This window comes from Lissotriton vulgaris, unplaced genomic scaffold, assembly GCF_964263255.1.
Source record: "Lissotriton vulgaris unplaced genomic scaffold, aLisVul1.2 SCAFFOLD_501, whole genome shotgun sequence".
NCBI classification, from domain to species: domain Eukaryota; kingdom Metazoa; phylum Chordata; class Amphibia; order Caudata; family Salamandridae; genus Lissotriton; species Lissotriton vulgaris.
The window spans coordinates 718,173-790,261 of NW_028251408.1; positions in this window are offsets into that span (position 1 = coordinate 718,173).

Below are 72,089 nucleotides of genomic sequence, written 5' to 3' on the forward strand. Positions count from 1 at the left end.
AGTGGAGGCTGCCAATGATGATAACAGGAGCACACTGATGAGAGCCTATCAGTAGCTCCCATGGTGGTGTTTCATTTTGGTAGTGGAGGCTGCCAATGATGATAACAGTAGCACGCTGATGAGAGCCTATCAGTAGCTCCCATGGTGGTGTTTCATTTTGGTAGTGGAGGCTGCCAATGATGATAACAGGAGCACACTGATGAGAACCTATCAGTAGCTCCCATGGTGGTGTTTCCGTTTGGTAGTGGAGGCTGCCAAAGATGATAACAGGAGCACGCTGATGAGAACCTATCAGTAGCTCCCATGGTGGTGTTTCATTTTGGTAGTGGAGGCTGCCAATGATGATAACAGGAGCACACTGATGAGAACCTATCAGTAGCTCCCATGGTGGTGTTTCATTTTGGTAGTGGAGGCTGCCAATGATGATAACAGTAGCACGCTGATGAGAACCTATCAGTAGCTCCCACGGTGGTGTTTCATTTTGGTAGTGGAGGCTGCCAATGATGATAACAGTAGCACACTGATGGGAACCTATCAGTAGCTCCCATGGTGGTGTTTCATTTTGGTAGTGGAGACTGCCAATGATGATAACAGTAGCACACTGATGAGAACCTATCAGTAGCTCCCATGGTGGTGTTTCATTTTGGTAGTGGAGGCTGCCAATGATGATAATAGCACGCTGATGAGAACCTATCAGTAGCTCCCATGGTGATGTTTCATTTTGGTAGTGGAGGCTGCCAATGATGATAACAGTAGCACACTGATGAGAACCTATCAGTAGCTCCCATGGTGGTGTTTCATTTTGGTAGTGGAGGCTGCCAATGATGATAACAGTAGCACGCTGATGAGAACCTATCAGTAGCTCCCATGGTGGTGTTTCATTTTGGTAGTGGAGGCTGCCAATGATGATAACAGTAGCACGCTGATGAGAACCTATCAGTAGCTCCCATGGTGGTGTTTCATTTTGGTAGTGGAGGCTGCCAATGATGATAACAGTAGCACGCTGATGAGAACCTATCAGTAGCTCCCATGGTGGTGTTTCATTTTGGTAGTGGAGGCTGCCAATGATGATAACAGTAGCACGCTGATGAGAACCTATCAGTAGCTCCCATGGTGGTGTTTCATTTTGGTAGTGGAGGCTGCCAATGATGATAACAGTAGCACGCTGATGAGAGCCTATCAGTAGCTCCCATGGTGGTGTTTCATTTTGGTAGTGGAGGCTGCCAATGATGATGACAGTAGCACACTGATGAGAACCTATCAGTAGCTCCCATGGTGGTGTTTTTAATTTGGTAGTGGAGGCTGCCAATGATGATAACAGTAGCACACTGATGAGAACCTATCAGTAGCTCCCATGGTGGTGTTTCATTTTGGTAGTGGAGGCTGCCAATGATGATAACAGTAGCACACTGATGAGAACCTATCAGTAGCTCCCATGGTGGTGTTTCATTTTGGTAGTGGAGGCTGCCAATGATGATAACAGTAGCACACTGATGAGAACCTATCAGTAGCTCCCATGGTGGTGTTTCATTTTGGTAGTGGAGGCTGCCAATGATGATAACACTAGCACACTGATGAGAACCTATCAGTAGCTCCCATGGTGGTGTTTCATTTTGGTAGTGGAGGCTGCCAATGATGATAACACTAGCACACTGATGAGAACCTATCAGTAGCTCCCATGGTGGTGTTTCATTTTGGTAGTGGAGGCTGCCAATGATGATAACACTAGCACGCTGATGAGAACCTATCAGTAGCTCCCATGGTGGTGTTTCATTTTGGTAGTGGAGGCTGCCAATGATGATAATAGTAGCACGCTGATGAGAACCTATCAGTAGCTCCCATGGTGGTGTTTCATTTTGGTAGTGGAAGATGCCAATGATGATAACAGTAGCACACTGATGAGAACCTATCAGGAGCTCCCATGGTGGTGTTTCATTTTGGTAGTGGAGGCTGCCAATGATGATAACAGTAGCACACTGATGAGAACCTATCAGTAGCTCCCATGGTGGTGTTTCATTTTGGTAGTGGAGGCTGCCAATGATGATAATAGTAGCACACTGATGAGAACCTATCAGGAGCTCCCATGGTGGTGTTTCATTTTGGTAGTGGAGGCTGCCAATGATGATAATAGTAGCACACTGATGAGAACCTATCAGTAGCTCCCATGGTGGTGTTTCATTTTGGTAGTGGAGGCTGCCAATGATGATAATAGTAGCACGCTGATGAGAACCTATCAGTAGCTCCCATGGTGGTGTTTCATTTTGGTAGTGGAGGCTGCCAATGATGATAATAGTAGCACGCTGATGAGAACCTATCAGTAGCTCCCATAGTGGTGTTTCATTTTGGTAGTGGAGGCTGCCAATGATGATAACAGTAGCACGCTGATGAGAACCTATCAGTAGCTCCCATGGTGGTGTTTCATTTTGGTAGTGGAGGCTGCCAATGATGATAACAGTAGCACGCTGATGAGAACCTATCAGTAGCTCCCATGGTGGTGTTTCATTTTGGTAGTGGAGGCTGCCAATGATGATGACAGTAGCACACTGATGAGAACCTATCAGTAGCTCCCATGGTGGTGTTTCATTTTGGTAGTGGAGGCTGCCAATGATGATAACAGTAGCACGCTGATGAGAACCTATCAGTAGCTCCCATGGTGGTGTTTCATTTTGGTAGTGGAGGCTGCCAATGATGATAACAGTAGCACACTGATGAGAACCTATCAGTAGCTCCCATGGTGGTGTTTCATTTTGGTAGTGGAGGCTGCCAATGATGATAACAGTAGCACGCTGATGAGAGCCTATCAGTAGCTCCCATGGTGGTGTTTCATTTTGGTAGTGGAGGCTGCCAATGATGATAACAGGAGCACACTGATGAGAGCCTATCAGTAGCTCCCATGGTGGTGTTTCATTTTGGTAGTGGAGGCTGCCAATGATGATAACAGGAGCACACTGATGAGAACCTATCAGTAGCTCCCATGGTGGTGTTTCCGTTTGGTAGTGGAGGCTGCCAAAGATGATAACAGGAGCACGCTGATGAGAACCTATCAGTAGCTCCCATGGTGGTGTTTCATTTTGGTAGTGGAGGCTGCCAATGATGATAACAGGAGCACGCTGATGAGAACCTATCAGTAGCTCCCATGGTGGTGTTTCATTTTGGTAGTGGAGGCTGCCAATGATGATAACAGTAGCACGCTGATGAGAACCTATCAGTAGCTCCCACGGTGGTGTTTCATTTTGGTAGTGGAGGCTGCCAATGATGATAACAGTAGCACACTGATGGGAACCTATCAGTAGCTCCCACGGTGGTGTTTCATTTTGGTAGTGGAGACTGCCAATGATGATAACAGTAGCACACTGATGAGAACCTATCAGTAGCTCCCATGGTGGTGTTTCATTTTGGTAGTGGAGGCTGCCAATGATGATAACAGTAGCACGCTGATGAGAACCTATCAGTAGCTCCCATGGTGGTGTTTCATTTTGGTAGTGGAGGCTGCCAATGATGATAACAGTAGCACGCTGATGAGAACCTATCAGTAGCTCCCATGGTGGTGTTTCATTTTGGTAGTGGAGGCTGCCAATGATGATAACAGTAGCACGCTGATGAGAACCTATCAGTAGCTCCCATGGTGGTGTTTCATTTTGGTAGTGGAGGCTGCCAATGATGATAACAGTAGCACGCTGATCAGAACCTATCAGTAGCTCCCATGGTGGTGTTTCATTTTGGTAGTGGAGGCTGCCAATGATGATAACAGTAGCACGCTGATCAGAACCTATCAGTAGCTCCCATGGTGGTATTTCATTTTGGTAGTGGAGGCTGCCAATGATGATAATAGTAGCACGCTGATCAGAACCTATCAGTAGCTCCCATGGTGGTGTTTCATTTTGGTAGTGGAGGCTGCCAATGATGATAACAGTAGCACGCTGATGAGAACCTATCAGTATCAGTAGCTCCCATGGTGGTGTTTCATTTTGGTAGTGGAGGCTGCCAATGATGATAACAGTAGCACGCTGATGAGAACCTATCAGTAGCTCCCATGGTGGTGTTTCATTTTGGTAGTGGAGGCTGCCAATGATGATAACAGTAGCACGCTGATGAGAACCTATCAGTAGCTCCCATGGTGGTGTTTCATTTTGGTAGTGGAGGCTGCCAATGATGATAACAGTAGCACGCTGATGAGAGCCTATCAGTAGCTCCCATGGTGGTGTTTCATTTTGGTAGTGGAGGCTGCCAATGATGATGACAGTAGCACACTGATGAGAACCTATCAGTAGCTCCCATGGTGGTGTTTTTAATTTGGTAGTGGAGGCTGCCAATGATGATAACAGTAGCACACTGATGAGAACCTATCAGTAGCTCCCATGGTGGTGTTTCATTTTGGTAGTGGAGGCTGCCAATGATGATAACAGTAGCACACTGATGAGAACCTATCAGTAGCTCCCATGGTGGTGTTTCATTTTGGTAGTGGAGGCTGCCAATGATGATAACACTAGCACACTGATGAGAACCTATCAGTAGCTCCCATGGTGGTGTTTCATTTTGGTAGTGGAGGCTGCCAATGATGATAACACTAGCACACTGATGAGAACCTATCAGTAGCTCCCATGGTGGTGTTTCATTTTGGTAGTGGAGGCTGCCAATGATGATAACAGTAGCACGCTGATGAGAACCTATCAGTAGCTCCCATGGTGGTGTTTCATTTTGGTAGTGGAGGCTGCCAATGATGATAACAGTAGCACACTGATGAGAACCTATCAGTAGCTCCCATGGTGGTGTTTCATTTTGGTAGTGGAGGCTGCCAATGATGATAACAGTAGCACACTGATGAGAACCTATCAGTAGCTCCCATGGTGGTGTTTCATTTTGGTAGTGGAGGCTGCCAATGATGATAACAGTAGCACACTGATGAGAACCTATCAGTAGCTCCCATGGTGGTGTTTCATTTTGGTAGTGGAGGCTGCCAATGATGATAACAGTAGCACGCTGATGAGAACCTATCAGTAGCTCCCATGGTGGTGTTTCATTTTGGTAGTGGAGGCTGCCAATGATGATAACAGTAGCACGCTGATGAGAACCTATCAGTAGCTCCCATGGTGGTGTTTCATTTTGGTAGTGGAGGCTGCCAATGATGATAACAGTAGCACGCTGATGAGAACCTATCAGTAGCTCCCATGGTGGTGTTTCATTTTGGTAGTGGAGGCTGCCAATGATGATAATAGTAGCACGCTGATGAGAACCTATCAGTAGCTCCCATGGTGGTGTTTCATTTTGGTAGTGGAGGCTGCCAATGATGATAATAGTAGCACGCTGATGAGAACCTATCAGTAGCTCCCATGGTGGTGTTTCATTTTGGTAGTGGAGGCTGCCAATGATGATAACAGTAGCACGCTGATGAGAACCTATCAGTAGCTCCCATGGTGGTGTTTCATTTTGGTAGTGGAGGCTGCCAATGATGATGACAGTAGCACGCTGATGAGAACCTATCAGTAGCTCCCATGGTGGTGTTTCATTTTGGTAGTGGAGGCTGCCAATGATGATGACAGTAGCACACTGATGAGAACCTATCAGTAGCTCCCATGGTGGTGTTTCATTTTGGTAGTGGAGGCTGCCAATGATGATAACAGTAGCACGCTGATGAGAACCTATCAGTAGCTCCCATGGTGGTGTTTCATTTTGGTAGTGGAGGCTGCCAATGATGATAACAGTAGCACGCTGATGAGAACCTATCAGTAGCTCCCATGGTGGTGTTTCATTTTGGTAGTGGAGGCTGCCAATGATGATAACAGTAGCACGCTGATGAGAGCCTATCAGTAGCTCCCATGGTGGTGTTTCATTTTGGTAGTGGAGGCTGCCAATGATGATAACAGTAGCACGCTGATGAGAGCCTATCAGTAGCTCCCATGGTGGTGTTTCATTTTGGTAGTGGAGGCTGCCAATGATGATAACAGGAGCACGCTGATGAGAGCCTATCAGTAGCTCCCATGGTGGTGTTTCATTTTGGTAGTGGAGGCTGCCAATGATGATAACAGGAGCACGCTGATGAGAACCTATCAGTAGCTCCCATGGTGGTGTTTCCGTTTGGTAGTGGAGGCTGCCAAAGATGATAACAGGAGCACGCTGATGAGAACCTATCAGTAGCTCCCATGGTGGTGTTTCATTTTGGTAGTGGAGGCTGCCAATGATGATAACAGGAGCACGCTGATGAGAACCTATCAGTAGCTCCCATGGTGGTGTTTCATTTTGGTAGTGGAGGCTGCCAATGATGATAACAGTAGCACGCTGATGGGAACCTATCAGTAGCTCCCACGGTGGTGTTTCATTTTGGTAGTGGAGGCTGCCAATGATGATAACAGTAGCACACTGATGGGAACCTATCAGTAGCTCCCACGGTGGTGTTTCATTTTGGTAGTGGAGGCTGCCAATGATGATAACAGTAGCACGCTGATGAGAACCTATCAGTAGCTCCCATGGTGGTGTTTCATTTTGGTAGTGGAGGCTGCCAATGATGATAATAGCACGCTGATGAGAACCTATCAGTAGCTCCCATGGTGATGTTTCATTTTGGTAGTGGAGGCTGCCAATGATGATAACAGTAGCACACTGATGAGAACCTATCAGTAGCTCCCATGGTGGTGTTTCATTTTGGTAGTGGAGGCTGCCAATGATGATAACACTAGCACACTGATGAGAACCTATCAGTAGCTCCCATGGTGGTGTTTCATTTTGGTAGTGGAGGCTGCCAATGATGATAACAGTAGCACGCTGATGAGAACCTATCAGTAGCTCCCATGGTGGTGTTTCATTTTGGTAGTGGAGGCTGCCAATGATGATAACAGTAGCACACTGATGAGAACCTATCAGGAGCTCCCATGGTGGTGTTTCATTTTGGTAGTGGAGGCTGCCAATGATGATAACAGTAGCACACTGATGAGAACCTATCAGTAGCTCCCATGGTGGTGTTTCATTTTGGTAGTGGAGGCTGCCAATGATGATAATAGTAGCACGCTGATGAGAACCTATCAGGAGCTCCCATGGTGGTGTTTCATTTTGGTAGTGGAGGCTGCCAATGATGATAACAGTAGCACGCTGATGAGAACCTATCAGTAGCTCCCATGGTGGTGTTTCATTTTGGTAGTGGAGGCTGCCAATGATGATAACAGTAGCACGCTGATGAGAACCTATCAGTAGCTCCCATGGTGGTGTTTCATTTTGGTAGTGGAGGCTGCCAATGATGATGACAGTAGCACACTGATGAGAACCTATCAGTAGCTCCCATGGTGGTGTTTCATTTTGGTAGTGGAGGCTGCCAATGATGATAACAGTAGCACGCTGATGAGAACCTATCAGTAGCTCCCATGGTGGTGTTTCATTTTGGTAGTGGAGGCTGCCAATGATGATAACAGTAGCACGCTGATGAGAGCCTATCAGTAGCTCCCATGGTGGTGTTTCATTTTGGTAGTGGAGGCTGCCAATGATGATAACAGGAGCACGCTGATGAGAGCCTATCAGTAGCTCCCATGGTGGTGTTTCATTTTGGTAGTGGAGGCTGCCAATGATGATAACAGTAGCACGCTGATGAGAGCCTATCAGTAGCTCCCATGGTGGTGTTTCATTTTGGTAGTGGAGGCTGCCAATGATGATAACAGGAGCACACTGATGAGAACCTATCAGTAGCTCCCATGGTGGTGTTTCCGTTTGGTAGTGGAGGCTGCCAAAGATGATAACAGGAGCACGCTGATGAGAACCTATCAGTAGCTCCCATGGTGGTGTTTCATTTTGGTAGTGGAGGCTGCCAATGATGATAACAGGAGCACACTGATGAGAACCTATCAGTAGCTCCCATGGTGGTGTTTCATTTTGGTAGTGGAGGCTGCCAATGATGATAACAGTAGCACGCTGATGAGAACCTATCAGTAGCTCCCACGGTGGTGTTTCATTTTGGTAGTGGAGGCTGCCAATGATGATAACAGTAGCACACTGATGGGAACCTATCAGTAGCTCCCATGGTGGTGTTTCATTTTGGTAGTGGAGACTGCCAATGATGATAACAGTAGCACACTGATGAGAACCTATCAGTAGCTCCCATGGTGGTGTTTCATTTTGGTAGTGGAGGCTGCCAATGATGATAATAGCACGCTGATGAGAACCTATCAGTAGCTCCCATGGTGATGTTTCATTTTGGTAGTGGAGGCTGCCAATGATGATAACAGTAGCACGCTGATGAGAACCTATCAGTAGCTCCCATGGTGGTGTTTCATTTTGGTAGTGGAGGCTGCCAATGATGATAACAGTAGCACGCTGATGAGAACCTATCAGTAGCTCCCATGGTGGTGTTTCATTTTGGTAGTGGAGGCTGCCAATGATGATAACAGTAGCACGCTGATGAGAACCTATCAGTAGCTCCCATGGTGGTGTTTCATTTTGGTAGTGGAGGCTGCCAATGATGATAACAGTAGCACGCTGATGAGAACCTATCAGTAGCTCCCATGGTGGTGTTTCATTTTGGTAGTGGAGGCTGCCAATGATGATAACAGTAGCACGCTGATGAGAACCTATCAGTAGCTCCCATGGTGGTGTTTCATTTTGGTAGTGGAGGCTGCCAATGATGATAACAGTAGCACGCTGATGAGAGCCTATCAGTAGCTCCCATGGTGGTGTTTCATTTTGGTAGTGGAGGCTGCCAATGATGATGACAGTAGCACACTGATGAGAACCTATCAGTAGCTCCCATGGTGGTGTTTTTAATTTGGTAGTGGAGGCTGCCAATGATGATAACAGTAGCACACTGATGAGAACCTATCAGTAGCTCCCATGGTGGTGTTTCATTTTGGTAGTGGAGGCTGCCAATGATGATAACAGTAGCACACTGATGAGAACCTATCAGTAGCTCCCATGGTGGTGTTTCATTTTGGTAGTGGAGGCTGCCAATGATGATAACAGTAGCACACTGATGAGAACCTATCAGTAGCTCCCATGGTGGTGTTTCATTTTGGTAGTGGAGGCTGCCAATGATGATAACAGTAGCACACTGATGAGAACCTATCAGTAGCTCCCATGGTGGTGTTTCATTTTGGTAGTGGAGGCTGCCAATGATGATAACACTAGCACACTGATGAGAACCTATCAGTAGCTCCCATGGTGGTGTTTCATTTTGGTAGTGGAGGCTGCCAATGATGATAACAGTAGCACACTGATGAGAACCTATCAGTAGCTCCCATGGTGGTGTTTCATTTTGGTAGTGGAGGCTGCCAATGATGATAACACTAGCACACTGATGAGAACCTATCAGGAGCTCCCATGGTGGTGTTTCATTTTGGTAGTGGAGGCTGCCAATGATGATAACACTAGCACACTGATGAGAACCTATCAGGAGCTCCCATGGTGGTGTTTCATTTTGGTAGTGGAGGCTGCCAATGATGATAACAGTAGCACACTGATGAGAACCTATCAGGAGCTCCCATGGTGGTGTTTCATTTTGGTAGTGGAGGCTGCCAATGATGATAACAGTAGCACGCTGATGAGAACCTATCAGTAGCTCCCATGGTGGTGTTTCATTTTGGTAGTGGAGGCTGCCAATGATGATAATAGTAGCACGCTGATGAGAACCTATCAGTAGCTCCCATGGTGGTGTTTCATTTTGGTAGTGGAGGCTGCCAATGATGATGACAGTAGCACGCTGATGAGAACCTATCAGTAGCTCCCATGGTGGTGTTTCATTTTGGTAGTGGAGGCTGCCAATGATGATAACAGTAGCACGCTGATGAGAACCTATCAGTAGCTCCCATGGTGGTGTTTCATTTTGGTAGTGGAGGCTGCCAATGATGATAACAGTAGCACACTGATGAGAACCTATCAGTAGCTCCCATGGTGGTGTTTCATTTTGGTAGTGGAGGCTGCCAATGATGATAACAGTAGCACGCTGATGAGAGCCTATCAGTAGCTCCCATGGTGGTGTTTCATTTTGGTAGTGGAGGCTGCCAATGATGATAACAGGAGCACACTGATGAGAGCCTATCAGTAGCTCCCATGGTGGTGTTTCATTTTGGTAGTGGAGGCTGCCAATGATGATAACAGTAGCACGCTGATGAGAGCCTATCAGTAGCTCCCATGGTGGTGTTTCATTTTGGTAGTGGAGGCTGCCAATGATGATAACAGGAGCACACTGATGAGAACCTATCAGTAGCTCCCATGGTGGTGTTTCCGTTTGGTAGTGGAGGCTGCCAAAGATGATAACAGGAGCACGCTGATGAGAACCTATCAGTAGCTCCCATGGTGGTGTTTCATTTTGGTAGTGGAGGCTGCCAATGATGATAACAGGAGCACACTGATGAGAACCTATCAGTAGCTCCCATGGTGGTGTTTCATTTTGGTAGTGGAGGCTGCCAATGATGATAACAGTAGCACGCTGATGAGAACCTATCAGTAGCTCCCACGGTGGTGTTTCATTTTGGTAGTGGAGGCTGCCAATGATGATAACAGTAGCACACTGATGGGAACCTATCAGTAGCTCCCACGGTGGTGTTTCATTTTGGTAGTGGAGACTGCCAATGATGATAACAGTAGCACACTGATGAGAACCTATCAGTAGCTCCCACGGTGGTGTTTCATTTTGGTAGTGGAGGCTGCCAATGATGATAACAGTAGCACGCTGATGAGAACCTATCAGTAGCTCCCATGGTGGTGTTTCATTTTGGTAGTGGAGGCTGCCAATGATGATAACAGTAGCACGCTGATGAGAACCTATCAGTAGCTCCCATGGTGGTGTTTCATTTTGGTAGTGGAGGCTGCCAATGATGATAACAGTAGCACACTGATGAGAACCTATCAGTAGCTCCCATGGTGGTGTTTCATTTTGGTAGTGGAGGCTGCCAATGATGATAACAGTAGCACGCTGATCAGAACCTATCAGTAGCTCCCATGGTGGTGTTTCATTTTGGTAGTGGAGGCTGCCAATGATGATAACAGTAGCACGCTGATCAGAACCTATCAGTAGCTCCCATGGTGGTATTTCATTTTGGTAGTGGAGGCTGCCAATGATGATAATAGTAGCACGCTGATGAGAACCTATCAGTAGCTCCCATGGTGGTGTTTCATTTTGGTAGTGGAGGCTGCCAATGATGATAACAGTAGCACGCTGATGAGAACCTATCAGTATCAGTAGCTCCCATGGTGGTGTTTCATTTTGGTAGTGGAGGCTGCCAATGATGATAACAGTAGCACGCTGATGAGAACCTATCAGTAGCTCCCATGGTGGTGTTTCATTTTGGTAGTGGAGGCTGCCAATGATGATAACAGTAGCACACTGATGAGAGCCTATCAGTAGCTCCCATGGTGGTGTTTCATTTTGGTAGTGGAGGCTGCCAATGATGATAACAGTAGCACGCTGATGAGAGCCTATCAGTAGCTCCCATGGTGGTGTTTCATTTTGGTAGTGGAGGCTGCCAATGATGATAACAGGAGCACACTGATGAGAACCTATCAGTAGCTCCCATGGTGGTGTTTCCGTTTGGTAGTGGAGGCTGCCAAAGATGATAACAGGAGCACGCTGATGAGAACCTATCAGTAGCTCCCATGGTGGTGTTTCATTTTGGTAGTGGAGGCTGCCAATGATGATAACAGGAGCACACTGATGAGAACCTATCAGTAGCTCCCATGGTGGTGTTTCATTTTGGTAGTGGAGGCTGCCAATGATGATAACAGTAGCACGCTGATGAGAACCTATCAGTAGCTCCCACGGTGGTGTTTCATTTTGGTAGTGGAGGCTGCCAATGATGATAACAGTAGCACACTGATGGGAACCTATCAGTAGCTCCCACGGTGGTGTTTCATTTTGGTAGTGGAGACTGCCAATGATGATAACAGTAGCACACTGATGAGAACCTATCAGTAGCTCCCACGGTGGTGTTTCATTTTGGTAGTGGAGGCTGCCAATGATGATAACAGTAGCACGCTGATGAGAACCTATCAGTAGCTCCCATGGTGGTGTTTCATTTTGGTAGTGGAGGCTGCCAATGATGATAACAGTAGCACGCTGATGAGAACCTATCAGTAGCTCCCATGGTGGTGTTTCATTTTGGTAGTGGAGGCTGCCAATGATGATAACAGTTTTTTGCAAAAAAAGAAGAAGTTTGGCCCATGCGGACAGAAGTGGGGTAAGGGCCCAAATACTTTGTAAAAAAGAGAGGAACCCACACTTCATTTCATTTCACACCGTATTGATTTAGGATGCAAAAAGATAAACAAAGCTTAATATGTTTACCTTGGCGATTAGTTGCGCCTTTTTATTTATCAATTTTATCAAAAGTAGATATCACTTCAATCCAGAGAAGTATCAATGTCTTGAACGTACTCACCATGGGCGTACAACAAGAAAAATCAAAAGTGCATAATAACACAACAATTTGACGCAAACATACAAAAGTGTTTGAAAATACATACGGCTAATACATACTATACAAAATATACAAAACACATATGTTAATATTTCACAAGCCAGGGGAAATTGTCAACATATTTCACCATAACATTATTATGAAATTATTGATTTTGACCAACAAGGAGCCTATCAATAGGTCTCCAAAAAACAAAACAAAACGACCTTTCGGTAGAAATGTTTAAGCAGGCTTATAGTTCCTAACGATTTTGGTTATTTATAAGAACTAAGGACTTGATCCTCTCCGCCTACGCGTTTCGAGTTTGGGAGGTTTCTTCTCAAACTCTCTTCAGGGCCAACTGAATTCTTTCCCCGTTTGTTAAACCTATTAATAAAGACACAAACAATGTGGACACTCATTATAGATTGCTCCCCTCAACCTGCCCTCGTCCTCTCTTATGTACAACTTTTTATAAAAACAAGGACATACCTCTGGGGGATAGAGGTGGTTCTGTTCATCCAAAAAACCTTTTGTAGAATTTTCTGTGCGTTTTTCTAAAAACCGGAAGAATTTAGTGTGAAATGCCGGTTTTGAACATATGTTTGAAGTATACATAAACGGTAAACTTAAACCAATATGTTCCTACCTGGATTTGTGGTACAAGGTGAACAAATATTTTGCTGCAATTTTTGATTTTAGAAAGGTATTCGTTTTCCACACGGTTCACTGCAAGTGAAATGGGCTCATTACTAGCTTGTTTCAAAGGAGTAAAGCTGGGCTCTCAAACGCTACATGATTTAAGTGGGTGTTGACTTACATTGTTATATTCCGCTCGTCGTTTGTCAACACAGCCTTAGTTCTCCAAAAGAGAGTGGAACCGGGTCTGTTCCGACGGCTTTCCTGGAGCGCCCTCCAGTATCGTATTTCTATTTAGAGAAACACGGGCGGTAATTAGGGATGTTTCAGAGACCGCGTTGGAAAATAAACAGTGCGCGCGCTAAATCATTTTAAACAAGCAGCGCGGCGGGACTGTTAGAGTCATTGTTGACAATAGAGTTTTAAAAGAGGTGCTACTTCTCAGTTGGCAGGGTCTAGAGCACTATAAGATACAGCGTTACGGTTAACTCGCTTAGGTTGTCATACCTTTTAGCTTTGCAGTGTTCAACACTTCCTCATTCCTTCACACGGAGCTACTGGGATTCTGTTCCCTCGGTATCTCCAAGAGGGCGACACCTCCTTTATTAACCAATCAGTGATGGAGTATTTTACATTACCATACTGTTGCATTATGGGTCCTGGAGTCCATTCGATGATGACACCTATTTACAGTCTAGAGAGCTCACTCATTGAGTTCAAACCAGTATTAATGGTGTCGAACCGAAGTATTAAATAGGCCTCTTTGCGCAGCAGCGCCTTCTCAACATCAGGCGATCTGTGCTGCGGGTCTAATCCGGACAAGACTGTCCATGTGAAGTCAGTTTCTTTGTGGTTTGCAGTAATAAAGTGTTCCACCATTGGAGCATTTTGTACCTTTTTCTTTAGTCGAGAGCGATGTTGAGTTATCCTGACATTTACTTGCTGACATGTTTTTCCTACATACAGTTTATTACAAGCGCACAAAATTCCATAAATAACATTTTTGCTTTTGCAATTTGTGTGTAGGCTGTGTCTCCATTTTACGCCATTGTGGCAAAATTCATCTCCTTCTACAACATTATTGCAGGCTACACAAGTACCACATTTATGGTGACCTGTGATGGGTTTGAGGTTCCATTTGGAAATCAAATCACTTTTGGATTTTGGTAAAGAGCTGTCTGCTCGGATAATTTGTTGGCCGATACTTGGGTTTTTCTTCATGGCAAACAGCGGCCTTTTCAAAGGGCAATCTAATCCCTCCAACAGATGCCAATTCCGCAGAATAATCTGTCGAAACTTGTTTGTATGAGCTCACACAAGCTTGTCCAACTCTTTCTTGGTTTTTGTTTTGAGCAATTCCTCACGGGGGGTAAAGCGTGCTCTTTTTTTAGAGTGCTTAAGGAGTTTTTGGGGGTAACCCCTTTTGTTCAGCTCATCACAGAAGGTGTCCGCATGGACATTAAACTCCTCCAGGTCAGAACAATTACGTCTGATCCTGAGTAGTTGACCGTAGGGCAGGTTCTGTTTCAGACCTTGTGGATGAGCGCTCTTATAGTGTAAGATTGTGTTTTTATCTGTTGTTTTTTTGAACAAAGTAGTGGTAAACTTACCACCTTCGGTACCTACAGCCACATCGAGGAATGTCATTCGATGGTTACTGCAATCAATAGAGAATTTAATGTCCGGATGTCTTGAGTTTAACCACTCATGAAAAGCCATGAGTTCAGTCTGGCTCCCCTGCCACAGGAGCCAGACGTCGTCTATATACCGTAGCCATTGTTTGATGTTTGCACCAAAAGGGTTATTATTATGAATGAATTTTTCCTCATACTGTGACATGTAAAGTACCGCCATCTCCGGTGCATAGGGACAACCCATGGCTGTCCCCTTGATTTGAACAAAATACTCATCCTCGAATTTAAAGTAATTGCTTTTTAGTGTGATCTGGGCCAAGGCCAGAATAAAGGTAGTTGGAACTCTGTGTGGTCTGTCGCGTTGGTCTAAATAAATTTCCATCACCTCAAGAGCCTCATCTTGGGGAATTTGAGTATACAGTGAGGTAACGTCTAGCGTTACCATCAGCTGTGTGTCGGGATCAAACGTCATCTCTTGAAGTTTATTGATAAAATCAATAGTGTCCCTTAGGTATGATTTGACACCATTCAAAAAGGGTTTCAAGAAAAAGTCAATATATTTTGAAGCAGGTTCAAGGGCTGAATCACAACCGGAGACGATTGGTCTTCCCGGCGGGATTGTGTTATTTTTGTGGATCTTCGGGAGGAAGTAGAGAACGGGTGTTCTCGGTGACTTTTTGTTTAGAAATTCGAATTCTTTTGGACCCAAGAAGCCATTATCCAAGGCGTCCTTGGTGAGACATGAAATCTTACTCTGAATTTCTGCCACCGGGTCATTTTTGACCGCTCGGTACCAGTCCAGATTGTCTACGTGTGTCCTTCCTTCCAATAGATACATAGGGCGGGGCCATACTACCACCGCACCACCCTTGTCGGCCTGTTTGATAATAATTGAAGGGTCTGATTTTAAATCTTTGATGGCTTTAAGTTGTCCCTTACTTATATTGTGGTTGATGAAAGGTTTACTTTTTTCTAGTTTAGTTAGAGCTGACAACACTGCTTGCTCAAAGGCATATACCTGTTTCGGAATATTGGTGGTAGGCAGAAAACTAGATTTCACTCGGAGGCCAGTAGTTTCACCGCTAGTGCTAGCATCTACGCCGGAAAAATATGTTTTTAGTCTGACCTTTCTGCAAAAGTCCAATGCCTCAAGTTTAAGTTTTGTGAAATCAGTTCGTCGGTTTGGGACGAATTTGAGACCCAGATTGAGGATCATACTTTCGTCCTTAGTGAGGATTTTGTCGGAAAGGTTTACTATTGTTGATGTCTCTAATTGTGGAGGCTGCCAATGATGATAACAGTAGCACACTGATGAGAACCTATCAGTAGCTCCCATGGTGGTGTTTCATTTTGGTAGTGGAGGCTGCCAATGATGATAACAGTAGCACACTGATGAGAACCTATCAGGAGCTCCCATGGTGGTGTTTCATTTTGGTAGTGGAGGCTGCCAATGATGATAACAGTAGCACACTGATGAGAACCTATCAGTAGCTCCCATGGTGGTGTTTCATTTTGGTAGTGGAGGCTGCCAATGATGATAATAGTAGCACGCTGATGAGAACCTATCAGTAGCTCCCATGGTGGTGTTTCATTTTGGTAGTGGAGGCTGCCAATGATGATAACAGTAGCACGCTGATGAGAGCCTATCAGTAGCTCCCATGGTGGTGTTTCATTTTGGTAGTGGAGGCTGCCAATGATGATAACAGGAGCACACTGATGAGAGCCTATCAGTAGCTCCCATGGTGGTGTTTCATTTTGGTAGTGGAGGCTGCCAATGATGATAACAGTAGCACGCTGATGAGAGCCTATCAGTAGCTCCCATGGTGGTGTTTCATTTTGGTAGTGGAGGCTGCCAATGATGATAACAGGAGCACACTGATGAGAACCTATCAGTAGCTCCCATGGTGGTGTTTCCGTTTGGTAGTGGAGGCTGCCAAAGATGATAACAGGAGCACGCTGATGAGAACCTATCAGTAGCTCCCATGGTGGTGTTTCATTTTGGTAGTGGAGGCTGCCAATGATGATAACAGGAGCACGCTGATGAGAACCTATCAGTAGCTCCCATGGTGGTGTTTCATTTTGGTAGTGGAGGCTGCCAATGATGATAACAGTAGCACGCTGATGAGAACCTATCAGTAGCTCCCACGGTGGTGTTTCATTTTGGTAGTGGAGGCTGCCAATGATGATAACAGTAGCACACTGATGGGAACCTATCAGTAGCTCCCATGGTGGTGTTTCATTTTGGCAGTGGAGACTGCCAATGATGATAACAGTAGCACACTGATGAGAACCTATCAGTAGCTCCCATGGTGGTGTTTCATTTTGGTAGTGGAGGCTGCCAATGATGATAATAGCACGCTGATGAGAACCTATCAGTAGCTCCCATGGTGATGTTTCATTTTGGTAGTGGAGGCTGCCAATGATGATAACAGTAGCACACTGATGAGAACCTATCAGTAGCTCCCATGGTGGTGTTTCATTTTGGTAGTGGAGGCTGCCAATGATGATAACAGTAGCACGCTGATGAGAACCTATCAGTAGCTCCCATGGTGGTGTTTCATTTTGGTAGTGGAGGCTGCCAATGATGATAACAGTAGCACGCTGATGAGAACCTATCAGTAGCTCCCATGGTGGTGTTTCATTTTGGTAGTGGAGGCTGCCAATGATGATAACAGTAGCACGCTGATGAGAACCTATCAGTAGCTCCCATGGTGGTGTTTCATTTTGGTAGTGGAGGCTGCCAATGATGATAACAGTAGCACACTGATGAGAACCTATCAGTAGCTCCCATGGTGGTGTTTCATTTTGGTAGTGGAGGCTGCCAATGATGATAACAGTAGCACGCTGATCAGAACCTATCAGTAGCTCCCATGGTGGTGTTTCATTTTGGTAGTGGAGGCTGCCAATGATGATAACAGTAGCACGCTGATCAGAACCTATCAGTAGCTCCCATGGTGGTGTTTCATTTTGGTAGTGGAGGCTGCCAATGATGATAACAGTAGCACGCTGATGAGAACCTATCAGTATCAGTAGCTCCCATGGTGGTGTTTCATTTTGGTAGTGGAGGCTGCCAATGATGATAACAGTAGCACGCTGATGAGAACCTATCAGTAGCTCCCATGGTGGTGTTTCATTTTGGTAGTGGAGGCTGCCAATGATGATAACAGTAGCACACTGATGAGAACCTATCAGTAGCTCCCATGGTGGTGTTTCATTTTGGTAGTGGAGGCTGCCAATGATGATAATAGTAGCACGCTGATGAGAACCTATCAGTAGCTCCCGTGGTGGTGTTTCATTTTGGTAGTGGAGGCTGCCAATGATGATAACAGTAGCACACTGATGAGAACCTATCAGGAGCTCCCATGGTGGTGTTTCATTTTGGTAGTGGAGGCTGCCAATGATGATAACAGTAGCACACTGATGAGAACCTATCAGTAGCTCCCATGGTGGTGTTTCATTTTGGTAGTGGAGGCTGCCAATGATGATAATAGTAGCACACTGATGAGAACCTATCAGGAGCTCCCATGGTGGTGTTTCATTTTGGTAGTGGAGGCTGCCAATGATGATAATAGTAGCACACTGATGAGAACCTATCAGTAGCTCCCATGGTGGTGTTTCATTTTGGTAGTGGAGGCTGCCAATGATGATAACAGTAGCACACTGATGAGAACCTATCAGTAGCTCCCATGGTGGTGTTTCCATGAGGTGGCTCCACTTCCCTATCAGTAGCTCCCATGGTGGTGTTTCATTTTGGTAGTGGAGGCTGCCAATGATGATGATAGTAGCACGCTGATGAGAACCTATCAGTAGCTCCCATGGTGGTGTTTCATTTTGGTAGTGGAGGCTGCCAATGATGATAACAGTAGCACACTGATGAGAACCTATCAGTAGCTCCCATGGTGGTGTTTCCATGAGGTGCCTCCACTTCCCTCACATATTTTTTGTTGGACATGATGTGCTAAAATCCTGAGTGTGAGAAACGTATAAAACCTATTTATGTATGTGGGCAGACACACCTGAGAAATCGTTTTTAAGTACGGATAGGAGCACCCAGTGTGTACAACATTTTATAAGCTGGTACCTACGCAGTTTAACCAAGACGTGGTTCTGGGTATGCTCATGATGTTTTTCCCGGTTTAGAGCAGGTTTTTGTGTATGATTATTGAGTTTGAGTGGAGGGCGACCTGCGTTATATCCCTCTGTAGCTCCTTTTGTGAACGGTCTAGATTGGACTACCAAATTCGGGTAGATGGAGTGGTAATACCTGGAGGGTTTGTAGTTAGTCTCTTGTGTTTTGTCACAGCTGCTCAGGGGGTGTAAGAAAATGTCAGTAATTTGTAGAGGGCCTGCTTTTGGGCTAAGACCACCTGGTTTCATGCAGTACGGACTTGAGAGTGTGTCTGGGCAGGATTAATTAAATTCTGGTAACAACATGGGGACCTTGCCCAAAGGGGATTGATGTTACCAAGGATTACCATCTTCATTTATAACTGATAGAGAAAGTCAATGTACCTTGAGGTTCTTGAAAAACTTTCTGCACTGTGCTGGTACATTCCGTATGTTTATTCACTCATTACCATTTGCCAGTGGAAGTTCAGATAGATTAGCTGAATTAATTCTTGGAACTGTATTCCTGGCATCAGCTCTTGGAGTCTTGAATACAATGTGCTTGTATTATAATACAATAAAGTGAATTTGCCATTCCAAAGGTATTGCACCCAAAAATTTCAATTATGCTACTCGATTCCTATGTTTGTAAACTCGCTGTGTGCTCAGAAGAAATAACCACACTGCTCTACACGTGGCTGAAAAAACAGGAAGATTTATTTTAAGATACACTTGTCATGCAACTCTTGGGTACATAATTCTAACTCCTCCTCGTCGTGAACTCTACTTATGAATACCAGAAAGGTCCTGCCAGTCACTCTGCTGCTAATGCCAAGTTCTGTCTGTTCAAAGCTGCTTCCACTAAACTCCTCCTGTACAAATAAAGTTATCAAAGTTTACCCGAGTTCCACGCTACACACAACTCTCGGGTGTTAAAGTTCCACTCAATAACCCTTATACTGTACCTCTGACACCATTTCTTACCTAGTAGTTCACGTGGTCTCCGCGAAGGTACTCCTCTGCTCCCTCACCGTAACGCGTCTCAAAGAACCAGATGTTTGAGCGCTGGCCAGTGTATGCTGGCTTGAGCCCCTCAGTAACAATATAAACAAAGGTCTAGTGCCCTCTAAAAACAACTGTTAGCTTAAATTATGTTGATTTCTCCCTTGCTACTGTGCCAATATAATGATAGAGGTAAAGAATAAACTCAACAGATTCTGGAAATATTTTAATAGGAGTCAAATTTAACTTAACAAATTCTAAAAAATTGCTTACTCCTTATCCCAATCAAATGCAGAATTTATTGACTTCCCTACTAATGCCCGTTAGGAATATCTCGTTGACAATATAAACAAAAGATTCAACCACTATTTTGAAGTATGCAGTTCATACATTTCAGATGTTGTGTGAGGGACCAAGATAAACCAGTTGAATACCAGGACTCGTGAGGATAAGCTTGTAGTCCTAAGGGCATATATAACAGTATATGTCCTGCACCATTGTTGCCTTTACTCACCTCTTTAACATTTTAAACATGAGATACAGGGTGCCCCAAAAAATGGTGCTAGAAAAAATACAGAGTTAATGTCTAAAATAGCAAGAGACCACCACCAGAAAGTTAACAATAAGCATTATTAAGAATACCATCTGCTTTATAGAAAACAACTCATGTCCACTTTGTCATTGAGCCCTCTAGGCTCTATAGTGTCAAATCGCTTTATCCAATAAATCTCCCTTTGAGACAACACCTGGGCATTATTGCGTCCTACTTGAACATCCTCTTCTTCTATAATTTGAAATCTCAATTGTAACACAGTGTGTTTAGAATCCCACCAGTGTACCACCAAATTCGAATTCAAATTTTGGCTTCTTATCATGCTATTATGTTCTGTGATACAAAATTCAACTTTTCGCTGTCTTGCCAATATATAGTAGTCCACCTGGACATTTTATACCATATATGACGTTTTTTGTGTTGCAAGTGGTGGAGTGGCATAGCTTGATCATCTCACCTGACCTAGGATGTGTAATACTCTTCCCTATAATTACATTATTGCATTGTACGCAATTATGGCATCGTTGTGTGCCTGTTTTTTCAACTGGTTTCACATTGGTAAACTTAAGTTTCTCTTTTAAGTTTCTGGTGCGAGTATATGCAAATATAGTTCTGTTCTCAAAAAGTCCCTTAAAATCTGGCTCATGTTGGTTTAAATCCCATCTGCGATTAAAGATTCTCTTGATGTTCCCTGACTGTGGAAAGTTTGACACAAATACCAGCCTTTTCAGTTCGTTCTTAGGGCGTTGCTGTAACAATGCAAGCCTGTCCATCCTCCTCACCTTGCGCTCTGTGTCTTCCAAAAGTTCTGCAGGATACTTCCTTTGTAAATACTTTCTTTTTTGTGCTTTGGTGATCGTCAACCCTGTGTCTTGATCTGAGCATATTCTTCTTATTCTGAGGTGTTGAGAGAAAGGTAGATTTTCCACCAACTCTCTGGGATGGAAGGTCTGATAGAGTAAAGCATTGTTTTTATCTGTAGGCTTAGTATAAACCTTGGGGCTTAGACCTGTTTGGTCTTTCTGTATGCTGGCATCCCAAAAATATAACTCAGTCTGATTGATGTTGCTGGTTGAATTGTAAACTGCTGTCAATAAGGTTCGATTTCACTATGAGCTACTCCAAAGTATCCGATGACCCCTCCCAAATTAGGAAGATGTCGTCAATGAAACGACAACTTAGTAACAAGTTCTCCTTCCATATTGGTTTTTCTAGAATATTTTCCACTTCGAACTTAGGCATAAAAATATTTCCACATGCCGGGCCCCGGCAAATCCCATCGATGTTCCTCTCAGTTGTAAGTGAAAAAGTAACTATGATACAAACAAGTGTAGTAATTCCAATAGAAATACTCTATGAGCTTTTATATCTGATTAATTCAACAGTTCCCATTCCACTGCTTCTATACCGTCCTGGAGAAGAATTGAAGTGTACAATGATGTCACATCGATGAAACATAGTACCCACTGTTGCCACACTTCCATTGGTAAAGCACCTAGCTTGTTCAGAAAGTGCGTGGTATCTTTGATGTAACTACACCGTGACTGGACAATAGGTTGCTAAAATGTGTCCAAATATTTCCCGATTGGTTCAAACAATGAGCTGCACCCTGATACTATGGGTCTGAATGATGGATCTACCAGATTTTTATGAAGGTTTGGAAGCATATACAAGTGTGGCATCCCAGGGAACGATGTTGTCAAAAAAACATTTGGGGCCATATGTATCAACATCCTGATTTGTGATTCTCAAATAGCAATTTTTTAGAAATCGCTATTTGAGAATTGCAAATAGGGATGTATATAAAAAATCACAATTTTTTAGTGATTTCTTAATATTCCTTAATTGCAATTAGCAAATTGCGAATCGCAATTACGGAATACTTTCCCATTCATTTCTATGGGCCAGGAGGCCCATAGGAATGAATGGGCAGTTATTCTCAATTTGCGATTCGCAATTTGAGAATCACAAATTGAGAATAATTTCAAGGGTGTCATAAGGACACCCTGATGCATCCCTGAAATTTACATGTGTGCGCATATGACGCACATACATGCCTGTATGTGCGCCACATGTCACTTTGAAAAATGCAAAACAGTGCATTTTTCAAATAAATCGCAAATTACAACCAACTTGAAGTTGGTGGTAATTTGCGATTCCTTAAGGCCAAATTGCACTTTTTTGGTGCTTCTTACATTGCATTTAAGAAATCGCAAAATTTGTGAGTCCTTAAATGCAATTGCAAAATAAGGAATCGCAAATTTTGAGATTCCTTATTTTGCCTTAATATATACCATTTGGCAAAATTGTATTCGCAAACGCCGAAATTCTGAGAGTTTCGGCGTTTGCAAATGAGCTCGCCTGTCTGGTCACTAAAGTGATCCATCCCATATCTTCTGCTTTCTGTAAGGTGACAGTCAAGACCACTGCTGTTTTTGGTGTGTGGTCTTTTTCTAGTAACACCTAGGTTTGTACATCTCCAACACGTTCGTCGACTTTTTGTTGGTAGAAACTTTGATCCGTCATTGCTAATCCTCCTCCTTTGCTGTGGGTTGAAATGCCTGATTTGTGTTCATGGCCAATGTTTTGATGGTATTCTTTTCCTTATTTGTTAAATTGTTCTGCATGTTAGGTTGTATTACATTTGCTCCGAATCCTTTTTCACCAACAGTTCAAATGTGTCCAATAACTCATGGGATACTGGCGCCTGGTACGTGCGTCTAGGTTTGAATTCCATGAACTCGCTCTGATTCAAAGTCACTTGTGAGGGTGCTATATTGGTAAAGAAGTGCCTGGCATATTCAAGCAAAAAAGGCCCACAAACCAAAATTGGTAAAGAAGTCACCTGGCATATTCAAGCAAAAAAGGCCCACAAACCAATCCCCAGAGAAAACGATAGATTATGGTCTAAAATATCATTTGAACAATGGTCACAGGAGCTTATTCGCTCTGCTCCTCTGCCATTCCGTGACCCGGTAAAAGCAGATGAAAACTTTACCAGCTGGCTTACCTCTACTCTGGACATAATCGCCCCGAAACAAGATCTAAAAAAGAAAAATAACTCCTTTAAGTCGCCTTGGTTCTCACAGGAACTCAGGAACCTTCGAAAAATTTGTAAATTCCATGAAAGAAAGTGGAGAAAAAACTGGGATCCCCTTATCAAGGAAGAGTATAAAACTGCAATGAGGATCTACAAAGCAGCACGGAAAGCAGCCCAAGTTTCATTCTTTGACAAAAAAATCAAAGCTGCATCCAGCTCATCCCGAGAGACCTACAAAATAGTCAAAGAACTTCGCAAAATACCCCCCCCCCCCTCTTTTCAACAACCCTCAGTTGCCAGATGCAACCAAATAGCGGGCTTCTTCCAAAACAAAATCACCAACATTTTGGAGTCACTCCCGCCCAAATCAGACAGCAATCCCCCTGATGATCCCCTCCCCCCCACCACCAGACCAACCCTTGACAGCTTTAACCAACTGTCTAACGATTACTTTTTGAAAGCCCTTTCAGACCTGAAAAGCGGATCCCCCAACGACCCTGCTCCTATTCGAATCCTAAAACAAGTCGGACCGACCATATCCCACCTGGCCACTAACCTAATTAATACCTCGCTGGGCCAAGGAGTGGTCCCCCCCCCAGCTGGAAGCATGCCATGGTCAAGGCATTACAGAAGAAACCAGGACATGATCCATCAGACCTATCCAACCTCAGACCGATTTCTCTCCTGCCTGGTTTGAGCAAAATCGCAGAGAAGGCAGTTAACCAGCAATTGTCAACCTTCCTCGAATCCAACAATCTCCTTCGACCCTCACAAACAGGCTTCCGGCCAGGCTAGGGGACCGAGACAGCTCTCCTGAAAGTGGTAGAGGAGGCTAGATGCATCTTGGATTCAGGGGGATCGGTTTTACTGATCCTCCTGGATCTAAGCGCTGCATTTGATACGGTGGACCACAAGATCCTAATCCAGCGACTATCGGAACTAGGAGTTAGAAGCACAGCATTATGCGGGCTCTCCTCCTTCTTAGAAAACCGTACCTTCCAGGTTTGTGAAGGGAACATCCGTTCAGATATCCTTTCCCTCCAGTGTGGGGTCCCCCAGGGCTCTTCACTGAGCCCTACACTGTTTAATACATATATGGCCCCCCTGGAGGATGTGGTCACCCCATTTGGGATAAAAGCCGTCACCTACGCTGACGACACCCAAATGATCGTATCATTTTCACTCGAGGAAGAAAAAATCAAAAACCTCCGTGACTGCCTTGAAGGTATACACACCTGGATGTCCAACTCAAGGCTTAAGCTCAATGGCTCAAAGACCGAGCTTATGCTCCTGGGAAACCAACCACCATCCCTCCCCATCGCTATGTGGCCTTTGTGCCTAGGGCCCATCCCCCAGCCTAAAACTGAAATTAAAAGTTTAGGCTTCTGGCTGGAACAGAATCTCTCCATGACAACACAAGCCAAAAAAACAGCCGGGACCTGTGTTGGTCTGCTCCGATCAACTAGGAAGGTTCTTCCTCTACTCCCCGCAACCTCCCAAAAAATGCTCATGCAAGGTTTAATACTTTCAAGATTGGACTATTGCAATGCCCTTTTTTGGGTGCCCCTGAAGCGACGCTTAATGTCCTGCAGCGAACACAAAATGCCGCTGCACGGATACTCACTGGCACCCCTCGCAGAGTCTCAGCGAAACCTGCCCTTAAGGCACTGCACTGGTTGCCGATCTGCGAAAGGGTCAAATTCAAGTCCCTATGTACCACTCATAAAGCCATGCAAAACCAAGGACCCCCAATGCTGAAATCTATGCTCTACCCATACACACCCAACAGACCTTTACGATCAGCACAAGGCAATATGGCCACGGTCCACCGAACTAAAAGAGCTCGTACTGGTGGACGCCGTTTCTCGGTGGTCGCCGCAACCCTCTGGAACTCTCTCCCAATCCAACTCCGGTCTGAACTTAATCACATGAAATTCCGAAAGCTTCTCAAAACTCACCTCTTTCCACAATAACCTTTCCCTTCCCTCTCAGCCACTATCCTCAGTTGTTTGTCTGCAATCACAGCGCTGGGACGCTTCCGGGCAGCCATGCGCTATACAAATCCCAAATTCATTCATTGATTCATTCATTCCTCAGTCTCAGAGCCCCCATAAATCCAAAAAGAGAAATCTCACTTTCTAGCCTGTTCGTGTTATATGTACCCACAAATGATGTTCCTTTTTGAAGGACTTCTGATTGTTCTGTAGTTAAAGATAAAAACGAAATTTTTATAATTAGACTTTGTCCTGCTTTCTTAAGTTCTTTCTTATTTTTTCTTTTTCCTCTGCATGTTTTCCTTTTGTAAATTGGGCTTTTGTTGATACTGTTGCATGCGGTGGTTGACCTGAATTGTGTCCTGAGGACAAAAAAGTTGATTGAGTAGAGGTAGTTGCTAGCTCCGGTTCTTGTATGGAGATCATTTTTAGGTACTTGGATGCTGGCCTATGGAGCTCTAGATGGATCTATGTCTTTCTCCGAGACCAGGCTCGCCACTGATGATTTATTATTGGGTCTCTTTCTGTTCCCTCTCTGAGAGTAAACCTCTGCCTATGTATACACCTCATTGAGCTTGTAGTCTATTGTATCTCTTTTGAACTTACGTAATTTGCTTACCTGTATCTCCTTCGAATAGACGTCTCTTTTCCTATTTATTTCCTCCAAAGTGTTTTGCCAAACTTTATCCTCCATTCCGCTGGATCAATTTTTTTTTTTATCCTGTTGATCTCCTCGTCCAGCTCTCTGGTTGTGCGCGATAGCTCCTCCACTAGCAATAGGATCCGATCCAATGAATACTTATGTAGGATACTGTACCATCTGTCCATGAATTCTGTTAAACTGAAATCTGTATAACATGGGTTTTATGGATAATCGCAACCCCCGTGGAATCCTTTTCACTTTGTGATATTGAATAAGTGTGGATGCAAGAAGACGTTGGTTGAGTTCTCTTCTCAACAGATATTGTTGGGTAGTTGAACCTCTTTGTGCCTTAAACGTTGTTGTTTCTCATTCTCAAGCATATGTCTGTAACCTGATCTGCCGTATATTCCTTAGTGTTTGCCCTGTTGTATGTTAAACTTGAAATGGAGTCAAACGACATTTTAAATGTGTAGGTTCTGTGACAGGGTGACAAAAATGACCTTCGAAACCTATGCAGTGACTTGCTCGCCGGGTGTGTATGTTGTCAATCAGACACTCCTAACTCCTGGACCTTCCTGTTTAATATTGTTTATGTTTTGTTTTTATTATAGCTGCAAATATAAGCCCCTGAAGAAGGTTGTGATTGTGACTGAACTTTGGATCAAGAAGTTGTTTTATTGCATTAGGTGTAAAGATGAACAAACCACAGTAATGGTCTATATGTTCATAAACCAGATAACTGTTTTGAGTTTAATGTTAAAGATTTTTATATGAGACGGTCTTATTAAATGAGTGACTAACAGATATGATACATTCGTACAGCAGTGCCCCCGGGGTCCAAAGTAGTGTTTTCTTTGGCACAATTAGGGGCAGTAGCAATGGACACCATGGCCTGTATCTTCTCAGAATCTGCCCTGATCCTCTCACTCCCTTTTTTTTGCCTTTGCAGTTCTCGGATGGTCCCAGTCTAGTCTTGAGTCTGACGTGCAGCCCGTGTTTTGTACAACACAGAGGCTTCTGGTTTTGGTACTAAACCAGGAGTAATCAAGTCCTTAGACCTTGCCTCTCTCTCTTCCTTTGTTGACAACGGTAGACTTACTATCAATGTTCACATCCACTCCGGCAACCGCGTACGCCATGTCATTGCCAATGGCTGGGTAACCTGATGAAATTGGGGCTAGATAGAATCTCCCCATTCTTGGTGTAAGACATTTAATTATTCCTTTCTCAAGCAATAATCATAACTCTTGTCAAGGGTGAACCCTTAAAGTTATTACATTAACCTGAGTTCAGCCCCCTGGTAGTTATAGCAGAGAGCAGACAGACTCAACTTAGGATGGTATGTAAATTATGTATATAGTGCCAAACCAGTAATAGAGTCAAAACACCAAGAAATAAAAATCCCCACTCGAATAAGAAAACCAAACCAAAATGACAAAATCCAATAAGGTGAACCGTAAATCTGAATTTTTAAAGATTAGAAGGAACAACGTGGAAAAAGAACTAAGTACCAATGGTAGTTAATGCTCCTCCTGGTACAGATCTTAAAAGATTCCTGCGTCGGTCGTTCTGACCTCGCCTGTCTGTCCGATGCACGGTCACTACTGATGGTTTAAGTTTTGCTCTGTTCTGCTCTGGTTTTCTCCATTGAATTTCTCTACTAATTTAACACAGAAAATATTTTCAAGATTTTGGTTTAAGTTTTGCTCTGTTCTGCTCTGGTTTTCTCCATTGAATTTCTCTACTAATTTAACACAGAAAATATTTTCAAGATTTTAGCTCCGCTTTGCTTAGTTTTCATTTCTTTTAGCCTAGAATACTGTGCTGCTGTTCTGTAACATGACGATGCTTGGAGCTAAATCGACTCGCCTTATTGGCTGCATAATATCTTTTTTGGTTAATTACAAGATCAAATTAACAAATCTATATTTTTGAATTGTTTTATGATTACAAAACCAGGTCACTGGCGCCGCACACATTTGCAAAACACTTTGCTGGATTAAATCAACCAATCAGCATTTGTATAGCACAGCACTGTCACCCTCTAAGGGTATCTGGGCGCTGTGGATGTGGCATCTCCGTTTGAGAGGCACGTCTTGAGTTTTTGGTGTCCTGTGGGAGGGCGGGCGGGCGCTGAGGCAGCAGAGGGTAGCTGACTGCTGGCAAGCTTGGCAGGGGAATTGTTGCAGGGGAGCTGGCACGTGGGCCTGCTCCGGAGTGAGGAGTTCTTCAGTTTCAGGATAGTGTGACATGACCATATGTCTCCTCATTGGATTCCCCCACCGCCCCTAAGGCGACAGGCCCACATCTGAGCAGCCTGCCATCCTAGGACTCCACCCCCCGCCCCACCCCCCCCCCTTTCACCCGGAGTCTGTAATTGGCCGGTCCTGGCACCTCAGATCCTGGTGTGCTTCTTTGGTATTGTAAATGTGATTTGTAAATTTCCTCTTTTGCAATGACACAGTGGCCCTTGGCGCTGAGCCCCTCCTGGATTGGCCTGTTCACCGTGGATCTCCAGTGCTTAGCTGTGTCTCATTTGGCGAGCGTACACCCCTTCCCCACTAGAATCCGCTGTCCCGAGAGGCCATCCCATCCCGGGAACATTGCCAATAGCCCCATTTTGGAGTCTTGCCCTATTGGGAAACCCAACACCTTTTCCAATGTGGAGAAGATTCTACCCCAAATGTACGATTGGGTATTTCCACACGGTGTGTATCTAATCTTCAGTTGGGGCTCCACATCTGAGGCATTTGGGGGTCTGGGCCCTACAATTTGCCATAATGTGTGGGATATAAAGTAAACTCTATGGAGGAATTTAAATTGGATTAGTCTGAGGTGTGCGGGAATCAGTGAGTGCTTGGTTTATAATTTTGGCATCCACCCAGTCATCCTCATTCAGTTCGCCTATCTTGGCGGCCCGAGTGCCCCTCAGGCGCGTCATGGTGTTGGGTGTGTTGATTACGAGGGTCCTATATAGTTCAGATATATCTTTGCCTCCAATTTTCCCCAGCATAAGTTTGGGTTCCAAAGGATTGTACCCGGGGAGTGGATTGGAATTGTTCCCTATTGTTCTAGTGTGTCGGCTGAAAGAACTGCGATTGGTGTAAGTCATATACTGAGGTCAGTTGTTGGAAAGAGAGATTTCACCAAAGCATACAAACATCCCCTGGCTGTGCCAGCACTCGGTGGGGATAGCTGTTATCGAGTGTACCTGTGGCGGAATTCTCGTGCCGTGAAGCCAGGACCACAGGGCAGAGCCCCGGAACCCCCAACCCCAATGTGGTAGCAGGGTCTACATTGACACCAAATATCCAGTCATTTATTGGAACCATTTGAGCTGTCCAGTAGTACAGTTGTATATCCACTGCCCCCAGGCGACTGAATACACTTGGCATGTGCTACCCTTGCAGCTGAATCACCGCCAGACATAGCCATTGATCTCAGATAGTATTTCGCCAATGCCCCCAGCGGTATCTTTGTCGGTAGTTTTGGAAGGAAAAGAGCCTTTGGGAATGTGGAATCCTTAAATAACACAGTGCGTCCGATGGGATTGAGGGGGAGAGCACTCCAGCGTGACGTGGTTACTAACCTTGTGTTCGTGGCACTTTATGTTTAGCTCCCAACATATCTTGGGATTGTAAGTTATCTGTATCCCCAAGTATGTGAACGGGCCCTGCTTCTGTCACATGTGGAGGTGTTTGAATGATTCTCTGGTGGGAGTGGTGGCTAAGGGGGTCAGTTGTGACACTACTAGCTCGATGTCAGTCTGCGATGTGCTGTACTTGGCGAATATTGTTTTTAAAACTGCCTCAAGTTTCCTTTGTTTATTTTAAAACTTGCATGTAGCTCTCTGTCCGTTTATATTTAAAATAGCACCAAGTTCGAGAAACTATTCACCTTAAAAGCCTCGTGCCTGTAGTACCTCATTTCCGGTTGCTCCTTGGCCCCGGTCCGACGCGGCCTGTGCCGTTTGCTCGGAGGGCCCCCCTGGAGCCTGAAGCGCCGTTAGCGCTCTAGCGTCCTGGCACTTCACGCTATTTAGGGCAAGCCTATGCACACGCGCAGCGGACGCGCTGGCGGCGCGCCAAAGGCAAGCCCGTCTGCGCCCATCCGCGCCTGGCCCGGGCCGAGGGCCGGAACCCCTGTCTGTACAACTCCAGGGCTCATTTCTTACTCTCGGGAATATCTATGGGGGTGGAAATCTGATCCCAAACTCCCGTGCTGTCCCAGGATTGACACTCTGATGGAGCCCAGTAGGTGCTCAGACTGTGATCTCTGCTTTTCTTTCTCGCTACCATTGTCTCTGACTTCATGCACACAGCAAGAGTCTAGCACACAGTTCAGGGCTATGCTACGCAACACCCGCTCCTTATTCAAACTTAACTTGGAGATGGCTGAGTTGATCGACAGTCACAAATTAGACTTAGTATTTGTTACAGAAACTTGGGCCAATGAATCTTCCGATCCGGACTTAATATTAGCACTTTCCCCAAAATTTCACATTACTAGAGCAGACGGGACACATAAACGAGGGGGTGGACTGGCAATTATTGCTAAAAACGATATCTCAGTGAAAGCTTCCCCACTGGGCACATCGTCGGACTGTGAACTGCTCGAGTTTCAGGTCCTATTGAACCACAATGATTCCTTGAATGGTCTTCTAATTTATCACCCCCCTAAAGCCCAGCGCCCGCTGCTCGACATTCTTACCCCATTTTTGGAATCTAGTATAAACCACACAAGCGATACTAATTTAGTGGATTTTAACTACCATCTTGAGAGCTCTCTAGGTACTAGTAATGGTGACCTTGTTGAGGCACTGGCTGGGCTGTGCTTGGAACAGTTGGTTAAAGAGTGTACCCATGATGCGGGTCACACTCTGGATGGTATTTTTATGTCCAATCCTATGATCAGTATTGACAAAATTCTTCCGGTGGTATGGTCTGATCATGGAGCTATCATATCCACAATTAAAGCCTCTGCTCAATCACATATAGGATCTGTGTCGTCTTCAACCTTTTCCTATCGAAATTGGGACAAAATTGATCTGGATCTTTTTTACACTTCTCCAAAAGAATGCACCTAATTTGGGGTTAGACATTGATCCAGTGGTCAGCAATCTTAGCGACTGGATTTCTCAGGCGGCCAACACAGCTGCGCCTCTCCTTACCTCCTCAACAAGAAGGAAAAAAACATCTGAACATTGGTTCTCAGAGACCCTAAGGCTCCAGAAGCAGCTATGTCATAGGACAGAAAAACAATGGAGACTGAATTATAATATAGAGTTAAAAAAGAAATATGCTCAGTCTGGCCTTTTACAAAAAGCTAATTAAGAAGGAAAAAAAAGAAACTACTCGGATAAGATCGCAGCATCTAACAACTCGAGTAAAGAGCTCTTCAAGACAATGAAAAAGCTGGCCAAAATCCCCAAGAAAGGGATTTCGAGTAATAATGCAGATTTCTGCAATATTTTAGGCCAGGCTTTTGTTGATAAAGTGCAAGTAGTTTATGACACTTTTCGCAACATTCCCACTGAGCCTAACATAAATACTGTCCCCTCAACAGACATTCTGAATTTTTCCTTCACCCCACCCAGTAGGGATCAAATCATCCAAACTATTAAAGTAATTAAATCAGGGGCTCCCTCTGACCCGTGTCCCCCCAAAATCTATCAGCTCTGCCCCAAAGAGCTTAGTACTCCGCTAGATTTGTTCAGGGGAATTATACACCCTGGAAAGTTCCCAATGGCATGGAAAGGAGCATCGGTGCTTCCCCCGCTAAAAGAACCCCATTTGAACCCTGATGACGCCAACAATTATCGTCCAATCTCCAGAATTCCGTTTTGCTCAAAGGTCCTGGAGAAACGTCTTAATACCCAACTTTCCACCTTTCTCGCCTCGAATAATTTGTTGGACCATTCTCAAAACGGATTTAGAGAAGGACATGGGACTGAATTGGCCCTAGTCACAGCTAGTGAAGAGCTTAGGCAATCTCTCAATGGAGGCAGGAAGGCCGCCTTAATATTATTAGATTTATTGGCGGCCTTCGATACCGTCAATCATAATATCCTAATCTCGAGACTATCTGGACTGGGTGTTCACAGCCTGTCACTAAGGCTCCTTCTATCCTATCTTGCTGAACGATCTTTTAGGGTAGAAGTAGGAGGTAACAGCTCACACATTTTTAATCTGCATTGTGGAGTGCCTATGGGATCCTCCATAAGCCCTATGCTCTTCAATGTATATGTGGCCCCTTTAGCTGCTCTCGTCAGACAGTATGGTTTTTCCATAATCAGCTATGCCGACGACACACAAATTGTGGTGTCTATTACCAACAAAGAAAGTGAGGTGGCAGGTCGCTTTAATACATGCGTGGCACAGGTGAATAGCTGGATGTAATCCAACTGTTTAAAATTAAACGGCAGCAAAACAGAGGTTTTGCTTTTGGGAACTAATCCTCTGGGCTGGTCGCCTAAATGGTGGCCTACTGAGCTGGTGAGTCTCCCCAACCGGTCTCTAAAGTCAGAAATCTCGGGGTGATCTTTGAAGATCGGTTAACTTTTGACATTCAGATCAATGTCCTTACAGCAAGGTTCTGGGCCATTCTTAAGCTGATTAGAAAGATCCGAGCTATTATTCTCCCTAAGACCCTGAAAACAGTGGTAATTGCCCTTGCAATATCCAGGTTGGACTATGGCAAAGCCCTGTATCTTGGGATTCAAAATCAATATTTGACGAAGCTTCAACGTCTGCAGAATGCAGCTGCCAGATTAATCCTGAACATTCCTAGGCATGAATCAGTGGCCCAGCGACAGGTGGCACTCCATTGGCTACCTGTCCGGAAAAGAATAGCTTTCAAGGCACTTTGCATCACATTTAATGCACTTCATGGTAGAGGTCCCCTCTATCTGACCTCCAGAATAAAGTACTATGCTCCTTCTAGGAATCTTAGATCAGTTCATCAGAAGCTGCTGCAAGCACCCAGATTTAAACAGGTTCGCTGGGGTGGCAGGTGTTTCTTGGTAAGAGTGACTAAACTCTGGAACAGCCTACCCATCACGATCAAAAATAGTCCGAACCTCATCATGTTCAGGAAATCTCTAAAAACCTGGCTCTTTCAAACAGACATCTAATGTACCTACCAAACACAAAAAATGCACCTACCTCTGCTTTGACTTCGTTTTTTTTTTTTTTTAGTGTTAGCGCCAAAACGCCTCCGGGCATTCGTTGCGCTTTATACATTTTAAAATCAAATCAAATTAAAATCAAACCCAAGTTAACTCGATTCCTGAAGCATCTCTATATACCTGCAGCATATGTGTTAATTAGGAAATCGAGACCTCAGGTTCCTGCATAAACATCAGGCCACCATCTGCATACAGGAAGAAATGGTGCTCTGCACCCCGTGCCCTCCTCAAACCCCACATCTGGGCATTGCGTATAACACATTTGGCCAATGGCTCTGACACAAGGGCAACGAGACATAGAAGCAGGGGAACCCTGTCTAGAAAAAACGCCATTAACTCTGACCTTCACCCATGGATTATTATGTAGTAGGTGTACGCACTTTAGGAAGAAGGTGCCAAAAATCATGGACTCCAAGACAGAGTGAAGGAATGGCCATTCGACTGAGCTGAGACCTTCTCAAAGTCCTGCTGAGTTAATATTGTCGATTTAGATCTCTCACCGGCTCTTGCTAGTCTACTGTGGAGTCCGTGAATGCTGTGTCTCGTTCACCTCGCTGGCATGAAGCCATTCTGATTGTGGTTAATCAGAACGGTGAGTGCCTTTGCCAGTATCTCAGCCTCATTATTCTGGTCAGCCTGTAGGAGGCTCAATCTGTCAATGGTTTGTTTGATTTAGGAAGCACCACCACAATGGTGTTCCATGAATTGGGGGGAGGGTTCCGAGCCCTGAGGCCTTGTTAAACATCTCCATCGTCTGGGGAATTGTGAGGCCTCAGGGCTCATTTCTGGTAGAATTCTACTTGTAGCCATTTGGACCTGGTCCATTCCCTGTGGAACAAACTACAGGCAGACATCAGACGCTCCCCCTCCCTGAACACCTCCAGGAAGACCCTCAAGGAACCGATCTGCGGACCCCCCCTCAGCGCCTTGAGACCCTCATGGGTGACCAGCGCGCTTATAATTCCCTGATTGATTGATTGATTGATTGATTGATTGATTGTGGGTAGGTCCTGTGCGGCCAAGAGGAGTTCCTTCACCATGATGTAGGTATCTCCGTCCATCGTCTGTCCGCGAGTCCATCCAGTCGCCTCATGCCGTCTCTGTCTGTGTGGCTCTCATGTCTTTAATGTTGAGGGACGGCCACATGATACTATTGAAATTTCTCCCTAATTATAGTGTATCCATCTGGGACTGCAGCTATGCACTTGTAAGACCTCACAGGATTGGGGTAATTATTTATTTAATTTTCCCTCGTGGGCGTCTGTTGAATTCCCCCCCCCCCCCTCCCCCCACACTCGGCCCCACCGCTCTTACCTGCACGAGCCGTACCTGCCACCGATGTGAATATTTTATGCAACCGGTTTGCCTCACCTCTAGATCCCATAGTAAACCCAGCGTGGTAGACGGTTGCAACCAAAACAGCCCAGGAAAGCGCAATTACTGCTCAGGAGGTGGTCTCTTGGAGGAGGGGTGCAGCAGGGCCCAGGGCCCTGGCCCGGCACAGCGCGACCTCAGTTTGTGTGCGATCATTCAGGCCATTGACGTTCCATGTTATGACTTTGTACGTTAGGACCCCTTGGTCATGTGTCATGGTGGGAAGCATGAAAGGGCGTAGCCATCGTCTTTGGATGTGCACCACCAGGACCTTTAGGGATTTAAAGTATAAACGTCCGCGCCACCCCACACTTCTAAATGTGAGGCATCCGTCGCCCACATAAAATCGAACCTTTTCCAAACTTGTGGAATATTAACTGAGGAAAAGACAACAGAAGAAAAAAACAATAACCAAATGCAATGCAACAGGTGCAGTCCCAGTGATTCGGGTGAAACTGCAGTTCTCAAAAGCCATTGGAATTCAGGACTACAAAAGACTAAGCCAGATGCCCCGTCAGTGGCTCTCTTGATGCAGCCGGGCCGGGCCGCTTCTCTGGTGATGCACAAAGGAACCAAATGGAGAACAATCAGTAAGGTAAAGAGCATTGAGAACCAGAAACACCAGAGTCAACCAATAGTGAAATAGACTCTGGACAATTCATGACCATGGATTACGAGAGCTGGAACAAGACGAGAAAAGAAACATGGCGTGTGTGGCCTCAAATACAACAAGCATTTGCATTGCAACAGATCTCGCCATTGCGAGAGTTTGTGCCATTGGCATTTATCTATATGTTTTAAAACCTGCAAGCGTTCTTATAGTCTTTGCTTTTAAGAAGCAAGGCTGGCAGTAAAAGAGGCGCAGTTACTGCCAGCCTTGCTTCTCGTATGTAACGACAATAAATACAAAGTGCGTGTTTACCCAGCGCTTGTAGGTTTTCAAAACACATAAATAAAAGGCATTGTCATTTACAATGCCAATAGCTCAAACTCTTGCAAATGCGAGACCTATTGCATTGCAAATGCTTATTAGATTAGCTCAGAGATACAGTGGCAATCCAAACAGTCTTTTGTTTATGAATACGACACTCAACCTAAGAAATGAGATGTGGTTTAAAATGTTTATTTTAAAACTTTTAGTCTCGTGCTTAACCATGTAACGCTCAGGAAAAACAAGATAAATATTTCTAACATTGTTGTAGAGTTTCTGACATCCTAACACACTAAAGCTATTTCTTGGACTATGCTAAACCTCATCCAAAGCATGAAATAGCAAACCTGCCATACAGGTTTCTTAGGATGGATCACACAGTAAATATGCTTTGAACAGCTGCCTGCAGATTCAGAGCTCTGCTGCAGAAGCAGGATGTGTGCTCTCGGAGAAGGACACTTTCTGCACAGTATCTGTAATCAGTTCCCAATTGGTCGATTTGGCAATCTGGTGTGAACTCTGGCGATAATTCTAGCACGAAAACCTCTCCTAATCACTAGACAGTAAATCTTTCCTAAAACTAAACTAAACATGATGTAAATGCATCAGCACCATCCAAATGGTGACATTGAGCCTCAATGTTTGTAAACTAGAAGCTTACTATGTAAGGGACCATCTTCAAATGACTACACACATTAACCTGAACAGAAATATGTCTGACTACAGGTTGCTGGCCATGATGAGATCAGCATTTATTTCGCATGTGCTTGAGGAACTTCACTCTCTAATAGAGATAAGGGAAAGGCTAACTGCATGAAAATAAACTGCCTAAATGAAAACTGCCACAGTGCTCACAACAGTCCTTCAATTTGACTGCTGTCCCAGAACATCAGAGCTTCAACCTTTCCCTTGTGTCAAGGGGCAAGTGAAGGACCCTAATTCAATCTAAAGCAATGGCAAAGGCAATAGACCTTGCTTGCATTTTGAATTTTAAGCTAGAACTATTTGCTTTGCCTTTGCTTCTTCTAATCCTCTGAATGATGACATGCTTGAATGAAAAGTAAAAAGGTGAAGACATGGGGGCGCAGCCAGTCAACATGGCTGACAGCTCTTAACCTCCCGGCTGGCCAGATCCTGTCATCCTATCTAATGCTGCTGTTCACATCCTGTAATCAGCATAAGACACTTCAGGGCGACAGCGGACAGAGACCTGAACCAGCGGAGTTTGTCTGGACGCCTGATGGGCACCATTTGAAGTGGCTTTCAGTGGGGATGGCCTGTGCCTCATTGGTGGCGGTGATGGTGAGAAGATACTGGCTCACCTGCCTTGGTGATCGCTGCCACAGGCTGTTGCACAGTGCGGTTTGGGGAAGAAGTAGGGGGGTAGCTGTGGCCCCCAGTGGAGTGAGGACCACCCCGGCTGACCATCCAGCACGTGCTGTGGCCAACATCGAGGGGGGCAGTCTGTGCCACTGCCAGAGCCCTGAAGAAACCTGCCTGCTGAGCTGTAGTACTGGGGAGTGTGGTCCACCCGTCCCCCGTGGACATGGACCATGTGGGGGCCCCTGCGTCGGAAATATTGCCTTCTTGCTGCCCATGCGCTAAGTGCCCTGTGCTTGTGAAACACGCTTGCATTGCTGATAAACTAGCTGTGCCTCTGCTGTGAGTGAAGTTTGGCACTACATGTCCACTAGTCCAAATCCCACATTATTGACTGTTCTTCACAGTTAGTAGGCTCATTATAAATGCAGAACTACAAATGCCAGAATCACAACAGAGAAACACAGAGTGGGTTGCTCATGGGGAAAGGGACACATGTGCTCTTTACAGGAGAAGTTGGAAGCAGAGAGAAAGGGAAGGGTGTGTGGAAGGCGCGAGAGGGCGGGAGAAGGCGTTTCGAGTGCTCAGAGTTAATGAGAGAATTACAGGTGTGAAGGGGTTGGGGGACTAAACATTCACTAAAGAGGAATAAGCAACGTGAAAAAAAGAAGAAGCGGAACAGAGGCGCAGAAGGGGGCTTATTGGGAGATATATTTTGTACGACCCTTTCAGAGCAGGAGTGGAAACAGGAGGAGAAGTGGAAAGGACGGGGAGGTTTAAATGGAAAGAAATAAGAACAGTTGGCTGTAAGGAAGGACATACCGAATAACTCATGCAAGCCCAGGTTCGGTGAGCTGTCTCCAGCCTGCCCACCCCCGGCTGCCGAAGACTCTCCCTGCACAGACTCGGAGCCGGACTCCAGAGCCTCTTTTACCTGCTCCCGTCAGAGTGAGTTGCAGCTATACTGCAGTGGTCCTGAGAGCCCCGCTGGTGGTGAGAAATCACAAAGCAGGCAGTGGGCCTGAGTCCATAGGGGTGAGAGGGCCCTGCCTGGTTCCAGATAGGAGAGTCTGCTGCAGAGAAACTCAGGGCGCCATCAGCCAAAGACACGCCGTGCGCGTGCACAGCTCTTGTCCGAGCAGGCCGGGTGTGTACATGGTTTGTCTCTCTTCGCGCACCAAACCCACAACAATAGTCTCCCCAAGGCGAAGCAGCGCATGCGCTGCATTCGCTAGGCGAGACCTAAAAAGTTAAAGAAATCAATGTTCCATTTTGTATCATTAAAATCTCAGACTTAGTCTCAGAAATAGATATCACACACGTGAAAGTGATGAAATACCAAACGATCCTTGAGACTTTGTGTGACTCAGTTTTACCTTTTAAAAATATGGTAACCTTATGGATGGCCTCCTTTTCATCTCCCTGCCAAGCAAATCTCTATGTGATGCAGGTGATCCCAACCAAAAAACAAGAGGTTAAACCTGTGAGGCTGTTATTGTGAAGCAACCCCAAATATACCCTTGACAGATGTGTCAGTTGTAATTCGTATGTTAGAGCCCTAACTATGCCAACCCACCCATCAATTCATCTGAAATAGGTAAAAACACATAGCATTTCAATGGGTGCAGGTAGCAAAAGGATGGAATGATGTGCTATATAAAAGAAAGGTACAGTCAAGAATGAAAAAGTAAATGCTGATTCTCTCAGCAGCACACCTACTAATAAAGTGGGGGTTCCTGTGTCCGGGGGGTATGGATGTCGGGTGTGGATGTGTTCCATTTGTGGGGTGGAGGGGGTGAAAGGATGTGAAGTAAGGAACATCGCGCTTCCCATGCTAGGTATGGGACTCTGGTGGCTGTGGACTATGGCATGACTCCAGGTTTGGGGCTGTGGTGTTTTGGATTCGGGCAGAATTAAACCTTATTGAGATTTCCCAACTGATGACGCAGATAAGGGATGGTTTGTGGTTGGGGTAATAGAACATACAGCTAGATACCATGAATGAATGAATTAATATAAACTTGTAAAGCACTAACTTTGCCCAAGGGCGTCGGACAGTGTTTGGGGTGGATGTGTGGATGGATAACTGGGTATGGAACAGTTTAGGCAGGCATGACTGAGTAAAAAGACTTTGGTCTTTAGGGGTGTGCAATCTCACACAGAGGTTATGATGTGGCGGGATGTAGGTGGCAGGACACTAGGCACTGCCTTCCGTGAAGAGTATGTAAATGGGTGCTTGCCGGTTGCTTAGGTGTGCTGCTGTGAGTGTTTGCATGATCACCCAATCCTTTGGACTGATGCTGCTGGCTGTTTGATTCTGGTGCACTGAGTCCTGCCAATCAGACCTCACGGCCAGTGCTCTGACCCTTAAAATCTGAATTTCATATTGGTTTACACACAATTGGAATAAGTTAACATACCCATATGTCCCTAGTATATTGTACCATGGGTACGTAGTGCCTGTAATGTAAGTGCCTCCCCCATGGACTGTAACGCTTTTTGTGTCACCACAAGTGTGAGCAAGCAGAGCACGATTCCCAGCCCCCATTGCTGGCTGGCAGATAATTTTTTCAATTGTCAATACAAGTTTGGCAGTTCGGGCTGGACTGTTCCCATGAGGCACAGGGTCAGACTGATTTGCATATGGCCATGTCTGAACTGGGGTGGTGGAGTGAGCTAAAGAATGGTGATGGATTAAACCCAGATCAGTTGATTGGGGGTGAGTGTTTGATTTGCTCAAGCGCTCCGTCCATCACCCCCTTTTGTTTCGCTTTGTTCTCCCTAAGTGTGGCAGGGTATGCTCAGACGTGAATCCCTTGCTCACTCTGCCACTGGATTCAAGCTAGCCTGGCTGATGATGGCTGAAATGCCAGAAACCGGTCCCAGGATGCTTGTTTCCGGTACAGGGAAGACATGGAGTTGGCAGTTCGGGCTGGACTGTTCCCATGGGACACAGGGTCAGACTGATTTGCATATGGCCATGTCTGAACTGGGGTGGCGCAGTGAGCTAAAGAACGGTGATGGATTAAACCCAGATCAGTTGACTGGGGGTGAGTGTTTGATTTGCTCAAACACTCCGCCAATCATCCCCTTTTGTACCCCATTGCTGACTGGCAGATAATTTTTTCATTTGTCAACACAAGTTTGCCATCACAACTGGAATGCAGGACCATTGCTCTGCACAGAGGCCATATTTTGAATGGTCATGTAATCTGAACACCTTTTTGACCCCAAGACAGGCACAGTGTGAAAGTTGTACTGCCAACAGCCTCAGCACCAAAGTCCTTAAATGGAGCCTGTTATAAACACCTGGAGGTGACTCAGTACAAAGGGTGCATGATGCAATAGTAATATGCTGTGAAATAAAATACACAAACACACATGCTGTAAAGAGCTAGCCCTCTTGGGGAGTGCAAGAATCAGTAAAGCATGAGAAATATAAATGGGAACAAAATCACTGCCATGGATTACCCTAACAGCAGGATCACTGGAATTATGTGGCAGGAAAGGGTTACATTATGTGGCAGGGTGAGTAAATTATGTGGCAACAAAAAGGCAAATTATGCGGCATAACCCGGCACATTTCCAAATATTCTTACTTCATTTTTTTGCTATTTTTAAACTTGGTAACACTGTTTGGGCACTGGTTGCACCTCCATTAGTAACCATTTAATACCCACATTTAGTAGGGGGAAACAGGAAGTTGACTATTCCAGCTTTTCAAAGGGCCTTTCGACATGCGGCAAGACGTGTTGCTGCATTTTTAGTAACTTTTTAACTGTTTGAGATAGAAACAATTTTGTTGTTAAAATGTGTAGATTATGCAGCAGCTGATGGATTAGTTGGTAAAATGTGTCAAATGCATAATTATGCAGCAATCGCCGCCACTGCACAATCGCATAATTCCAGTGGCCCTGCCTGACATGCAGCATCAGAATGGGACAGAAAATAGGCCTCTGCACCAAAATAAAAGGGGCCCCCATTAGGGAGTTACTTAGCTAGAAAAGTGTCCCATGTTTGCAAACTAGTGCAGTTTTCAACTTGTAACCACATGCTGTATACGTTTTTTGTAAGGTATGGAAGGACTGCACTGATTTGAGTTTGCTGCAGGCAATGTTTGCATTAATATCATAAAACCAAAAGTAAAAACCGGCTCACCTGACCATAAAGCAGGTCAACAACTAGTCAAAAAACGGCCAACAAACTGACCGACAGTTTTTTTTCATCCCACTTAAAGCCCTGCTGTCATTGCCTCCAGATAAATATTACAAGAAGTAAAATTACACCTAGAACAAGCCAGGACTATTGGCTTTGTCGGTGGTTATTAGTTGCATAAGATTAATAAGCAACATCCACGGCTTCCTTGTAAATAATATTGAAAATGCTCCAGTTCTGACATGATGAGACTGAAAGAACTTCAAGGAGTCTCGTTGAAGTTGCATTAAAGGCAGCGATGGGTGGCACTGCTGCATGGTTGAGATTTGTTTTTTCTCCCTGAGGTTGAGGTTAAAAATGGAGAGCGGGCCCATCTCATTGTCGTGTTCATATCTAGGACCCTAATTCTATTTCACGATTTATATCCTTGTGAGGTTATAATCAATAATATCCTGATAAAGGCATAAGAATCAGATTCATATTCAGTAATAGCCCATGCAATCCAAAGCACATCACGGCTACTCCCATCAACTCCTAGAAAGCACAACGCGTTCTTTAAACAAACCAAGACTCCAGTAGCCCGAGAAAACCCCCCTGCTTTTGTTTTGATTGAAACAAGAACTCCTGAAGTCCAGAAAGAACTGTTAGTTCTTAGTGACGTCTTATGTCCAACCTTACGTCGAACTCTGCACCTTCCAGGTATAAAATACCAACAGTTGCCTTAAGCAAACACACAGTGGTTTGGAGCAGAGCGGCCATCTACTTGCCCGAGAGCCCAGCTGATGCGAGTACCCACGGAAGCCGCCCCTCCTGTTTGACGCACTGAGAGACGCTGTCTTTTTCTCCAGCCGAGAAAATCCAGCTCCGGTGTTTCCAGCCTACCCTTGCGGGTTGCTGGAATATCGAGTCCTGAGGAAAGAGATACCAGACCTCCCACATTTTATTCCCAAGGTACGGAGCTGACTAAACCCTTAAGAGAATTCTTGATGCAGATTCTTGGCAAAATTATCTTAACCAACTTAACTTAAAACTGCTACTTACTCGTCCCATCCCACGTATTAGGCTTAGGTCAGGTACACCGGGGTAGGCTTAGTTAGAAGCACCAGTTGAGTAAGTTAGTCAATGTATTTATGTATGTATATATTTTATCTATTTTAAAGTATCATATGGCTAAGAAACCATATCGATGCTTTTACAGTATTATTTCATAATACTACTTTTACTGTACGCACTTTACTTTAAGTATTGCAATTGTGGCAATTCATTTCTCTTGCATGAGGAAGAAGACTGCTCAATAAATAACACCTTTTATTGAAAAACGCCCGTCTTTCTATCTCTCTGCATTCTGGTGAAACTAAGTATGCACGATTGACTGAGTGAAATAGCTGTCTATTGTTTTCACACAACTCTAGAGATACTCTTATTCTGAGGGAGCAAAGTTGTCATGTTTATGCGATTGTCGGAAACTGAATCCCTTCTTGTCTGAGCCAGGGGAGCTTGTCCCTCCCTATTCATTCTAGAAAGTTTCCAGTGATCTCTGAGCTAGCTGGCGCAAACCTAAATTAAGTTTAACATAGTCAGTAGAGATCTAGATGACCTTAGTCCTACGTCTACACTGCTGTTTATGTTATTCCAATGGTCAGAGCCTATTGGGAAAATAGGAACTACACTACATGGCGCCCAACGTTTGGTAAGGCTATAATCTAACGCAAGACACTAGAGTAACTCAGTCGTGCTTTTTCACACAGACCCCTTTCCCCGTAAAAACTCCAATAGACGTCTGGAGTGGGTGAAAGTTTAATATCCGCCGGAACTTAGTAGGATGAGAATCGAAATTTGCCTAGCGTAGTAATGGTAAGTTTCAATTCTATTAAGGACACGGAGGCGAGGATTATGCTTTTCTCTCTTCGCTGTTTATTCACATAACACCGCACAGCAGCCAGAAAAGCATCAAAACTTGAAAAAAAAATCTTAGTATTCCAAACACAGGAATATCAGAAAACATCGTAATAAATTTTTTAATAACTACAAGTCCCATGAGATCAACATTAGGCAGTCCTTTCTTAGTGTCCATAAATCCCAATATAAGGCGTCCATCCTGTGAACTTCTCCTCTTTCTTCGTCGCGAGTCAGGCCAAAGTCTCAAGCATCTCGCTTCGCACCATCATTCCCTGGCGGAAAAAAGAACAGCGTGAGCTAAGCCATACCCGCTAAGCCTGAAGGCAAATCAACGAAAGCATTGCAACAAGTCAATGACATGCAACCAAAGAGAACAGTAAAACCATAATGCAATCCGGAAAACAGATTACTTACTCCAGTACGGGCGGGATCTCCACAGGAGGTATGGGTGGGATAATCCTCGTCTCCGTGTCCTTAATAGAATTGAAACTTACCGTTACTACGCTAGGCAAATTTCGATTCTATGTCAGGACCGGAGGCTTCGGATTATGCTTGTTTAAAGCTTGTCCACCACCAAACTAGCAATATCCACCACCGGCTTAAAATAGAACCTTTTGAAGGTGGAGTCCGAAGACCAGTCCGCAGCGCGCATGAGGTCTTCTAAACGTGCCCCAAGGGCAAACGCTTTTGAGGCCATGGCACCTCTTGCCGAGTGAGCTCCGAACTGCCTCGCATCAATACCAGCTTCCTGCATCACCCAACGCACCCACCGGGCTATAGTGGGGGAAGAGACAGCCTTGTGAGGTTTGCGCAGCGCAATCAGTAACTGCCATTCGCCCGGAGGGCGAAGTTCCGTCGTGACTTCCTCATAGGTTTTCAAACACTGTACCACACACAACTTAAGGGGCATCTGCAAATGCCGGATAAGAAATAGACCTCGTAGCCGATTTCGTGCGGCGGCCCACGGTAAAGGTCACCCCATCCGGGGAGAACGCTCTCGCCGTGACATCTAGGGCACGCACATCAGACACTCTGCGACAAGACACTAAACAGAGGAGCATTGCCAGTTTAGCTGATAGTTCCTTTAAGGAGAGATACTTGTTAGGCTGCCAGGAAAGAAAAAGGTTCAACACCACGTTAACATCCCATAGGACGGAATATCGTGGCTCCGGCGGTAAAGCCAGACACACTCCTCTAAGAAGTCGACACACCAGGGGGTGTTCCCCGACCGCCACTCCATCCAACTGCACATGAGCTGCTGATATGGCAGAACGTATCGTGTTAATAGTCCGGTATGCTAAGCCGGCAGTAGAGAGTTCTACAAGAAAATTCAGGATGGGAACGAGGCCTGCGACCATGGGATCCAAATCCCGTCGAAGACACCAACGAACCCACCTGGTCCAAGCCGATCTATACCTCTTGGCAGTGCTGCCTGCCCAGGCCTTGGACAGAAAGTGCTGAGCTGAGTTCGAAAGGCCAGGGAGCGACCAACGTTGCCTGAAAGCCTCCATGCCATGAGGCGGAGAGAACCCTGGAGGAGATGGTGAGGGACCCCGTCTGGATTGAGGAGAAGACGAGGAAGCCGGGGGAGTAGGATTGGAGAATCCCAGGAAAGTTCCAGAAGAACTGGAAACCACACTTGCGACCTCCACACGGGCGTCACCATCACCACGTCCGCCGTTTGACGGCGAATCTGGGCCGCGGCCTGCACTATCATGGAGAAAGGCGGGAAGGCATACGGCCGTTCCTGGCTCCAGTCTTGGAGGAACGCATCCGTCGCCTCCGCCAAGGGATCCGGTCTCCAGCTGAAGAACCTCGGCAGCTGGAAGTCCAGACGGGACGCAAACAGGTCTATGGAAAAAGGACCCCAGCATGCCGCCAGCCAGCGGAACACTTGAACATCCAGCTTCCACAGGCTGGAGTCTCAAAGGTATCTCGAGTGCCAATCTGCCACCTGATTGGCCCGACCCGGCAGGTATTCCGCCGTTACCGAGACTTGATGGGCGAGACAATAATCCCAAAAGTCTTTCGCCAGATCCGCTAGGGCTCTCGATCGCGGACCCCCTAAATGGTTCACATACCGAACCGCCGAGACATTGTCCATCCGCAGAAGGACGCATGACTTCACCGAGTCCCTCGTCCAGCAACGGACGGCGAATGAACCTGCTAGAAGCTCCAAGCAGTTGATGTGAAGTCGCTGTTCGTCGGACGACCAAGCGCCGCCTGTGGAGAAATCCCCGCAGCGGGCGCCCCAGCCGGACCTGCTGGCGTCGGACTCGATCACCAAGTCCGGAACAGACCCGAAAATCGCACGGCCGTTCCATGCCTCCATGTGGGCGAGCCACCAAGACATTTCTTCCTTGACCTCTACCGACAGGGGAATCAAGCGGTCGTAAGAGAGCCCTCTGCGCAAATGGTGCGCTTTCAGTCGCTGAAGGGCCCGATAGTGAAGAGGGCCCGGAAATATCGCCTGAATTGACGACGAGAGAAGGCCCACTACTCTGGCCACCTGCCGGAGGGAGGTGTGCGATTTGGAAATAGTTTGCCGAAGCACATGTTTGATTTTGGCCATCTTCCTGGACGGCAAACAGAGTCGATTTCACCGAGTCCACCACAAAGCCCAGGAACACCATTAGCTGGGCGGGCGTGAAAACCGACTTCTCCCTGTTGACAATAAAACCCAGACCTTGTAGCAGGGAGATCGTCTGAGACAGATGAGCGGTTAACTTGCTCGGGTCCTGGCCCAGCAGCAAGATTTCGTCCAGATAGACGATCAGCCGAATCCCCTGACTCCGCAGGGTTGCGATGGCCGGGTGCAGAATTTTTGTAAAGCACCAAGGGGTTGAGGAAAGACCGAACGGAAGGGCCTTGAACTCGAACACCATGCCTTTCCAGCAAAACTGAAGGAAACGGCGATGCGGGGGGTAAATCGGAACCACCAGATACGCATCTTTGAGGTCCAGACGGACCATCCAGTCGTTCGGGAGCAAAACGTCTCTCAGTAGATGGATGCCCTCCATCTTGAAGTGGTTGTACACTACCCAGCCATTGAACTCCCTGAGGTTGATGACTGGCCGTCTGCCCCCGTCCACCTTTTCCACAAGAAAAATATTCCTCAGGAAACCCCCGGGGTGGCGCGTTGTTCGACAAATAGCCCCCTTGCGCAGCAGCGCCGAGACTTCTTCGTCGATCAACAGCACGTCTGGCTAAGAAAAAGTTATGGGCCGAGGAGGCTGCGACTGGCACGGTTGGTCGTAAAACTCTATGCGGAACCCCAGCACGGTTTGAAGGACCCATGCGTCCGTTGTAATAGCCGCCCATGCCTGGGGGAAACATGCCAACCTCCCCCCAATAACAACTTGATCCGCAGGGATAACACTCACCGTGTGAATTGTTGCCGCCGGAGTCGTTCCGGAAGTTTCCGCGTCCTCGGAAACGCTGACCTCTGGTGGGGTAAAAGTTGTTGTAGTTCGCAGAGGAATTGTAGCCACCTCTGCCGGAGCCATGCCCTTTACCGGGCTGTTGCTGACCACCACGGCCGGTCGTGAGGCCCCTACCACGACCAGCCCCTTGGGAAAAACGCTGGTGGAAGACCCGCTTGATGGTTGACTGGGCTTTGTCCAGGGAGGTGAAGGTGGAAACAAACTTTCCCAGTTCTTTTATGAACGGCTCCCCAAAGAGACCTCCTTGGGCAACAGCGCCAGCTTCCGATGAAGCCAAATCGCCCAACTTGGGATCCAGTTTAATCAGCAGCGACCGACGCCGTTCGGTCGAAAGGGCACAGTTAGCATTCCCCAGGAAAATAACGGCCCGCTGCGCCCAGTTGGACAACACCTCCGGGCATATGGCGTTGCCAGACACCTTTGCTTCCTCGGCCATATCAAGGATCTTGGTGAGGGGGCCAATGGTGTCCAATAGCTTGTCCTGACAGGAGCGCCAAGAACGGTCGATCCCCTTCCGGGGGTCCTACACGAACTTCGCCATGAAGGTGGCCATTTTCCCATCTAGTTCCGGCGTCATAGCCACCTTCCCATCCAAAGTCGGGCGGGGACATTCGCCCCTCAAACAACTGCGCCCAAGCAGCCGACCACGGGTGCATGATTTCATCCGGGTCGAGCATGCCCGAAGTGTCCTTGGGCAACTCCGTCGAATTAGATGCCGGTCGCCATGACCGCACGGAGTCTTCGTCGTCGGTATCCGCGGGGGAAACACCTCCCGGGGAGGCCGGGACGGCATCCGCCGGCGTCGAAGGGGTCTGAGGCAGGGGAGCCTCGGAGGCCGACCCTGACGCCTTAGCCAGGAAAGCGTCTCGTAGGCGCTCGAAGGCGTCCTTGTCCACGCCTTGTGCACCACTGGGACCCGCGTCCCCACGTGGCTTCTTGGCCGCCGGTGGCCGGCTAGGATCGTTGGCGGGCGACCCCGCTAGGGCCGGTGCCAACTTGGCACATTCCTCAACAATGCGGGCTGATAGTTTGTCCTCCATAGGCCCAACGATTTCCTGCACGCAACGGTAAATCGACTGGTCCACAGCCGCATAGAACTCGACGTCCTGGAGGTATTAGTGTGACTCCTCCTCCTCGACGTAGTACCCCTCAGCCATGGCGTCCACCACGCAGTAAAGAAGTAAAGAAGAATCTGGTATCTGAGGGTTCCGATGGCGTATACAAACAGCCACGTGTGGGCCAACCGGAGGTTAGCGAGGTTTGTAGGCCGGCGGAACCAGGCAATCAAGAAGGCAGCACCAGCCTTCACAGCGCGCCGACCCTCTCTCCAGAGACCGGGTTGCACCGCCTCCCAGCGCGCTTGAGCGGGTAACACCCCAGCGGAAGCTGATGCAGGAAAAGGTGCTGAAAATCGCCCGCAGGCGTCAACGTGGTCACAACCACCAGTACAGACCCCACCGGGGCGTTCAAGCACAGGACAGTACAACCCAAGAGGGCGTCAGGGTTAGGCGGCAGCAGGGCTTCTGCGACGTCGACTCCCCAGCGCGGCTCCAATCAGCGAGACGGAAGCAGCGCGCAGGCAGGCGAGACGCAACGGCGCCCTCTAGCAGCGAAATCAACACCGCGGAATACCCGGGGACATCGCGTAAGGGGCGAAGGCGTCCCCGCGATGGAAGGGGCTCCGGAAGGGAAAAAACCCCACAGACCCCCCCAAAGCAATAGTCTATGCAAATAGAATACCAATATGCAAGAAAAACACAAGACCTCAGCAAACACAAAAATGTGAAAGAGAGGGAGAATAGTACTTAACTGGCTGCGAAGCAGCGAAGAAAGAGGAGGAGTTCACAGGATGGCGCCTTATATTGGGATTTATGGACACTAAGAAAGGACTGCCTAATGTTGATCTCATGGGACTTGTAGTTATTAAAAATGTTATTACGATGTTTTCTGATATTCCTGTTTTTGGAATACTAAGATTTTTTTATCAAGTTTTGATGCTTTTCTGGCTGCTGTGCGGTGTTATGTGAATAAACAGCGAAGAGAGAAAAGCATAATCCGAAGCCTCCGGTCCTGACATAGAATCCTATGTATTAATTTTTGGTTTGATCAACGTTGAAGGATACAGTGTTCCAAAATATTGTGCACCTAATCTTTGTTTCCTTGAAACTCGATCTGCAACAGAAAACTTTCAGTCAGTTAAATGGCAAAAAGTGACGAAGAAAGGGAGCGAGCAAGAATAGCAGCTCGACTCTTCGAGGAAGACACAAGTCTCCATGAAACCGACCCGGATGCTATAATCATTCCGGTCAATGTAAGAAGAACTATAACTCTAAAACTTATAGAAAATGGACTGACAGCACGAGGTGGTATAGTCATATTCGTGATAGAGACACATGAATATCGGCAGACAGGGGTATTCTATTCATGAATACATTTCCAGCAGCACACGCTACGACAAAAGACTTCCACTATTACAAAATAGAGGAACCTCCGGATGAATACACTCCGTTCGAGGAGATTGAAATTCCACTAAAATACCAAGAGCACCTGCTCTGGTTTAAAGGCGCCCTAAAACATAATGATCACATCACCAGGCTCGGTCCACTAGGTAGACCAGGAGCAACGTGGCCGGTTCTAGCCAGCTACACACCACATCCAGACATTGATAAAATGTCAGTTCCTGAACTTTTAGCTCAGCTAAAACTCTTAATTAAAAGACATAGACACTTACGTATTGGCAAGGAGTTCTTTATCTCTGAGATGACTAAAGCGGTGGAAGGTAATTAATCAAGGTATTAAACATAATTATTGTTACCCAACATCATTGAAAATGTGGCTCTCTATACACTATTCCTTCAATGTATCCAGTATAAGGAGTCATTGAAGGAATCCTTGCCAATATGTAAATGATGTTCCTTCTGCTTCCCTTCCCTTTCATTTCTTTTCTTCCCTTTTTCGGTCCCTGGTTATAGTTAAAAATAACAGGGTTCCTAGTGACACAAGGCAACTGACTGCACTATGAGTAATCTCTGCACAGCATCTCACTGCACGATGGAAATCGCTGCATGTTGCCCTGCATTTTACTGCATGCGGAATATGTGCTTCAGCACTGCATCTTTACAACACTGTGAAGAATCTTTGCACTCTACACTGCATCTTACTGCAATGTGAGAAATTTGTCCACGCCGCCCTGCATCATACAACACTGTGAGAAATCTCTGCACGCTGCACTGTATATACTGCACTATGAGCAGTCTGTACATGATGCACTGCATCTTACTGCACTATGAATTATCTATGCACACTGCATTGTTTCTTACTGTACTGTGAGGATTATATGCGCACTGCACTGCATCTTACTACACTGAGAAATATGTGCACACTGCATCTTACTACTATAAGAAAGCTGTGCACACGTCACTGCATCCTACAGCACTATGAGGAAATTGTGCACACTGTACTGCATTTTAAAGCACTATGAGAAGCCTGTGCCACTGCACTGCATTGTACTGCAATGAGTAATCTATGCACACTGCGCTGCAGTTCAGTGTTTTATGAGAAATCGGTGCACACTGTGCTGCGTCTTATTCCACTCTGAGAAATCTGTTCACACTGCACTGTGACGTAGTACACTCTGAGAAACCTGTGAACGCTTCACCGCCTCTTACTGCACTATGAGGAATCTGTGCCCACCACAGTGCACCTTACAGCACAATGAGGAATTCGGAGTACTGCAATGCTATTTACTGCACTGTGAGAAACCTGTGCCCACTGCACTGCATCTGACTGCATTATGAGGAGTCTGTGCAGTGCACTGCATCTTATTACACTATGACAAGTCTATGTCAGTGCACTGCTGTAGTGTAGTTCCTATATTCCCAATAGGCTCTGCGCATTGGAATAATATATCCTGCAGCTTAGACGTAGGACTGAGGTCGACTAGTTCTCTACCGAATATACTAAACTTAATTGTGTGTGCCAGCTAGCTCAGAGGTCACTAGAAACTTTCTCGAAAGTACAAGAAGGGATTAGTCTCTGACAACCATATAACATGACAACTTTGTTTCCCAAGAATAAGAAATCAATCTTCAGAGTCGCGGAAACAGTTGATAACTATTTTACTCAGTCAATCGTGCATGCTTCGTTTCACCAGAGTTGCTGAGAGACGGGCGTTTTCAATAAAAGGCATTTATTGAACAGTCTTCTATCTCAAGTATGAGAAATGTACTGCTACAATAGTAATGCTTGTTATAAAGTACAGGGCATATAATGCGAACAGTATTATAAAGTAGTACTGTAAAAGCATGATATGGTTTCTTAAGCCATAAGTTGCCCTAAATATATAAAATACATACAGTGATAAAAGAATGGCTAAAAGTACTCAACTGGTGCTTCTAAAATACGCCTACCCTGGTGTACCTGACCTAAGCCTAGCACGAGGGAAGAAATACGTTTTTAGGAGTAATTTTAAGTTTAGTATTCTTTGCCTGGAATCTGCAAGAGTCTAATCAAGAATTCTCTAAGGGTCTAATCAGCTCCGTACCTTGGTTTAGAATGAATGAGGTTTTGTATCTCCCTCTCAGGACTCGATCTCCCAGATACCCGCAAGGGTAAGCTGGAAACACTGGAGCTGGATTTCTCGGCAAGAGAAGAAACAGCGTCTCTCAGTGCGTCTGCTGGCTGGTCGGCTTTTTTTGGCACTTGCTGCTGCAGGGCGTCGGGCATGTAGTTAGTCGATCTGCTCCAAAACCACTGTGTGTTCGTTTGGGCAAATGTAGGTATATTTATACCATGAAGATACCGAATTTGACGCATGATTAGACTTAATAACGTCACTCAAAGGTTAAATTCCTAGAAAACTCCAGGATTTCTTGGATAACTTAATATTCAAGCAAGGGGATGTTCCTAGCTGCTGAAGGCGGGTTTTTCCAAGAAATCCTTGTGAATTCTTGCAATTTAGTGGAAGAAGCCTTGCTGTATTTGGGCTGTAAGGCTTAGGCCAAATATGGTAATGATTTCTATGCCTATATAATGATAGGGTAAAGTATACCTATATAAGGGCATGAATCGGGAAAATTACACTAAGGTCCTAGATTCGTTTACAACACTGCACTGTATCTAACTGCATTGTGTGAAATCTGTGCACACTTCACTGCACCTTGCTGCACTATAAGGAATCGGTGTCACTGCACTTCGTCTTACCCCACTATGAGAAATCACAAAGGGGGTGCACTGAGCTGGCTTCTTCTACCTGAGGACCTCTGGGAGGGTGAAGGGGCTTTCCTTCTGGCCCTGGGCACATTACGTGTGTTGAAGGGTGAATTTATGCACACTGCACTGCATCTTACTGCACTGTAAGAAACCTGGCATACTGCACTGCATCTTACTGCACTATGAGAAACCTGTCACACTGCACTGCATCCTACTCCACTATGATAAATCTGTGCACACTGCCCTGCATCTTACTGCACTATAAGAAACCTGTCACACTACACTGCATCTTACTGCACTATGAGAAACCTGTCGCACTGCGCTGCATCTTACTGCACTACGAGAAACCGGTCTCACTGCACTGCATTATACTCCACTATGAGAAATCTGTGCACACTGTACTGCAACTTACAGCACTATGAGAAGTCTGTGCCACTGCACTGTGAGAAATCTGTGCACACTGCACTGCATTGTACTGCAATGAGTAATCTATGCGCACTGCAGTTTAGTGTTCTATGAGAAATCTGTGCACACTGCACTGCATTGTACTGCAATGAGTAATCTATGCACACTGCACTGCAGTTTAGTGTTCTGTGGGAAATCTGTGCACACTGTGCTGCGTCTTATTCCACTCTGAGAAATCTGTTCTCACTGAACTGTAACGTAGTACACTCTGAGAAACCTGTGAACGCTTTACCACCTCTTACTGCACTATGAGGAATATGTGCACACCACAGTGCACCTTACAGCACTATGAGGAATTCGGAGTACTGCAATGCTATTTACTGCACTGTGAGAAATCTGTGCACACTGCACTGCATCTGACTGTATTATGAGGAGTCTGTGCAGTGCACTGTATCTTATTGCACTATGTCAAGTCTATGTCAGTGCACTGCACTGTATCTAACTGCACTGTGTGAAATCTGTGCACACTGCACTGCACCTTGCTGCACTATAAGGAATCGGTGTAACTGCACTTCGTCTTACCCCACTATGAGAAATCACTGAAGGGGTGGACTGAGCTGGCTTCTATCTGGGGACCTCTGGGAGGGCGAATTTATGCACACTGCACTGCATCTTACTGCACTATGAGAAACCTGTCACACTGCACTGCATCTTACTGCACTATGAGAAACCTGTCACACTGCACTGCATCCTACTCCACTATGAGAAATCTGTGCACACTGCCCTGCATCTTACTGCACTATAAGAAACCTGTCACACTGCACTGCATCTTACTCCACTATGAGAAATCTGTGCACACTGCACTGCATCGTACTGCACTGTGTGGAATCAGTGCATGCTGCACGGCTATTTGCACTATGAGCGATCTGTGTATCCTGCCATGCATTGTACTGCACTATGAGTAGTCTGTGCCCCTTGCACTGTGAGAAATCGGTGCACATTGCTCTGCTTTTTACTGCACTTTGAAGAAGATGTCTGTGAAAACGGCACTGCTTTTTGTTACTCTGTGAGAAATTTGTGCTCAGCTTACTAATAATCTCTGAGAACCGAGAAAATCTGTATATTGCATTGCTTTTCCCTGCTCTATGAGGGCTGTTGACAGGAAAGCTAATGTGCACACACTGCACTGCTTTTTATTACACTGTGAGGGGGGTTTAAAATAAAAGAGGATATCTGTGCAGACTCCTCTGCCTTTGACTATTCTGTGCAGGGTGTTCGGAGCCCATCTGTGGTCTGCAAACGGAATCACTTTTTACTACAGTCCGAGGGGCGTTTAAAAAAGAGAAAATCTGGGCACGCTGCACCTCTTTACTCTTCATTGGGAAAAAGCTGTCCATACTGCACTTCCTTCTACTATACTTAGGGGCACACAGCGCAGCTCAGCAAGCCACTTAGCTGCACTGCGCGATAGTGATAGGGCAGGAATGTGCTGTATCTATCTGAGTGAGTGGATTTGTGAGTGGCTCTTTGGATGAGTCATTGGTTCTGTGAGTATTGGTATGGGTCTGTGAATGGGTATGTGAGGGGTTATGTGGGGTTGGGATTGGGTCTATGAGAGGTTCTATGGGGGTAGGAGTGGGTGTGTGAGGGGTTCTGTGGATGTTGTTATTAGTGATGGCGACCATGTCATGAGTGATGCAATATGTGAGGTCATAAGCATTGCATTGCAGAGGCATAAGTTATAGTTAGCCTGGGTAACTATACCAGCTGAATTTCTATGTTTTGTACGAGTGACATCTGAGCCTAACTCTAACGTCCCTGTAACCTGTAGTTTTTTCAGTGAATATATATATATGTATACTCCACATGTATTCCCCCTTGCCTGTCACTCCTGAGAAAACAGCCACACCAGTAGTATTTTATCACTGGTATTTATTTGTTAAACGAAACCGACGCGTTTCGATCTGATAAACTTTTTCACATTATCCGTTTTTCTCTATGTTCATTGCATTTATACAACGTGCAAAAACGCGTTCAAGTAAACATAAACAAAATACTTCACATTCTGTCATTCCTCCTCAACTCTTTGTCAACAAAAAATTTATCAATGACGAACAAAAGCAGTTATTTAGTAAACTAAGTTTTACCAATAATATTGACTTAAGCCACCACATATTAGGTATAGTACAGTTTCTATGACAGTTGTTCAGCTATGTTTGGCTTATTTCTGAATTATATTTTTATTTTGATAAACAATTTTATGTTAGAGTCTAGTGCACTAATCCAAAACTGACAAACAAATGCTGCTGTGCTTAAGGGTATAGTACCCAAGTAAAAACAAAATCGTACTTCCACCTCAGTGAATAAAAAAATGTGTTGCCACATGGGGTCGCCTTCTATAGTCTCCTTAACGCTACCAGCAGATGTGCATGGAAGCTTCCAAATATTTATCAGTGAGAAAAAGAGCAATTTAGTATACCAGCGTAACGTAAGTACAACCTAAGTACAGTCTTCTTTGTGTTGCATCTTGGAAAACCACTATAAAAGGAGAAAATAATATCGATGATGAATGTGATATGTCTTCAGAAAGAAATATATACATTTGTGACAATTAGAAATATCATCAAAAGAAAAGAAAAAGGAGTTACACATAGGAGCTTCTAATTTACAAGTGGGTGTAAAGCTCTTCGCCCTGGTTCATACCATGTGGAGCGAGACTTCCTGCTTCTAATATGTACCTAGATTTCATTCTGTGTAATGCAGTAGCTCTGTTGCCACCCCTAGGGTGTTTCACAACAGTATCAATGCCAAACAATCTGGCTTTGGTCCAGTCTCCATCATGGGGTTCCCTGAAGTGTTGGTGTAGGAGAGTAGGGTCTGCTATCCTATGGTCACCCCAATTTTTGCTTTTTGCTTCACTGGTTTTCGACTTACTGAGGCTGTGGGCCTGCTAATCAGACCCCCAGCCTGCTGTTCTCTCTCTAAATTTATAATACATGTGCTATAGGTACATACCACAATTGGAAATGGACTCCTTGTCAGCCCCTGTACCATGCACTATAGGTGCTCAGGGCATAGGTGCCACCAAGGCCTACCAGGGGCTGAATCATAGCTTTTGCCACCCCTGGCTGGTTCTTAAATTTACACAACTGGCTGATCACTCAGCTGGGGCAAGTGGGTGTAATCACCCCTTGCTTAGATATAGTATACCTATATCTAAACCTATATCTGGACACATATATAAGCCTGTAAGCCACTCCTATGGAAGGCCTCATCAATCCTGGGGGCAGAGTGCGTGGTTTTATGTGAGATGGAGCTCTGGCATGAGCTGAGCCTGTCTGCAGCTGTCGGGAACAACTCCCTAAGCTGATCCGGGATAATGCCATACCATATACTCTTAAGCGCCTTATAATCCTCGCGGTTATATAGCAACTTTGGTTTGGCTTTATCAAAACATGTCTTGTAAGGTGTCATACGAATTGGAATACTACCCCCTCGCCAGTTCTGGCGACGGGGGTAGCATTCCACCCTTCTAGAGGGATAAGACATGTTACTTTACTGAAACGCGGTTGATTTAAAATGAGCCTCAGATCCACAAAATGGATGCCTCTGCCACAGACACGGGTCTGGCCTCCTGCTGCTGACCGAAACTCAGCAAATGGTGGCCTGGACAAAGGGTTTCCTGTCGAAGGGCGGTGTTAAACCACCCCAGACAGGAGATAGTGGATTGTAGAAGGGAGGTTTCAAAGAAACCAGACACTGCCTGGGGAGCACAAGGCTGCCCCTTGCATAATCCGGCCAAACCGGTTCTGGGGCCTTCCAGCCCCAGTCCCAGCGCGGCCTGGATCAAAGGAAAGGGGTGTAACCACCCCCTTCCTGGGTCCCACCCATAGGAGGGGACCTAGCAGGATGTCCAGCACACCAGATTCGAATAAGAGTGGGAGCAGTGCCAATGCAACTCAGATCATCCTGAAGAAACATAAGAAACGAATTCTGGACCCTTCGACATTCTATTCCACATAGAAGCCTGAAGAATCTCCCTTGTGGTCAAGGAGTGACCACCCTGTGCAAACAGGCCCCATCCAGCCCTCGACCCTTGCTTTGTTGCAGTTCCCGCCGGAACTCGAGCGACAGAGATCGACGCGATCAAGCTTGCCTGCCTTCTCCCAGCCCGATCCACAGTCCCTGCAGAGCTGAGACCAGTGGAGGCGACCGGAAGCGTGGGGCACGCAATCTTGAAAAGGCCACGAGACGCTGACCGTGCAGCCCACGAGTGATCCTTGAAGCTGTGCACCGGGGTTTGAGAAGCCCCCACCCCGAGCTACACTTGCACCAAAGCTACCCCCTCCACACTCGACGAGTGGTGCGTGGGGCCCTTCTGCTTGTGTTGGCTCGACGCGTTGGCCCGGTCACTTGCCAGCTGGCTTGTGGCCCCTGTGCCGACGAAACCTTGAATATGACTTGCTTTTCTGGTTGCTCCAGATCTGCACCAGCTCCTGTAAAAAGGAGCCCCCACTCTGACCCTCCTGGTTCGAGTGATAAGCAATCTCCCGGTTCCGCGTGGATTGCTTTTGCCAAGTGCTGTTTGCTGCAATCTTGAAGCCGACGGTGCTGACGGCGAGAGCCTACGTGGGACAGATCGTGACCTGCTCCTGGACGTCGCAGATGCCCCAGAGCCCACGTGACAGCGGAGAGAAGCCTATCGACAACCACCTGATTGCGCCCGACATTGCCTGGTTCCGTCCTGGTTCCACCCTGGTCACTGCTGAGTGACCCAGACTCTGTCCCCTCTGCTTTCAGGTACTTCTCGACTTCGATCCACCCTTGGATCACACCGGACACTTCCACTTTCCATCGCCTGCAGCATCTTCAGCTCCAAGCACCAAGAGCCTGCGTGTCAAAACCCGACGCCACTTCGACCCTGTGCACCCACGGCCTGTGGGTGAGGTAACATTGCAACGCCGGTGTTCCCACACTGGTACACACCTCTAGGGTCTGTGTCTTGAGTTTTGTTCCTCTAGGTTCAGCGGAAGTATCTTTTAACTCACTTTGTGTAACGTTTACGCACCATTGACATTGCATTGGTGCAAGCCGCACTTTCCGTGCTGCACCCGAGTTCCGTGGGCTACTCCCGACTTCAGCATTGCTAGTCCCGACTGCACCCAGCGATTCTCTAGGCCCTAGGCCTAACCACTGTTCGATTGGTATCTCTTATACCACTTTTTTAGTATATGGTTTGAGTGGCCACCGGCCCTCATCCAAAATTGTGCAACTTTGTATGTTATACTGTGCTTTTGATTTAACACTTGTGCCCCTTTCCTCATAAAGAGTACTGGGGAGTAATTTAGAAATAAATACATATATTTTTATAATATATACTTGTGTGGTGTCCTTTCATTTGATTACAGGATTGTATGTGGTAAAACAGCTCGCTTAACACGACCTCTTAAGTTAAGCCTTTAAGGCTGCTTAGTCCATGCTACCACTAGGATAGCTTGTCTAACAAGGTTGACTTACAACCAGACATCTTTGGGGTTTGTTTGGACTGATACCAAGTGGTTCCAGAATTGGAAACACTACATATCAGGCCAACTTCTCACAGTTGGGCTGTAGCTCATGTCTGCATTTGTGACTGCATACCTATGTTCGAGTACACGCTTTTGTATGGGAAAGGTAGTCAACCCTATATTTCATCTGTCACATGGGCAGATGATTACATATAGTACATAGTTTGTTTCGCATTTGATTGGTTTAGTGATAGTGTTTCTTCCTAATCCTGTCTAGGGTAATCTAATAGACGCTAGTGCTGAATTTGCACGCCTTGCAGTTACCGCATTTTCTGAAACCTCGACTCTGTTGCATCCAAGTTTGCCTGTTACTTGTGAGATGGCTGTGTACTAACATGTCTTTTATGGAAAGATTTCTCTTAAAAGTGATGTTGGGTGTATTTGCCTATCTTCGTTCTCAAGGTGGTATAATGTGTTAGTATTGCCCATCTACTTTTTAAGATCTTGCATAAGTTGTTTGTTTGCCATGTAAACTTGGTGATAAATCGTATCAGTTCTTTGTCCGGTTCCCTTGATATGTCTGGTTTTCCTTGTAAAAGTTCATCTCTCGATTTTTCATCAGCCCTTATGCTAGATTTTATAAGGCTTTTCATAGGATACTTTCTGACACTAACCCGATCTAGCATGTCCTGTTTGGTTCTCCTATAGCCTTCTTTGGTGCTACTGTTTCTTTTGGCTCTGAGAAACTTGCTATAGGGGATACTCCAGCAGTAGCTTGGTGGATGATAGATCCGCAAGGAGGATCGAGTTGCCAGCAGTGTTCGCCCTGTAGAGATCAGTCTGGAGTGTGCCATTTTTGAGTGAAACTTTCATATATCAAGGAAATCCACTGTTTCCTGGCTGCATTTCATGGTGAATTGATTGATGTTGTTGTTATTGATGACAGTTAAAAAGATTTTAAGGTCTTCCTCGCTCCTCTCCCAAACGAGGAAGACGTCATCAATATACCTGAGCCACACACTGATTTGACCAATGAATCTATTCTGATCTTGATTCCATAGGATGTGCTCCTCCCACCAGCCCACCAAAAGATTCGAATAGCTGGGGGCAAAGCATGTCCCCCTGGCTGTTCCTTGTATTTGCTTATACAATGTATTTTAAAGAGGAAAATGTTCTCCTTTAGACAAGTTTTGATCATTTCCATGATTATCTGTTTGTGTTGTAGTACTGTTAGACCTGTCCTCCTTGGTGTTGGCCTTCTTACCTCCCGGGCCCCGACCGTCCCCTGTGCGCGGCCACCCCCTCTGTCCTCCCTCTTCCCCCCCCTGATCCCAGAAGAATCGTAGCCACCCCGACATAGCACCCCCAGTAGCAGGAAGCCTAGTGCCCAGGCCCAACAATAGAAACTGGGGTCCACCAGCGCCCTCCCCATAGGGTCCCAACCTCAGAAACCTGAACCCCCCTTCGCCCGCTGCTCAGCTGTGGGTAGCGATCCTTTTCCCAGTGGAATGGGGCGGAGGAGTTTCGTTCGCACCTCCTGCCCGAAACGGCCCCGCTCCATGCCAGGCAGCGGAAAAGCCCCACCTCCAGACTTCAAAGGAGATGAGTGTCAGATGGCCGGAGGCACTGACAATCAGCCCCAGGCCCGAGGAGCCATCTGGGAGGGCTACAACCTGAAAGGAAAAAGGAGAGATATAACGGGGGCCACCTCGGGAGTGGAGTTAGTTGAATCTTGGAAGAAGAGGGCCCTGCTGACGTGGTTGCGGCCCATCCTGGAGAAGAAGAACGTCACAGTCCCACCAAAGACACTCCGAGCCCTGCTGACGAGATCGCGGCTCCCCTGACCCGTGAGGACACTTCATTGCCCCCGGCTCGAACCCTGCTCACTTCGCGGCTCAAGCCTTGAACCTGGCCTACATCTTTCCGTCCCGTGCCTGGAAGCGCTTGAGAACCGGTGCGCTCCATAGTACGCACCACAGCTACAATTGTCCGTCCCGTACCTGCAAGTGCTTGAGGACCTGTGCGCTCCCGAGTACGCACCACAGCTACATCTATCCGCCCCGTACCTGGAAGTACTTGAGGACATGTGCGCTCCTGAGTACGCACCACAGCTACATCTGTCCATCCCGTACCTGGAAGCGCTTGAGAGCCTGTGCGCTCCAGCGTACGCACCGCAGCTACATCTGTCCATCTCGTTCCTGGAAGCGCGTGAGAACTCGAGGATTGTGAGTCGTACGTCTGATACCTCTACATTGCAGTCCTCCGTATCCCGCGGCTCGAGGATTGAGAGCCGTACGCCGGATACGTGGTCTCCACCACCCGTGCCAGGAGAGCTGAATCCCACAGCCCTCCAGAGCTGACCGGACTAGAGACTAACCCGGGGAGACTGTGAGTACCTCGAGAATTCCCACGAAGTCTCCCGCATATCCCCTCCATGAGTCCCGGCCATTCAAGAAGCAAAGCTGGCCCCTAGCCCAAGTGTACATAATCCCTTGATCTGATGAGAAGCCATATATAAAGAACTTGTTTTGCCTATAACCCATTGGTGTGGTGTCCCTTTGTAGTGTGGTGCTGTCTTCGTGTACATGAACATTAATGCTTAACCCTCCCCTCTGGAGGGTCTGACTCTAGTGCTCGGTAACGTTCCTGGAGGAGAGGGGTCCCGTGGTGGTCAGGAGTACTTGACTCTGTCCTCCAGAGACCTCCCCCCTCTAACACTGTTAGCAGCGGAAGAGATTCGAATCAGCATTTGTGGTCTTTGTATAGGGGAGCAGCTGACACACTACCTAGCGCCATGAGTCTTACCGGACCCAGCGAGAACCCAACCTTTCAAGAAGACCAATTAGAGAATTACACCCTTAGGGAACTGAAACAATTCTGTAAGGACTTTCAAATCCCCACCACTGGCCTAAACACCAAGAAAGATTTCCAGAAGGCCCTGAAGGCCTGGGTAGAGTCCAGGGCGCCTCCTCCCCATGTAGAAGGGAACGGTGCTGGGGACGGATGGCAGGACGAACCTGGGGCCCCTAAGAGGGAGACAGCAGTTTCCCCTGCGCGTATCGGCACGCTAGAGAGAGGCCTGTCCCCAGAGGAACTGGTAGATCGAGAGAAGAGCAGAGCCCACGAGTTAGAGCTAGCTAAGCTAAAAATTGAAGGGGAGTTAAAATTAGCAGAAAGGAAGTTAGCTATAGAAGAGTTGAGGTTGTAAGGGGAGTTGGAGGAAAAAATTTGCAGCGAGAGCATGAGGGCAGGAAACTCTAGTTAGAGCACGAACGGAGCTTGAAGGAACTCGAACTCAAAGCTATGAGTGAGAAAGCCAGGCCCCCGCGGAACGAGGAACCCTTCCCCCTGTAGAAGCCAAGGTTCACATCCCTAACGACGTAGTCAAGGAATACTAAAGGAACGAGGACATTCAACAATAGTTTAAAGCCTATGAGGTAGCGATGAACTCCCACCGGGTCCCGGAAAAGGATTGGGGGGCCGGGCTGTGGGGACGATTCCTGAGCGAGGGGAGGGATACCATGCTAGAACTCCCCTCCACGATACTGAATTCCTACAGCCACATGAAGGAGGCCCTAGTAGCTAGGTATGGGCTCACCCCTGAGATGTACAGGCAGCGATTCAGGGATTGCAAAAAGCTCCTTGGTACCACCTGGGCAGAATATGTCAACTTTTACAGTAGAGCCTTGGAAGGGTGGATCAAGGGCAATAAGGCCACCACGTTCGAAGAGTTATTTGATCTGATAGCCTGGGAACACCTATCATTAAACTGCTTTTTGGAACTGCGCCAGCACCTCCTGGACAGCAAGCTTACTAACCCCAGATGGCTCGACGTGGAGGCAGACCGCTGAGTGAACACCCGGGTCCCTAGGGGCCCAGTGGGTAACAATGCTAGAACTGAGAAGGGCCCCCGACAGCGAGGGGGGGAAGCCAAGGTAGGCTGTGGGAGTTCCCGCCAGGGCCCCAACGTAGCCCCCAAGGAAACCAGCAGCCAGTATCAACTTCTCCCCCTGTAATGAGCCTTCGGATCCCTCCAGGCAGACCGGAGCCAAGGAACGCCACCTCTTGTTACAAATGCCAACAACCAGGCCACTATGCCAGTGACGCCCAGTGTCCCCTCTACAAAAAGCCCACCATCTCTGGCAACACCCCCCCCCCCGTCACCTGACCGCAGTTGCCCTCAAGGAGGAGTTAGAAGCTCCCGAGGAGTGGGAACCCGTAGCGATGTCCCTTGTTTCCCTAGGGGATGGAGAAATGGACCCGGAACCCCACTACCACACAACACTACGAAGTACGTGCAGTGGGTGACCGTCAACAGACACCGGGTAGAGGCCCTCCGCGACACCGGTGCCAGTGTCACGGCTGTCCGCTGTCACTTGGTATCAAAGGAGCAGATTGTCCCTCTAAATTGCTGCCCTCCGTGTCCCGCGGCTCGAGGATTGAGAGCTGTACGCCGGATACGTGGCATCAACCACGTGCCAGGAGCGCTGAATCCCACAGCCCTCCCGAGCTGACCGGACTAGAGACTAACCCGGGGAGACTGTGAGTACCTCGAGAATTCCCCCGAAGTCTCCCGCATATCCCCTCCATGAGTCCCGGCCATTCAAGAAGCAAAGCTGGCCCCTAGCCCAAGTGTACATAATCCCTGATCTGATGAGAAGCCATATATAAAGAACTTGTTTTGCCTATAACCCATTTGTGTGGTGTCCCTTTGTAGTGTGGTGGTGTCTCCATGTACATGAACATAAATGCTTAACCCTACCCTCTGGAGGGTCTGACTCTAGTGCTCGGTAAAGTTCCTGGAGGAAAGGGGTCCCGGGGTGGTCAGGAGTACTTACCTCTGTCCCCCAAAGACCTCCCCCCTCTTACAAGTACCTTAGCATCTCTCATTCCGAGAAAGTATTTGCAGGTATTCATTCCATCTTGATGCCTAATACTAGTGTACAGACTTTCCACGTCTAAGCACACTAGCCAACATTCCTTGTCCCAACACAGATTATTGGATTTTTGGATGAAGTCTTGCATAGCTCTAAAGTAGGAATCCAAATTCTGTGCATATGGCGCCAGAAAACGATCAACATATATTGAGGTATTCTCAAAAATACAATTTTTTGAGGAAACAATGGGACGACCTGGTGGGTTTAGTGCATCCTTATGCACCTTTGGTAACAGGTAGTGTGTGGGTATGGTAGGTGTTTCATTTTTAGGAACTGTAGTTCATCCCAACGGAGTAGTTGGTGTTCATGCCACTCCTGTAGTCTTTCCTTATGGTGTGTAATTACATTTTGTAAATATTCCCTGTTGGACTTGGCCCTTCTGGTAGGTTCACCCCTAAACTTTTTGCTTTTAATTGTGACTTGGTGTAAGTGATTTTTGGCTTCTGCACACTTTATCACTTTGTCCCAGTGTAAAGTGCGTGCGTGTTGTGAGGTTGGCCTGCCTTCCCATAGGAATGCATGGGTAATGTATGTGTCCCTTGTAGATCCTGATGCGTGGGGAGTGCAGGGGCGAGTTTGGTATGTATTAACTCGTGAGATTTAATGCTGTGCGATGATGTGTGCGGCGTTATTGTACCTAGTGTGGAAGTGCCACTTCTAGAAGTTGGCCTGTCTGTGTACAAATGGTAATTTGGCTGTCTGGCTTGTGATTGGCTGAGACTGGCTGGTGTGACTATCTCCATGAGTGAGGATGGGTCTGCCCCGGTGGTGAATGGGGGATCTGCATGCACCTGGAACCTGAATAGGGAAGGGCTTTCCCCACACAATGCTGTCTCCGCCCTCTGTGGTGCGACTGATGACCCTAACCTGGCCAGTGAATGAGAAGAGGGGCTGAGCACATCAGAGTGCTCCAAAACCAGCTGCGACTGGTTTTCCCCCTACCCTGCAGACACAGACAGAGGAATTAGGTGAATAAAAAGGGGCTGTGTCCCCATGAATGTTGCTCACTTGTTCTTGACCTGAAGAGGGGGGCCTGCTGCTGCTGCTGGGCGCCAGGAGGACCACCACTGGGAACTGCCTCTCTGCCTGGAGGGCCCAGTGAGCTGGCCCCTGGGCCCAGCCTTTGCCCCCCTGCCTTTCCAAAGACTTTGCCCTGGACTTTGGGGATTCCTGCCTGCCAGCCCTAGGGAACGCTGGCCTCCCCCCTCTAAAAACAGTGCATTGCACCTCTGGAGCGGTAATCCCTTTTCCTGAGGGAATCCCCGACGTGGGGATCCCCCTTTGTGCTTATCATCGGCGCGGTAGCCTACCCCGCAATTTTGCCGGTTTATGTCCCTAGCTTACCCCTCATCAGCCCGCATCACCGCCGCAGCCCGGGACAACAGAAAATTACTGTGCGGCCTCCGGAAGTCAGGCAGCCCTTGCTGAGACGAGAGCGGGGCCCGGCCTAGGAGCAGGAAGTCCGGCCGTAGAAGGAGACAGGAAGCAGGGCTCCTGCATCGGCGGTGTGAGCCCTGCGTGTGTCTCCCACCAGAGAGACCCGGCGCCGCCGGCAGAGAGGAGCACCGGCCACCAGAGCAGCGAGGCTCCCCGACTGAAAGGAGAGCCCCGCAGCCCAAGAGGAGCCTCGCCCTACCCTGTGCAGACCGGAGGAGTGCTGCAGAAGACCTCCGGTGAGAGAAGCGGGACTCCGACGTTGGGGGCACATTATTGTAGCAGTCCCAGAGCGGGACACCAACGGGGGCATTTGCTGATTCAAGCCCTGAGAGGTTCCCAGGCACCAGTGCATTCAGAGCCCATGAGGGGCCCCGGGGGACATTATTGATAGAGGTGGCATCGGGGCGCATTGCCGGTGCCCGCCCCCTCCTGCTATGTGCTGCCTTCGTTTTGGACCATAATTGTTGGTCGAGTCCCCCGAGCGGGACTCCAACATCTGGTGTATTATTGTTTGAGCCCGAGAGGCTCTACCAGTTTGGGGGCATTTCGGGGGTAGAGCGGCCCCGGCTGGCAGCGGGCTGCTCCCCCCACAGTGGGCAGCATTTTCTCTCGAGCCCACGAGGTTCCCACGTTGTTTTGGCCCTATTTTGTTTATTTAGAGCCCAGAGGAGGTCTCCAGCTGCCCAGCACTTAGTGGGCAGCTGCTTCGTTTAGGCCCCCCCAGGAACACTTGCGCCATCTTCTTTGGCTGCCTGCACAGCCTTCCCTGACATTGTGGACACCGGGCGTTTCAGCCCCTGAGTGGCCAGTTGGCTTGGGAGACAGTTCTGGTGTTGTACCCTTGCGTGGGGTACCTGTTTCTGGCCCTATGTGATCTTTGCCCAATTTGTAATTACCTCCCTACTGTTTAATGCCTTTTTACGTACACCTATGAATGTGTTTTCATGCATCATGTGCCAAGCTTCTTGCCTACACCCCTAAATGTATTTTTAAGCTTAGGTTGTTGTATTTACTAGTATAGTTATGCCAGTGAGTTCATGGTTCCCTGTGTGATATTTGCCTAAGGTGTTTAGGATCGCATAGGTCGTACTTACCTTTTACCAGTGATTACTGGTTGTGTGCTACATTTACTATTTGATGCTACAGTTATGATATGCTCTATGTGCTAAGCGCTACTCCTACAAGTATTCTATTTCTACAAAGTGCTAGTTCTACCAAGTGCTTATTCCTGACAGTGGTTCATGTGGCCCTGTCCCATGTATTTAATCCCCTGTAAATTCTGCCTGTGCCTTTGGCACCTTGTAAATGGTGTGTTTATTATCTAGTGTGTTTGGTATAATACAAAGGCTATTTTTATATATAACCTTGTGTGGAGTTTCCTTTGTGGTGGGCCTTGGGTGTTGTTGCTGGGTGAGTGCGCAAAACTTAACCTACATTGCCTCCGGGATTAGCCTTACTGCTCGTGTCACGTTACCTAGAGGGTGAGCAGGGGTTATCCTTGGCGTGTAACTTCCTTTCCCTGACTAGAGTGGTGGTTTCTGCCTGGCTTTGGCGCAAGCATTAGCCAACCGGAAATCCCATTTCTAACATTCCCTGTCACTTCTAACGTAACAGGTGCTATTGCTCACCTGTCTGAGACCCTCCTTTACATAGTTTTCTCTACAAATTATCATATTATGCCCCCCTTGTCGGAGGGTTTAATGATTATTGTCTGATCTTTCTGTAACTCAGTTAATGTGTTCCATTGTCTCTTGTTCAAGTTACTCTGTTTTAATTGTTCTCTACTGTTGGACTTGGCCCTTCTGGCAGGTTCACCCCTAAACTTTTTGCTTTTAATGGTGACCTGGTGATGGTGATTTTTGGGTTCTGCTCACTTTCACTGTGTCCCAGTGGAAAGTGCGTGCGCACTCTGAGTGCGTGGAGTAAGGTTGGCCTGCCCTCCCATAGGAATGCATGGGGAATGTCTGTGTCCCTGGTAGTTCCTGATGCGTGGGGTGAGCAGGCTCGAGTCTGGTATGTGCAGACTCGTGTGATTGAATGCTGCGCAATGATGCATGCGGTGTGTATGTGTCTAGTGTAGAAGTGCCACTTCTAGACATAGCTGTGCGTGTGCTGTAAAGGTGCTGGCGTGTGATTGGCTGGAGCTGGCTGGGATGCCCGGCTCCATGATTCATGATGGGTCTGCCCGGTGGTGAGTGTGGAGATTAGCATGCTTATGGCTGGGGAGGAGTGCACCTGGGTTCTGAATAGGGCTGGGCTTTCCACACACAATGCTGGCTCCTCCCCCTGTGGTGCGTCTAATGACCCTAGCCCTGCCAGTGAATAGATTGAGGGGCTGAGCACATCAAGGGTGCTCCCATACAAGCTGCAACTGGTTCTTCCCCCTCCCTACCCACAGACAAAGGAATTTACAGTAAACCAGCCGGGAACGTCTCACCAGACATTCCAGCAGGCACACCAGGGGGGCAATCAATCACAGCAGGGACAGCAAAAGCAAGCCTGGCAGTACCAACCTCGGGGCCAGTCCTTTCACTGGAAGGCGAATGGACGAGGGCAAACAAGAAGAGTGGGCCAATTACCCACCTCAAAGTGACTCCGTCACGCAAAGCATGCCCACCCACACGACCCCTCCGAGGGTGAGGCACAACAAGGTCAACGAGAGGGGGTTACACGGACCAAACATCGACAAACATGTAACACCAGTAGGAGGCGGGCTAAGATACTTCTTCCAGGAGTTGAAGAAGATAACTACAGACAAATGGATACTCAACATCATACAGTTCGGATACTGCATAGAACTGGAAAAGAAACCACCAAACAGAAAACCAAAAAGGAAGGAACATTCAGGAAAAGAACTAGTGTTACTCCTAGAGGAATCACAAGAACTGCTCCAAAAGGAGGCTAACGAACCAGTTCCATTCAGAGAAAGGAACAAGGGAGTGTACTCAAACTATTTCCTAGTTCCAAAGGTGGACGAAACGCTAAGACTCATCCTTCACCTAAGGTTCCTAAACAAATACGTAAAGACACAAAAATTCAAAATGACATCCCTACAAGAGGTAATTCTTCAGATAAGGGACGGAGACTTCATGTCAACCATAGACCTCAAAGATACCTACCTGCACATTCTCATGAACAGGAAGCACAAACATCTACTAAGATTTACCATCAACAAAGAACACTACCAGTTCACAGCCCTAGCCTTCGGACTAAAGTCCCCACCAAGGGTGTTCACCAAATGTCTTGCAGCCGTGGCAGCGTACCTGCGCAGGGCAGGGGTTCATGTATACCCTTACCTCGACGACTGGCTAATAAAAGCAAGTTCACACAGTACATGCAAGGAACACGTACAGCGGGTCACAGAAACACTGACAGACCTGGGTTTCTCCATACACTGAGGGAAATCCTCATTGGAACCAGAGCAAGTGAAGATCTTCCTGGGGGCACAGATCAACACCATACAGCACAAGGTGTTCCCAGCGACAAGAGAACACTAGCTCTGCTGAATGAGATACACCACTACAAGAAGGGGCGAGCTCTGACAGTGAGGACAGCGACCAAGATCATGGGGATGATGGCGTCCTGCATACACCTGGTCCCCAATATACAGCTCCACATGAGACCATTCCAGGAATGGCTGCAACAAAAATGGTCACAAGCTACAGGAAGTTGGGAAGATCTAGTGGCTGTAATGCACGCAGTGCAGGAGAAGATTATGTGGTGGAACAGGGAGACCATAACAAAAGGGAAGTCTTTAACACCACCAACCCCAACGGTGACCATCACCACAGACGCATCCCAGATGGGATGGGGAGCACACATGAACAAACTCAAAGTGACATGTCTGTGGACTCCAGCAGATGCGGTCAGACACATCAACTACCTGGAACTGAAGACCGTGTTCCTCGCCCTGAAGGCATTCCAGAAACAACTGTACAACCAGGGAGTGTTGATACAAACAGACAACACAACAACGATGTTCTACATCAACAAACAGGGAGGAACACGATCAGTCGCACTATCCAACCTAGCACAGAAAATATGGAGATGGGCCATTTCACTCAAAATAGACCTGCTAGCTATACCCCTGCCAGGGAAGGACAATGTGGAAGCAGACTGGCTCAGCAGACAGACTTCAGCATCCCACGAGTGGAAGCTCAATGCACAGGAAACGCAAAGGCTATTCAGGAGATGGGGAACACCGATGATAGACCTATTTGCAACACACCAGAATGCGAAATACCGACACTTCGCATCCAGGTAACCAGGGGAACGATCCCAGGGGACTGCCCTATGGATAAGCTGGTTGAAAACACTTGTCTACGCTTTTCCCCCGATACCACTGATACACAGGGTACTCAACAAGTGCAGAACCAGCAACATGACACTGATCCTGGTGGCACCACAGTGGCCAAGGCAGACCAGGTACTCACAAATAATGGAAATGGCACAGGGACCACCCCACACGTTCGGTAAAAGAAAAGACTTACTCTCCATGCAAAATGGAGAAGTACTACACCCAAAGCCAGAGAGCCTCAGCCTAGCGGCATGGCTCCTGAAGACATAGAGTTTGCACACCTAAGGTTACCAGAGAGCACCCTGCGGGTGCTACGAGAGGCAAGGATACCTACCACAAGAAGGTGCTATGTGGAAAAATGGAAGAGGTTCACACAATGGTGCAGCAAGAAGAAACTACACAAGAAGATAAGGGAATCAACAGTGCTAAGATACCTCACGCACCTGCTGAAAGCAAAACTAAGTTCATCCTCGCTAAGAGTACACCTAGCAGCGATAGTAGCTTACACAAGAGTAGAGACAAGAAAGCACTTCTTTACATCACAAGTAGTAAAGAGATTCCTGGAAGAGGCAAAAAGGATTGCACCACCTAAGAGGATGCCGCCACCGGCATGGAACCTTAATTTAGTCCTAACCGAGCTTGTGAAAGTGCCCTTTGAACCCATCCATAAGGCCTCCCTATAAATGCTGGCAATGAAGACAGCCTTTCTGGTGGCTATCGCCCCACTGCGCAGGGTAAGCGAACTGCAAGCGTTGACACTGCAGACATCCTACAGTCAAATACACAATAATAGGGTGGTAATGAGAACTGACCCACACTTTATGCCAAAGGTGGTGTCTAGGTTCCACATGAACCAGACAGTACAAATACCAAGCTTCTTTCAGAAACCGTCCACAAGCGCAGAGAGGGCACTGCACACTCTGGATGCTAGAAGAGCAGTAATGCATTACAAGGAAAGAACTAAGGAGCATAGGAAAACAAATCAATTATTTGTGTCCTTCGCAAGCAGTTTCCTGGGTAGACCAGTAACAAAGGGAACCATCGCACAATGGATCACAGAAACTATACAATTCTGCCACAAACAGGCAGGCCAAGAACTAGCAGAGGGGGCACGAGCCCACTCTACTAGGAAGAAGGGAGCAACAATAGCCTTCCTGGATAATACACTTATTCAAGACATATGCCTGGCGGCAACATGGGCTTCAGTGCACACGTCCACTAAGCACTACTGCGTGGATATACAAATGAACAAGGAAGCACAAGTAGGACAGAAGGTGCTTCAACATATATTCAACAACCAACGCTCATCTTCCACCCAGCCGCCACAAACATAACAAACCGCTACAAAGTCTATGCACAGCATAGTGAATCCAGAAAGATTCACACTGCAAAATGAATAGTTTCTTACCAGTCGGTGTAGTTTTGCAGATTGAAGATCTTTCTGGATTCACCACCCACCTCCGCCAGAAAGATGAGGCAGGAGAAGAAGGTGGACATAAAAAGGACATTATACAAAAAGACACCTAAATAGACAAAGCGGCAAAAATCATTTACTTGGAGAAAAAATTGAAAACATTGCCAAAGGATTCACAAGCAGAACACAAAAACAAGAAATAAGAATCCGAAGATGGCGCTCAAAGGTGGGAGCTTCCGCAGGAGGTATGCCGACGTCACAGGAAGTACACCAAAAGTTGGGACGTCGACTCCCACCTGGGCTACGAAAAAGAAAGAAAAGACTACGATGCCGGACCCAACCACTAGACCGTGGAATAATGCACAGCATAGTGAATCCAGAAAGATCTTCAAACTGCAAAACTTCACCAACAGGTAAAAAACTATTTTTCTCTGCTCCATTGCTATCTTTAGCAATTTGTTGGTGGCCTTTATCAAAATTTTGGGCAAATATCACAATCCTTACTGCTGCGTAATCAGTTCATCTCAAAGGAATGTATGTTGTTAATGCTCTATTACATCCTTTTCATGGGTCTTGAGGTGTTCTTCAATTGGCTTAAGTATTTTCTTAACGCCTTCCTGATCTATTTCTTTCTCAAATTCATCCACTATGCCCTTGATTTTAGTTGGAAAATCTGTATGCTCTATCCATGCACTCTTGATCAGGATTCTGAGTATTTTCTGTCCATTCCTTCAGTAGCTCAGGTCTAGGATTTGCCAATGTGGGGATTATAAAGTTTGTCAGGCCTCTCGTTATTCTGTTTACATCCAGGTAATTTTGAAGTGATGTGGCTTCCCACCATTGACTGATTTCCCTTTTCCTCATTTTATCCAGTGTAATTCCTCGTTGTTTCAAAGTGACAGTTGGGCCATCAGCATCACTTACATTGGCGGCGCCGTCTCGTCTCACAGCTTACTTCGATTTAAAGATTCTATGAGCCGATGCTTCGCGTTTCTTTAACGCAGTATACGCCATTGCAGCGCATTTGGAGCAGCACACCAAACAGCAGTTAGAGCAAGTGCGGTTGAACTATACCTCTAAACAAGGTGAGCAGATACATATCCTAATCCCGCAAACAAAAAGATTAAAGTTAGCTCGAACACAGTGACACTTAGTCTTTTTTGATTCTTTCCCAGTAGGACTGAGTTCCCGCGGTAGCATATCACTAAAGGAGAAGCACCGCGTCCAACAACAGTGCCGCCCCAAGTAAGCTGGTTTAATACTTGGAAAAGTCATCTGTCAGTAATTTCAGACCTACAAGCAATTAAAACTAGTCTTTTTCCACCAGACGGGGTATAACATTAGGAACACGTCACATTGGAACCAGGCTTTCATACAAGCTTTCACAAGTAAGTCGTAATCTAGAATCTATCTAAAGTAAAATAAGTCAAATGCCTTCCGTTCGATAAAACAGAGACAAACAGTGTCCATTTTCACAACTATAGGTTCGAAAATTTCTTCAACCGACAAAACAGGACTTCACCGCGCAGGAACAAAAAGGTAATCCTATGTTCCGCACAGTGAGAAGTAGAATTCAATACAATGCAGGAGTAGGCACTAAATGAAGTCTATTTTTATGTTTCACAACACCAGGTACCCAGGTTGCCCTGAGGAAAAACCCGATATACTTAGGACCGGGTTTGGAAACGCGTCGGCTTTCCTAAAGGAGTCATCCCTTTACTTCATTTCACCAAAGGCACAAAACAATTGTCCTAGACCATTGGACATCATTAAAATCAAACGAAACGCTAAGACTCATCCTTCACCTAAGGTTCCTAAACAAATACGTAAAGACACAAAAATTCAAAATGACATCCCTACAAGAGGTAATTCTTCAGATAAGGGACGGAGACTTCATGTCAACCATAGACCTCAAAGATACCTACCTGCACATTCTCATGAACAGGAAGCACAAACATCTACTAAGATTTACCATCAACAAAGAACACTACCAGTTCACAGCCCTACCATTGGACATCATTAAAATCAAACGAAACGCTAAGACTCATCCTTCACCTAAGGTTCCTAAACAAATACGTAAAGACACAAAAATTCAAAATGACATCCCTACAAGAGGTAATTCTTCAGATAAGGGACGGAGACTTCATGTCAACCATAGACCTCAAAGATACCTACCTGCACATTCTCATGAACAGGAAGCACAAACATCTACTAAGATTTACCATCAACAAAGAACACTACCAGTTCACAGCCCTAGCCTTCGGACTAAAGTCCCCACCAAGGGTGTTCACCAAATGTCTTGCAGCCGTGGCAGCGTACCTGCGCAGGGCAGGGGTTCATGTATACCCTTACCTCGACGACTGGCTAATAAAAGCAAGTTCACACAGTACATGCAAGGAACACGTACAGCGGGTCACAGAAACACTGACAGACCTGGGTTTCTCCATACACTGAGGGAAATCCTCATTGGAACCAGAGCAAGTGAAGATCTTCCTGGGGGCACAGATCAACACCATACAGCACAAGGTGTTCCCAGCGACAAGAGAACACTAGCTCTGCTGAATGAGATACACCACTACAAGAAGGGGCGAGC